Source organism: Odocoileus virginianus, chromosome 23 (assembly GCF_023699985.2).
Source record: "Odocoileus virginianus isolate 20LAN1187 ecotype Illinois chromosome 23, Ovbor_1.2, whole genome shotgun sequence".
NCBI classification, from domain to species: domain Eukaryota; kingdom Metazoa; phylum Chordata; class Mammalia; order Artiodactyla; family Cervidae; genus Odocoileus; species Odocoileus virginianus.
In genome coordinates, this window is record NC_069696.1 from 22,170,836 (window position 1) to 22,242,924 (window position 72,089).

The following is a 72,089-nucleotide window of genomic DNA, read 5'->3' on the forward strand; positions in this document are numbered from 1 at the left end:
TACTGGGTAAACCGTAACTTTGACTATCTGGACCTTTGTCAGCAAAGTGATAACTCTGCTTTTTAATATGCTGTCTAAGTTTATTATAGCTTTTCTTCCAAGGAGCAAGTGTCTTTTAATTTTGTGGCTGCAGTCACCATCTACCATGATTTAGGATCCCAAGAAAATAAAATCTGTCACTATTTCCACTTATTTCCCATCTATTAGCCATGAAGTGATGGGACCAAATACCATGATCTTAGTTTTCTAAATGTTGAGTTTTAAGCCAACTTTTTCACTCTCTTCTTTCACCCTCATCTACAGGATGTTTAATTAATTACTCTTTATGTTCTGCCAGTAGAGTGTGATGCTGAGGAAGTGAAATTATTTCTGGGCCTCATTTTCCTCCTTTACAGTGACTTGACAAGCAAAAAGAGCTTAAAAATCCATCCCCCTTTCAGTTTAGTCGCTCAATCGTGTCTAACTCTTTGTGACCCCATGGACTGAAGCACTCCAGGCCTCTCTGTCCATCACCAACTCTCAGAGTTTACCCAAACTCATGTCCATTGAGTTGGTGATGCCATCCAACTATCTCATCCTCTGTCATCCCCTTCTCCTCCTGCCCTTAATCTTTCCCAGGATCAGGGTCTTTTCAAATGAGTCAGCGCTTTGTATCAGGTGGCCAAAGTATTGGAAATAAAGCTTCAACATCAGACCTTCCAATAAATATTTAGGACTGATTTCCTTTAGGATGGACTGGTTGGATCTCCTTGTAGTCCAAGGGACTCCCAAGAGTCTTCTCCAACACCACAGTTCAAAAGCATTAATTCTTCAATGCTCAGCTTTCTTTATGGTCCAACTCTCACATCCATACATGACTACTGAAAAACTATAGCCTTGACTAGATGGACTACTATTGGCAAAGTAATGTCTCTGCTTTTTAATAAGCCATTTAGGTTGGTCCTAACTTTTCTTTCAAGGGGCAAGTGTCTTTTAATTTCATGGCTGCAATCGCCATCTGCAGTGATTTTGGAGCCCCCCAAAATAAAGTCTGCCACTGTTTCCACTGTTTCCCCATCTATTTGCCATGAAGTGATGGGACCAGATACCATGATCTTAGTTTTCTGAATGTTGAGCTTTAAGCTAACTTTTTCACTCTCCTCTTTCACTTTCATCAAGAGGATTTTTAGTTCTTCTTCACTTTCTGACATAAGGGTGGTGTCATCTGCATATCTGAGGTTATTGATATTTCTCCCAGGAATCTTTATGCCAGCTTGTGCTTCATCCAGTCCAGCATTTCTCATGATGTACTCTGCATATAAGTTAAATAAGCAGGGTGACAATATACAGCCTTGACGTACTCCTTTTCCTATTTGGAACCAGTCTGTGGTTCCATGTCCAGTTCTAACTGTTGCTTCCTGACCTGCACACAGATTTCTCAAGAGGCAGGTCAGGTGGTCTGGTAGTCCCATCGCTTTCAGAATTTCCCACAGTTTACTGTGATACACACAGTCAAAGGCTTTGGCATAGTCAATAAAGCAGAAATAGATGTTTTTATGGAACTCTCTTGCTTTTTTGATGAACCAGTGGATGTTGGCAATTTGATCTCTGGTTCCTGTGCCTTTTCTAAAACCAGCTTGAACATCTGGAAGTTCATGGTTCATGTATTGCTGAAGCATGTCTTGGAGAATTTTGAGCATTACTTTACTAGCATGTGAGATGAGTGCAATTGTATAGTTGTTTGAGCATTCTTTCTTCTCCACAGAACTACACATGAAGAGATACCCCACGTCCAAAGTAAGAGAAAACCCACTAAGATGGTAGGTGCTTAGAGAGGGCATCAGAAGGCAGAGAACTGAAACCACAATCACAGAAGACTAGCCAATCTGATCACATGGACCACAGCCTGTCTAACTCAATGAAACTAAGCCATGCCATGCAGTGCCACCCAATAGGGATGGGTCATGGTGGAGAGTTCTGACAAAATGTGGTCCCCTAGAGAAGTAAATGGCAAACCACTTCAGTATTTTTGCCTTGAGAACCCCACGAACAGTATGAGAAGGCAAAATGATAGGGCACTGAAAGATGAACTCCCCAGGTCAGTAGGTGCCCAATATGCTACTGGAGATCAGTGGAAAAATAACTCCAGAAAGAATGAAGGGACAGAGCCAAAGCAAAAAGAACACCCAGTTGTGGATGGGACTGGGGATAGAAGCAAGGTCTGATGCTGTAAAGAGCAATATTGCATAGGAACCTGGAACGTTAGGTCCATGAATCAAGGCAAATTGGAAGTGGTCAAACAGGAGATGGCAAGAGTGAATGTCTACATTCTAGAAATCAGTGAACTAAAATGGACTGGAATGGGTGAATTTAACTCAGATGACCATTATATCTACTACTGTGGGCAAGAATCCCTTAGAAGAAATGGAGTAGCCATCATAGTCAACGAAAGAGTCTGAAATGCAGTACTTGGATGCAATCTCAAAAATGACAGAATGATCTCTGTTCATTTCCAAGGCAAACCATTCAGTATCATGGTAATCCAAGCCTATGCCCTGACCAGTAATACTGAGGAAGCTGAGGTTGAACGGTACTATGAAGACCTACAAGACCTTCTAGAACTAACACCCCCCAAAGACATGCTTTTCATTATAGGACACTGGAATGCAAAAGTAGGAAGTCAAGAAACACCTGGAGTAACAGGCAAATTTGGCCTTGGAGTATGGAATGAAGCAGGGCAACGACTAATAGGGTTTTGCCAAGAGAATGCACTGGTCATAGCAAATACCATCTTCCAACAACATAAGAGAAGACTCTACACATGGACATCACCAGATGGCCAACAGAAAAATCAGATTGATTATATTCTTTGCAGCCAAAGATGGAGAAGCTCTCTATAGTCAGCAAAAACAAGACCAGGAGCTGACTGTGGCTCAGATCATGAACTCCTTATTGCCAAATTCAGACTTAAATTGAAGAAAATGGGGAAAACCACTAAACCATTTAGGTATAACCTAAGTCAAATTTCTTATGATTAACAGTGGTAGTGACAAATAGATTTAAGGGACTAGATCTGATAGACAGAGTGCCTGATGAACTATGGACGGAGGTTCATGACATTGTATAGGAGACAGGGATCAAGACCATCCCCAAGAAAAAGAAATGCTAAAAGGCAAAATGGTTGTCTGAGGAGGCCTTATAAATAGCTGTGAATATAAGAGAAGCAAAAAGCAAAGGAGAAAAGGAAAGATATACCCATTTGAATTCAGAGTTCTAAAGACTAGCAAGGAGAAATAAGAAAGCTTTCCTCAGTGAGCAGTGTAAAGAAATAGAGGAAAACAATAGAATGGGAAAGACTAGAGATCTCTTCAAGAAAATTAGACATACAAAGGGAACATTTCATGCAAAGATGGGTTCGATAAAGGACAGAAATGATATGGACCTAACAGAAACAGAAGATACTAAGAGGTGGCAAGAATACACAGAAGAACGGTACAAAAAAGATCTTCACGACCAAGATAATCATGATGGTGTGATCACTCACCTAGAGCTAGACATCCTGGAATGTGAAGTCAAGTGGGCCTTAGGAAGCATCACTATGAACAAAGCTAGTGGAGGTGATGGAATTCCAGTTGAGCTATTTCAAATCCTGAAAGACGATGCTGTGAAAGTGCTGCACTCAATATGCCAGCAAATTTGGAAAACTCAGCAGTGGCCACAGGACTGGAAAAGATCAGTCATCATTCCATCCACCTTTAGACTCTAAATTTATTTCATATTTTATATATTTTTTCAATAGAAGTTATAGTCGATTTACAGTGTTTTAGGTATACAGCAAAATGATTCAGTTATAAATGCATATTATATATATACACACACATATATTCTTCATTAAAGTGAAAAGTGAAAGTGCTAGTTGTTCAGTTGTGTCCAACACTTTGCGACCCATGTATTGTAGTCTGTCAGGCTTCTCTGTCTATGAAATTCTCCAGGCAAGAATACTAGAGTGGGTAGCCATTCCCTTCTGCAGGGGATCTTCCACCCCAGGGATGCAACCTGGATTTCCTGAATTGCAGGCAGATTGTTAACTTTCTGAGTCTCCAGGGAAGACCAGAACATATATATATATGTTTTTATATATATATAAAAAAGAATATATGTATATTCTTTTTTATAGGTTTGTTTCCATTATAGGATTATTTTATGCTTTATACTATATTTTAAGATTTATTTGATGCTTTAAAACTTCTTTCCCCAATATTCAGTGTTAATTGCTATGAAAAATCTCTGTTGTTGTTCAGTCATCCAGTCATGTCTGACTCTTTGAGACCCCATGGACTGCAGCATGCCAGGCCTCCCTGTCCCTCACCATCTCCTGGAGTTTGCCCGAGTTCATGTCCATCGCATTGGTGACGCCATCTAGCTATCTTATCCTCTGACACCCTTTTCTCCTTCTGCCCTCAGTCTTTCCCAGCATCACAGACTTTTCCATTGAGTCGGGTTTTTGCATCAGGTGATCAAAATACTGGAGCTTCAGTTTCAGCATCAGTCCTTCCAATGAGTATTCAGGGTCTATTTCCTTTATGATTGACTGGTTTGATCTCCGTGCTATCCAAGGGACATTCAGGAGTCTTCTCCAGCACCACAGTTTGAAGGCATCAATTCTTTGGCTCTCTGCCTTCCTCACGGTCCAGCTCTCACAACCATACGTGATCTCTGGGAAAACCACAGCCTTGACTATATGCACCTCTGTTGGCAGGGTGCTTTTCAACACAGGTTTGTCTTGGTTTTCCTGCCAAGAAGCAATCATCTTCTGATTTCATGGCTGCAGTCACCATCTACTCATTTTATTATTATTAAAAAAGTAAAATCTCTTATAAATATAAAGATATGCCCAGCCAAGGTTATTTAAGCAAAAAACTTGTTTATATCTAGTTTATAAATAAGATCTTGGTCTTGCTTTAATTATTGCCAGGTTTAGGTAGTGATCTTCTGACAATACTTTCTCTGGCCTTTATTATCTGTAGTCTTCTGGGCTTCCCAGGCGGCGTCAGTGGTAAAGAATCTGACTGCCAGTGCAGGAGACATAAGAGTTGTGGGTTCCATCCCTGGGTCAGGGACAATCCCCTGGAGAGGGCACGGTAACCCACTCCAGTATTCTTGTGTGGAAAATCCCCATGGACAGAAGAGTCTGGTGGACTAAATGCCATAGGGTCACAAAGAATCAGACACAGCTGAAGGGACTTAACATGCAGACACACACAGGTAAGTGTGATGAACAACTTTTTGTGTGAGGAGAGTGGGTCTTGGCTCTATAATTCCACTAATTCTTATGTTTATTCAGGTGTCCATGTCTGTGGGTGCTAATTTGCTTCAGTTGTGAGCAGACAGCAAATAAACAGAAAGTAACTAAAATTTTAAAGGCATTCATTAAATTTTTTTTTCTACTATTATAAAAGCAAGTTGAGTGTCAAAGATAGTTACTTAATTAAAAAAAAAAACTACTGGTTTAGTTTTTTCTCCTTGTCCTTCTAAGTTATTAGTTTAGCCTAGTGCATGCACGATGCTCCGTCACTCAGTCTTGTCTGACTTTTTACAGCCCCCTGGACTCTATCCCGCCAGGCTCCTTTGCCCATGGAATTTTCCAGGCAATAATGCTGGAGTGGGGTGTCATTTCCTACTCCAGGGGATCTTCCCAACCCAGGGACTGAACCTGGGTCTCTTGCATTTCCTGTATCGGCAGGCAGGTTCTTTACCATTAACACCACATGGAAAGCCCCCAAGTTTAGCCTGTGTATAACACTTAAGAGTGCTGAGAATTGAACCTCAGTTGTTGCTTTAATACATGATTTCTTTTCAAAACTCAGTCCCTATAATCACGATTTCATTTTGTACCTTTGTTTGAATTTCATTTTTTACTGTATTTTTATTTGCGTTGTTGTTAGAAATATACTACACTTCTCTATTTCCACTCATAACTGTGAATATTTCTTAGCATCATTGTATGTTTTATTAAAAAGCTACCTGAAAACTGAAATTATCATATTAATATTCAAAATGTAAATATATTCTCACATTAGAGACTCAAGAAACAGGGTGAAATTTGTTTTCTAGGCTCTCACAGGTTGCATTTATCTTTGGTTAGGGCTGAATTGATCTGGGCAAAATTGTAACACAGGTGAAGTTAAACTCATATTCTAATTACCTAGTGCTTTTGTACTCTACAGTTGCCTAATAACCTACTGATGATATATCTGGGTATTTGTATTTTAATAAGGATCTTTGCAGGACCAATGGGATATCCTCAAAGGTAGTGGAGGTCCTATCCGAGGAAGGTGCCTTCAAGCCCAAGTCCACTCTGCCTACATACAAGGATAGTTCTGCTTGGTCTGTCTGTATGTATGTATGTATCTATCTATATCTATATCTTTAACTTTAATCTAAAAAAATCAACTTAATCCATTTGTAAAATTTAGGGGGGCTTCCCTGGTGGTCCAGTGGTTAAGAATCCACCTGCCATGCAGAGGACACAGGTTCGATCTCTGGTCTGGGAAGACTCCACGTTCCACCCTGCGCCACAACTACTGACACCACGCCTAGACCTGTGATCTACGATGGGAGAAGCCACCATGGTAAGCCTGCCCATCACAACCAGGGGGTAGCTCCTGATCACTGCAACTAGAGAAAGCCCACACACAGCAATGAAGATCTAGCTCAGCCCAAAATAAATAAATAAATAAAAATATGGAAGTCCTTTACCAAACACTCATGTCCAACTCTTTGTGACCCATGGACTATAGCCTGCCAGGCTCCTTTGTCCATGGAATTCTCCAGGCAAGAATACAGGAGTGGGTTGCCATTTCCTTCTCCAGGGGATCTTCCCAACCCAGGGATTGAACCCAGGTTTCCTGCACTGCAGGCAGACTTTTTACCATGTGAGCTACCAGGGAAGCGTTTACAAAACACACTGAAGAGTCCCCAGGATTGACGTGAAAATGAGGAGAATGGTATCTTCTCAGTATTAAATCACTCTCGCACCTATAATATGTTAGACACCATGCTGGAGAATGCACAGATAAATAAACTATGGAGTCTGTTGCTAAGGCACTGGTTATTTGGTAAAAAATGCAAACTTAGGAATAAATCATTGCAAGATGGTATTGCTAATGCTGTAACGGGGTACTAGGTACATAGATGACACAAAGGAAGGAATGATTAATTCTATTGGACGGATACTGTCACAGGATACTGTTGAGCTCGATTTTGAAATTCTATTGGATGGATATTATCACAGGGTACTGTTGAGCTAGATTTTGAAAAATGAGCTTCCCAGAAAGAGAGAGTGATGCAGAGGAGGGGGGTGCACTAAGGCATGGTGACATAAAACTCATTTGTCTTGAATTTTGTATAAGGAACTAATATTGTGAAGAATTGAAGACAATGGAAAATCCATTTTGGCAGTGTCAGTAACCACATCCAATATGTAGCTGAGAGTGGCAAGTAAATCAACTCCAGCCATCAAAACCTTTGATAGTGGTCCATGGTGTTCTTACTGGTGGATTCAACCCTATGGTCACAGCTACTGCTCTGATTACCTAGACTGAATTTGAACTGCCATTTTCTGAGTTGCATTCCAGCCTTCCTGATCACTGTCTTAGTTATTCAATTTTCTTTCAATGTTTTTTTTTTTTTTCCTACTTAAATTAGCAAAAGTTAGTTTTTATAGTACCTAGTTTGCCCGATTGATGTAGCAGTAACTGGGATACTGATTTCGGTTGTTTGTTTTTTCAGGGTTGGACTGATTCAAAGTGAGCATGCTTTGGGGTGTGAATGACTAAAACAGTGGATATAGACTCCCCACATTTGAGTCTATATCCACTAGTCTATGGGAGTAGGATGTTGGGAAAATTGTGTGCATAAGCATTTGAGATACTCGAGATCATTACTGTATTTATAAAGAGAAGTTCAGTGTTTTTAATGAATTTGTAAACCACATAATATGTATAAAGCTCTTATTTTTGTCTGCCCAATATCTTCTCTCTCTCTCTCTCTTTTTTTTTTCCTGTGGGCTATAGACCTCAGTCCCTGATCACATGGATTGCACAGGGAGATAGTGAGAGTGGAGAGAAGTAACGACTTTTGACATAAGATAAGCCAATTCCCTCCTCTGTATTCTAAGAATTTAAGGCTTGAACAGACACATGAAAAGAAATGGTAGTTGGTATTGGTGAGGTTTATTTGATGCCAGCTTTCCCTGGAGAATTCCACGGACAGAGGCTACAGATCATGGGGTCACAAACAGTTGGACAAGACTGAGCAACTAACACTCACTTTTTCACTTTCTAGAGAGAAGATCTTCATTTTCCAAGATTTTTTTTAAAACTATTTAATCTAGAACTCTTTTTATAAATTCCACTTTTGTTAAATTAAGCAGATGTCATTTCTACTTGCTTGAAATCAAAGAATATTAGTATAGGTTGTAAGCAATCTGGTATGATGAAAAAATAAAGTGAATGTATGATAAAAACTGAAGTAAAACAGGTAGGTGGGGCCAAGTCATGGAGGGCCTCATATTTTATATTGTGATGTTTGGTAGTTATTTTGTAGCCTACAGAGATTTAAGTAGATTCTTAAGTCATTGTCTAACTTTAGTTTTGATCAATCATCTGATATCAATATCAAAGATGGGTTTGAGGAGGATGAGCCTTGAGATAGAATGATCAGTTAGACGCTACTTAAGCTAAATGATACTGAAGATCTGAACTAGCGCTGTTAGTTTTCCATTGCTGTCATAACAAATTACTGCAAACTTGTGGCTTATAACAATACAGATTTATTATTTCATAGTTCTGTAGGTCAGAAGTCTGACATCAGCCTCATTGACTAGAAATTAAGGATGTTATTACAAACCAAGCAAGTAAGAAGAGAAAGGGATGTAGAGTTAAATATTTAAGTGTGGAAAGAAATAACATCCATCAGCCAACAATTTTGTATCCAGTGAAATTATTATTCAAAATTGAAGGAGAAAACCAATTTTTCAGAGAATTGTTGCCAGTAGACTTCCCAGAAAAATAAAATCAAGGAATTGTTGCCTTGCAAGGAATGGTGAAATCAACTTTTCAGAGAAAAAGAAAATATTATGAAACAGAATCCCAGATTTATGTAAAGAAATGAAAACCATTAAAAGAGAAATAAAAGAAGGTAAAATAAAGACTTTAACTTTCTTATTCTTAATTGATAACTGTTCAAAATAATTATAGCAAAGATGCATTGGGTAATTTACCATGTATGGAAAAATGAAATGAATTGTAGGAATATTATAAAGGACTGGACAGAGGAATTGGAAATTCTCTGCTATCAGGAAACCTAAACTCTGTGAAGTGGTAAAATTTTATTAGAAAATGGACTTAGGTTAGTTGTCAATGTATACTGCAAACTCTAAGAAAACTACTGAAAAATATAAAGAAGAAAAGAATTGATATCCCAAGTGAGAAAAAGAAAGAAATCACATAAATTCTCAATTTAAATTAGAAAAACTATGCCATGTTATCACAAATCAAAAGAAAGCTGGAGTATGAAAATTAATTTTAGGAAAAAGCAGAGTTCAGAACAAGAAAAGTTATCAGGGAAAAGATGGGCATTGTACAATGAAAAATAGGTCCATCCTCCAAAAATACATAACAACTCTTAATATGTATGTGCCTAAAAATGCATGATATTACATGAGGCAAAAATTGATAAAAGTGCAATGAGAAATAGTTAAATCCACTGTTATAGTTGTAAGCTTCAACATCCCTCTATCAGTAATTCACAGGTCCAGCCAGCAGAAAATTAGTAAGGGTATAATTGAGCTGAATAGCACCATCAATCAACTGGGTCTAATTAACATTCATAGAATATTTTATTTGATAACAGTAGAATACACATACTTTTCAAGGTCACGTGGAATATTCACCAAAACAGATCACATTCTGGGCCATAAAACATACTTTAACAAGTTTAAAAGGTAAGAAATCATTTTTAAAAATGCTCTAAAAACACAGTGGAATTAAACTAGAAATCAGTAATAGAACGATAGCTCAGAAATTTCACTTGGAGTTTAAAAAACACACTTGTAAATAACATAGAGTCCAAAGAATAAATAATAAGAAAGTATAAAAGTACTCTGAACTAAGTGAAAAATAAAACAAAATATAAACATTTATGGAATGCAGCAAAAGCAGTGTATAGAGGGAAATTTATAGCATCGTGTGTATTCATTAGGAAAAAAGGAAGACCAAAAATCAGTAATCTAAGCTTCCACCTTAGGAAGCTAGAGAAAGAGCATTATAAAATGAAGCAAGTCGGTTAGGATTCTGAACTTCAACTAATGTGACTAAGGTTCAAACCCTGGTCAGGGAACTGAGATTCTGACAGCCAAGTAGCACAAGTTAAGCACGTAGATTAAGAGCAGTAATAAAATTAGAGCAAATAATAAACATATAAGAAAAAAATTGATACCAATTCTCTACAGTTTTTTCCAGAAAAAAGAAGCAGAGTGAATACTTTCTGATTTGTCCTATGAGACCAGTTTTGCCCTAATATGAAAAGCATATAAAGAAATTACACAGAAAGAAAGCTACAGACTAATAACTCTCATGAACATTGAAATTCTCAATAATATAATAGCAAATGTAAACAACAACATTTTCAGCTCCCCCCCCAAAAAAAAGAATTACATACCTTGACCCAAGTGGTATTTATTCCAGATAAAGTCAAGACTGGTTCAACACCTGAAAATTAATGAAATCAGCCACATCAATAGGCCAAAGAAGAAAATTCATATGATTATATAAATAGATGCTGAAAAATCCTTTGACAAAAATCTAGCATCATTTGATATAAACCCTAAGGGAACTAAGAATGGCAAGCAACTCTTTCAACTGGATAAACAACATCTATAAAACCACCACAGCTAATATACTAAATGTTGGGAAACTAGATGCTTTCCCCCAAATATCAAGAACAAGCCAAGGATGTCTTTTCTTACCATTTCTATTCAACACCACACTGGAAGTCCTACATAATTCAGTAAGATAGGAAAAGGAGATAAAACTATACAGTTTGGGAAAGGGAAATAAAACTGTCTGCAGATGACATGAATGTCTATGTACAATATGCTAAAGAATCAACAATAACAACAAAAAATTCCTGAAACTGACATAGGGAAGTTGCAGGATATAGCATTAATACACAAATGTCAATATGAATGTCAACTGGAATGAACAATTGGAATTTAAAATTAAAAATATAGTGCCATTTTACTAGCACCCCAAATTAAACATTTAGATATAAATCAAACAATATATATATACCAATCTATGTAAAGAAAACTACAAAACTCCAATAAAAGAAATCACAGAAGAATAAATAAATGAAGAGATATTTCATGCTCCTAGATAGAAGGATTCCACATTATCATGATGTCAGTTCTTCCAACTTGACCTATGTGCGTGCTGAGTTGCTCAGTCGTGTCTGACTCTTTGAGACCCCACGGACTGTAGCCCGCCAGGGTCCTCTGTCCATGGGGATTCTCCATGCTAGAATGCTGAAGTGGGTAGCCATTTCCTTCTCCAGGGTATCTTTCTGACCCAGGGATTGAACACAGGTTTCCTGCATTGCAGGCAGATTCTTTATCTATACGTGCAAGCAATCCCAATCAAAATTTTAGCAATTTATTTTGTTGATAGCAACGAACTGACTCTAAAACGTATGTGGGGACTTCCTTGGTGGTTCCATGGTTAAGACTTTGCCTGCCAATGCAGGGGACATGGGTTCAATCCCTGGTCTGGGAAGCTTCCTACAGAAAGCAACAAAGCCCATGCAGCAGGACTACTGAAGCCCAGGCACAGCAATGAAGACCCAGTGCAGCCAAAAATAATAAAAAAAATTAAAAAAAAAGTATATGTCAGAGCAAAAGACCCTGAATAGCCAATGCAATACTACACAAGAAGATCAGAGTTGGAGAACTGACACCACCCAATCTCAAGACGTTCTAGAGAACTACAATAACCAAGAAAGTGTGGTAATGGTGAAAGAATAGACAAGTTGGTGATAATAGAACAGAACAGCCAGCCCTAAAATAGACATACACATATACATCAACTGATCTTTTTCAAATGCATTAAGGCAGTTCAGTACAGAAAGGACAATCTTTTATAAATGGTCTGGAACAACTGGATAGCTACATGCAGAATACCAAAAATCTAGACACTGACCTTATACTTTTTACCAAAATTAGTTCAAAATGCATCCTAGACCTAACTGTAAAATGCAAAACTCTAAAACTTTTAAAAGATGACATCAGAGAAAATGTAGGTAATTTGAAGTTTGGTAAGTTTTACTCACCAAAACCAATCAATGAATTTTAAAAAAATTGATAAAATTGGACTTCATGGGAAAAAAACAAAACAAAACTTCTGCTCTGTGAAAGACAATGTCAAAAGAATGAGAATACAAGCCACAGACTGGGAGAAAATGTTTGCGAAAGATTTTAAAAAATTATCCAAAATATGCAAAAAGTTCTTAAAACTCAACAATAAGAAAACAAACAACCCCATTAAAAAATAAGAGAAAACCTGAACAGGCACCTGACCAAGAAGATATACCAATGGCAGTAGGCTTATGAAAAGGTGCTCAACATTTTATATCATAAAGGAATTACAAATTAAGACAATAATGAGTTATTACTACTTGCCTATTGGAATAGCTAAAATTAAAAAAAAATCTGATAGTATCAAATCCTGAAAAAGATTGGAATAATAGAAACTTTCATTCACTGTTGGTGGGAATACAGCCACTTTAAGAGGCAGTTTGGCAGAATCTTAAAAAGGTAAATGTATTTTTACTCTGTGATCCAGCAATGTGCTCCCAGGCATTTACTTAAATGAGTTGAAAAATTATATACATAAAAAATTGCACACAGATGTTTATAAAAGTTTTATTCATTATTATTAGAAACTGGAAGCAACCAAGATGTCCTTCAAAAGGTAAATGGGTATACAAATTTTAGTACACCAATACTGTGGAATGAGTGTGTGCATACTCAGTTGCTAAGTTGTGTCCAACTCTTTGTGATCCCATGGACTATAGCCCACCACGCTCCTATGCCCATGGAATTTCCCAGCAAGAATACTGGAGTCGGTTGCCATTTCCCTCTCCAATACATCAGAATATGATTCAGCAATAAAAATAAATGAGTGATCAAGCCAGGAATAGATAATGAGGACGTTTTAGTGCATATTCCTTAGTGAAAGAAACTAATGAAAAGCCTGTCCTGTATAATTCTAACTATATGACATTCTGAAAAAGATAAGATCACTGAGACAATAAAAGAATTAGTAGTTGTCAGGGTTTCAAGGAGAGAGGAGGAGGGTTGAATAGATGGGGCACTGGGAATTTATAGGGCAGTGAAAATAATCTTTATGATACTTTCAGTTCAGTTCAGTTCAGTTAAGTCACTCAGTCGTGTCTGATTCTTTGCGACTCCATAAACTGCAGCACACCAGGCCTCCCTGTCCATCACCAACTCCCAGAGTTTAATCAAACTCATGTCCATTGAGTCAGTGATGCCATCCAACCATCTCATCCTCTGTCATCCCCTTCTCTTCCCACCTTCAATCTTTCCCAGCATCAGGGTCTTTTCAAATGAGTCAGTTCTTCACATCAGATGGCCAGCGTATTGGAGTTTCAGCTTCAGCATCAGTCCTTCCAATGAACACTCAGGACTGATTTCCTTTAGGATGGACTGGTTGGATCTCCTGGCAGGCCAAGGGACTCTCAAAGAGTCTTCTCCAACACCACAGTTCAAAAGTATTAATTCTTCAATGCTCAGCTTTCATTATAGTCCAACTCTCACATCCATACATGACCACTGGAAAAACCATAGCCTTGACTAGATGGACCTTTGTTGGCAAAGTAATGTCTCTGCTTTTTAATAAGCTGCCTTGGTTGGTCATAACTTTTCTTCCAAGGAGCAAGCGTCTTTTAATTTCATGGCTGCAGCCACTATCTGCAGTGATTTTGGAGCCCCCCAAAATAAATTCTGCCACTGTTTCCACTGTTTCCCCATCTATTTGTCATGAAATGATGGGACCGGGTACCATGATCTTAGTTTTCTGAATGTTGAGGTTTAAGCCAACTTCTTCACTCTCCTTTTTCACTTTCATCAAGAGGCTCTTTAGTTCTTCTTCACTTTCTGCCATAAGGGTGGTGTCATCTGCATATCTGAGGTTATTGATATTTCTCCTGGCCATCTTGATTCCAGCTTGTGCTTCTTCCAGCCCAGTGTTTCTCATGATGTACTCTGCATATAAGTTAAATAAGCATGGTGACAATATATAGCCTTGATGTACTCCTTTCCCAATTTGGAACCAGTCTGTGGTCCCATGTCCAGTTCTAACTGTTGCTTCCTGACCTGCATACAGATTTCTCAAGAGGCAGGTCAGGTGGTCTGGTAGTCCAGTCTCTTGAAGAATTTTACACAGTTTGTGGTGATCCACACAGTCAAAAGCTTTGGCATAGTCAATAAAGCAGAAATAAGATATTTTTCTGGTACTCTCCCGCTTTTTCGATGATCCAGCGGATGTTGGCAATTTGATCTCTGGTTCCTCTGCCTTTTCTAAATCCAACTTGAACATCTGAATTCACAGTTCACGGTTTACATATGATACTTTAATAGTTATTATATGACATTATACATTTGTTGAAACCCATAGAACTATACAACACCAATAGTGAACCCTACTGTAAATGATAGGCTTTAATTAGTTATAGTGTATCAATAGTGGTTCATCAATTTTGGGGGGCATAGTGGTAAAGAACCTGCCTGCCAATATAGGAGACTTTATTCCTGATTTAGGAAGATCCCCTGGCATAGGAAATGGCAACCCATTCCAGTATTATTGCCTGGAAAATTCCATGGACAGAGGAGCCTGGTGGGGTACAGTCCATGGGGTTGTAGAGTCGGACAGAATTGAGCACAAGCACAGTGTGAATGTGATGTGAATACCTGTACTACACTAATACAAGAGATGTCAGTCACAGGAAAACTTAGAGGAGGGTTGAGAATGGAGTCTATTGGAACCCTCTGTATTATCTGCTCAATTTACTGTAAACGCAAAACTGCTCTAAAAAATAAAGTCTGTTAAATTAAAAAAAAAAATCAAGGTGTTAGAAGGCTATCCTCCTTTCTGGAGTCTCCAGGACTCAATTTTTAAGCTTTCAGAGGTCATACACATACCTTGTTTTGTGTCCTTTTCTTGATCCTCAAAGTCAGTCATACACATAGTCTCTATAGGAACAGACTTTCATCATCATGTCTTTCTCTGACCATACGTGGAAGAGGATCTCCACATTTAAAGATTCATATGATTAAATTTCATCAACCTGGATAATCCAAGAAAACGACTCTGTCTCAAGACCTTTAACCTTATTCACATTTGCGAAGTCCTTTCTGCCATGTAAAGTAACATACTTGCATGTTGTTAGGATTAGGATATAGGCCTCTTCGGGGAACTATTATTCTGCCTACCACAACCAGGCACGTAGTAAAAGAATGAAAAGAATAAGGTAGATTCTAGAAATATTTAGAAAATATAGAGGACTTTGTGTTTGGATGGGTACATGAAGAACTGGTGGCCGCTGGGATGAAGAAGAGGAATAAGTTCACCATCACAAAGTTATTAGCTTGAAGACATGGTGGTAAGCAATCCACGTAGGACTTCCTACATGTCCCTTTCAAAATAACATAATTAAGAAACAAACAAGAAACACTGACTCTAGGCTTTTATGAAAATTTATTGATTTGTGAATATATTTGACCTAACATGAAAACAAAAAATTTGAAAAAGGTTTTTTAAACACAAAAGATAATTTTTTTTCTCCTGTTAAAACACTTTATAATTCCCTCAAAGTTCAATTTCTTCTTACCTCCATGTTTATGATAGTCATGATCTAATGAACCTGTGACTGACATTTTTGCTCCCAGTTAGGAAATGTTTAATGTCTTCCCCTAGAGACTCAGAACTGAAAATAATATGGTGCTTGCTTCTTCAACTTCAGCTCCAACTACCTTCTTCTAACTTGTTCCTGGTTTCACACCCATTGAATGTCTTTCACTTCTTACACTGAGCCATGCTCCCTTCTTACCTCTAAGATGTTCTTCCTGGGCATACAGCTGGCTCTTCTTACCTCTGGCTGGCTAATTCCTTTGGTTCTTCTGAAAGTCACTTCTTCCAGAGGCCTTTCCTAGTCTTCTGAATCTGAGTTAGGTAGTCTGTGCTCTAACAACCATCTGTATATCTTCTATTATAGTGCTTGCCTGCATGCTAAGTCATTTTGGTTGTGTCTGATTCTTTGTGACCCTAGGGACTGTAGCCCGCCAAGTTCCTCTGTCCTTGGGATTCTCCAGACAAGAATACTGGAGTGGGTTGCCATGCCCTTCTCAAGGTGATTTTCCCAACTCAGGAATCGAACCGGTGTCTTATGTCTCCTGCATTGGCAGGCAGGTTCTTTACTACTAGCACCATCACAGAAGCCCCATTACAGTGTTTACTATTATTCTAAAAAGTCATTGCCAGTTTCTTTTCATCAGACTAAAAACTATGTGAGATGTAAGAGTGGAGAGCATACCTGGCCTGCTCAGCATTTTATTCCAGATGACTAGCCTGGTGTCCGGCATACAGTAGATGATGCAGAAACATTAAATCAGAATATTAGGGGGTGGTGTCTTGGGAATCATTTTTTCCCCCAAAACTTCCTTGGTAATGCCCATGTAGAGCTGGAGAGAAGAAACACTGATACATTCCTCCTTCTTCTTAATAAACTCCCTTCCCCACTCCTATGCTAACCAGTCCCTAACCCAGGGATAGGTGTTTCCCTGAAGGAAACTAGACTCAAAAGATGTCAAAAACTGGGAGAAATATAAAGGGCAAAAAATAGATTTTGAGAGAAACTTATTAAGTTCATTTTTAGAATGAGTTTTAGATTGATATATGTTTAATAGATAAATTTGATATATATCCTGAAGTTCGAAGGAGAGATAGGTCAAAGCTGCTGGTACATATTTAGATAGAAGTCTGCAGGGTTTTTATTTTGTGAGTATTATTAGTAATTCTTGTCAGAGTAATTTCATTTGGAGGAGTAAAGAAAGAAACTAAATTATAGGGAGAAAGCATAGTCAGCCAGTGTAAACCAATGTTATAAGATCTTTGAGGAAAGGAAAAGCTGTTGAATAGTAGTTTATAAGTGTAGCAGATTAAAGGAAGAATAATTTCTTTCAAACTGATTTTCTTTCTATCCTATTTTTTAAACAGGAAAAGAAGCTTGAAGAGCTTGGAGAATGTCACTATGGAATGAAAACATTTGAAGACAGAGTGGAGTAAAAGTCACTCAGTCGTGTCCTATTCTTTGCGACCCCATGGACTATACAGTCCATGGAATTCTCCAGGCCAGAATACTGGAGTGGGTAGCCTTTCCCTTCTCCAGGAGATCTTCCCAACCAGGGGTCAAACCCAGGTCTCCGGCATTGCAGGAGGATTCTTTACCAGCTGAACCATAAGGGAAGCCCTCTGAAGACAGAGGGGTTGGAAGAAATGCTTGGTTTGAGGCTGTTTTTGAAGGTATAAAAATGAAGGTCAACAGTACAATTAGATAGAGGGCCCCCTATTTTGTGTAACCAGAAGTGAAAAGGGAAGTTTGAAAACAGAAATTTGACACGGATAATCCTGGTAGGCATGTCTCTTTTTAAAAAAATTAGAATCAAGGTGGTCTACTGAATTAAAATGCATTGCAGACTTAGTGCTATATTTACTTATTGGACAGATAATTAGATACTAGATATAATCCCCATTTTTCATAAAATGTATATAGTTCAAATAAAAAATTAAAAGATGACAGATGAAGTGAGTCCAAGGAAACACTTCTTTTTTCGCAGAAATTTATTCCAGGTTTTATTTAACTTTTGCCTAGGCATAAGTTCAATACATCTAAGTTTTTGCTTTTAATTTTAAGGAATACATCAGACTCCTCTTAATCATCCCCTTCTCCCCAAGATTATTCTCCATCTCTAAATTTCTTTTCAGAACTTTCACGCTTGATATCAAATTACATAATAATGATTCTTACATTGGTTTAATCTGAACTATTAAGCTATCTTTGGAATATAAACTAAAATTGGTCTGAAAATCCACACATATTATTTTCAGTGAAAGCTACCTCAAGAAGCAGTGATATACATGAGAGGGCTTTTTTTTTAATGATGAAATTACACACATTGCTTATATGGTATTTGTGCCAAATGAACTCAAAAAAGAAGGCATAGCATAAGTAACAGAATTCTAGAGCATAAAATAGGTAAATCTATTGTTAATTATTTACAATGCTAGAAGCAGCAGGAGTACAAAGGCATTGATAATTAACATATTGGATTATCAAAAATAATTTACAATTTGGATTTATGTTATATTTTTGTACTGTCAATTGAATAAAGGATTCCTTGATATTTGGGGCAATTGCTTTACATAAAATAATTTTGGAAGATTGGAAACACTTGATTTTGAAGGAGATGATATCTATGTATGTACGCATGCCTGTATCTTTCTCCTTCATCTGTATCTATCCATCTGTCTATTATCTGTCATTTATCCAACCTATTTATCTCTATCTCTCTCTGTTTATCTATTCTTTTATTCAATAGTTATCTGCAGGGTACTTGACTCTTAAGAATTTTCGGTTCTTCCTCAATCATGTGGGCATGTGGTTAAGTATTTGATTTTCAAAGGTCTTCTCTGTAAATAAAGGCAAGTAAATCTAAGTAAATGAAGAGTTCTTAAGTCAATAGATCTGGAATTAGTAGGTGCTAATTGTCAACAGTGATTGCCTAAGACATGAATAAAACAAAAGATTGGAGTGGATGCTATCAACAAGCTCAGAATAAATAAAAAATCTACCAGACTACAATCTGAAATTTTTCAGGTTTAACCAATATCTTATTTCAGTTGATCTTAAGTGAGTAGAAAAATATACTAGAACTATTACATTATGACTCTTTTTTCCTATTTCCCTTTGTTGTTAAGGACCTTTATTCTATTCAATAAAAATTCCCTTATCAATTAAATTATAATTTCACAGGTCATCAAGGATTTCTGTTTGGATGCTAAACAAGTATCTTTTAGTTTTTCCTAGGGTGATTTATGTTTACATTTTTCTACGTTAAAGGAGTAAACATGTAAGTAAATGAGAAGTTAAGGTTAGTTGAGGTCACAGAAAATGCCTGTGCCAAAGGATTGGAAGAATTAGTTAATGAGGACATTTCCCAATGTACTTTATCCTCACACTCTGTGACTGTGATTATTGACTGATCTATCTCCATTATTGTTAATAAATAATGATGAGAATATGCTTATGTTTTAGAAATAAAGACTTCCCAATATTTGAAGTTGTTCCACATTTTATTACTTGTTTGGGTTCGCAGAAATATAGTCCACCTCTTTCTAAATGTGCTATTTGGCAAACATTTATTATAATACAGATTTAAATTAATTTTGTTTACATGTCATGGCATATTGGCAATTTCTTCATGACAGCCATACTGGAATACAGAATGTCGTTTAAGAATCACTAGCTCAGAAAGGAGAAGAGATAACGAGTTTATGAAACTACTTTTACTCAAATTAGACTGTCAACAATTTTTAAATGGAAAAGATTCAAGTGTTAAAAACTTGAAAATTATAGCACTTTGCTTTTTCTTAAACCTCATCCTTATTTATGATATTTAATTTTTAAGCTCCTTCCTTTGTCTTTAGCCTTCATGCATATCAACATTTTTTTTTCAATAGCAACTTTTTGCCAGTTACTAGAGATACAAAGGTATTGCAATAGAAACACAAATAAATTAGGTTTATTGAAATAACGTTTTCTTTAAGCAAATTGTGTGTGTGTGTGTGTGCTCATTGGCTTACTCGGGTCTGACTCTTTGTGATGTCATGGACTATAGCCTGCCAGGCCACTTGGGACACCCCGAGTAATGGATTGTTGCACAATAAAGGGCTAGATCTACATGAATCAAGAAGTAAATCTTAAAAAAAGTGAATTGCAAAGGAACAGGGACAGTATGCTGCCATTTATGCAAAATTTAAATGTGAAAATAAGAGTATACATTGTTTATGAATTACATTTGCATGAAGATAAAGTATGGAAACCTATTTAGAAGTATAGGAAATAGAAAAGAAACTAGAAAAATAAGAGGCCATCCAATCACAAAATACTTGGTAAACCCCAGAAAAGAATTTAGACAATACCCTGAAGGACATGGAGAGTTTTAGTGTTTGAGGAGAGGTACCAGGCCATGCTTGGCAATAATTACTAGAGCATTTTAGAAAGCTCATCTGTAAGTCTGAGGACAGAAAGAAGAGATTGAATGGGGATAAGGTTGGAAAAAGAGAGACCAGTTAGGAGACTGAGGTATGAAGTATTAATTCAGATGAGAGATGACTATGGCTTGAACTAAGATAGTTTAGTGAGAAACAAGAAAGTAAGCAAATTTGAAAGATATTAGATATTTGAGATTTGATAACAAAAGACTTGACTGGCTTGATTTGGTGGGTGAGAATGGGAAGAAATACGAATATCTCCAGCCACCTATATGATGTGATCAGCCCTCCAAATCCAACCATTTACATGAAGTATGGTGGATAACAGCACATGCTGCATTAGATCATGAAGGTGTAATTGGCAAAATCCATCATGTGGACCACAGAGGACTCCACACGACAAACCTCCCAAGCTCTTTGATGAATAATCTTCAAGGGCGGAAGAGTGGGGGTGGAGGAGGAACCAACTGCAATTTTTGGGCCTTCATACTATACAAAAGTTGTTTAAAGAATTAACTTTTACAACAGACATGAACATCAACTGGATGTTTTCATATTTATATGATATTTTATTACATTTAAATGTCTGTCATTCACCATAATATTAAAAATAACCAACTCAGTTTGTCTCCTGGTTTTTAGTTCTGGATGTGATAAGTTTAGCATAAAATAATTATCAATTGTGACCAGCTAAAATCTATTTTTCCTCTTTAAGGTGTTCTATTACTACTATTTTTTCTTTACAATAAATAAATAAATAAACAAAATTAATATTTTTCTTAAAAAAAACCCCAAAACATAAATTTTTGTATTTAAAATAGCTAATTCTATTTAGCTTTTAATTTATTTAGCTATTTGTTATGACTTCTTTTTTTCTGTTTTTGGAGAAGGGAATGGCAACCCACTCCAGTATTCTTGCTGGGAGAATCCCATAGACAGAGGGGCCTGGTGGGCTATAGCCCATGGGGTTGGAAGGAGTCTGACATGACTGAACAACTAACAGTTCTGACTTTTCATAATCATAATGTTAATATTAGCATTAATATTAAATGATTCATCAACTTATGATACCCAATATTATCTTAATTCTCCAGGCAAGAATACTGGAATGGATTACCATTCCCTTCTCCAAGAGATCTTCCCAATCCAGGGGTCGACCTCAGGTCTCCCACATTGCAGGCAGATTCTTTACCTTTTGATCCACCAGGAAAACCCATTCATTTATTCAAATATTATGACTTCTTAACAAAGAGATAACTCTATTAGCATCAATGATTTATCAACTTAAGATATCCAATATTATCTTAAAATACAATATAATATGAACTAGGATCTGTTTCTGTGCATGCCATTCAATTCATTTGCCAAATTGTGCATATACTGGTAGATGTATTTTTATTTTATCATTTATTAAAGGCTATGTTTTGATTTACTATATATCAAAATTCAACCATCTCACCTTCTGTCATCCCCTTCTCTTCGCACCTTCAATCTTTCCCAGCATCAAGGTCTTTTTAAATGAGTCAGTTCTTCCATCAGGAGGCCAAAGTATTGGAGCTTCAGCTTCAGCATCAGTCCCCCCAATGAATATTCAAGACTGATTTCCTTTAGGATGGACTGGTTGGATCTCCTTGCAGTCCAAGGGACTCTCAAGAGTCTTCTCCAACACCACAGTTCAAAAGCATCAATTCTTTAGCGCTCAGCTTTCTTTGTAGTCCAACTCACATCCATACACGACTACTGGAAAAATCATAGCTTTGACTAGATGGACCTCTGTATTCTGCAAATAAGTTAAGTAAACAGGGTGGCAATATATAGCTTTGACATACTCCTTTCCCTGTTTGGAACCAGTCTGTGGTTCCATGTCCAGTTCTGACTGTTGCTTCTTGACCTGCATACAGATTTCTTGGGAGGCAGGTCAGGTGGTCTGGTAATCCCATCTGTTTCAGAATTTTCCATTTTGTTTTAATCCACAGAGTCAAAGGCTTTGGCATAGTCAATAAAACAGAAGTTGATGTTTTCCTGGAACTCTCTTGCTTTTTCGATGATCCAACGGATGTTGGCAATTTGATCTCTGGTTCCTCTGCCTTTTCTAAATCCAGCTTGAACATCTGGAAGTTCACGGTTCATGTACCGTTGAAGCCTGGCTTGGAGAATTTTGAACATTACTTTGCTAGTGTGTGAGATGAGTGCATTTGTGTGGTAGTTTGAACATTCTTTAGCATTGCCTTTCTTTGGGATTGGAATGAAAACTGACCTTTTCCAGTCCTGTGGCCACTGCTGAGTTTTCCAAATTTGCTGACATACTAAGTGCAGCACTTTTACAGCATCATCTTTTAGGATTTGAAACAGCTCAACAGGAATTCCATCACCTCCACTAGTTTTGTTTGTAGTGATGCTTCCTAAGGCCCACTTGATTCACATTCCAGGATGTCTGGCTCTAGGTGAGTGATCACATCATTGTGATTATCTGGGTCGTGAAGATCTTTTTTATACAGTTCTTCTGTGTATTCTTACCACCTCTTCTTAATGTATTCTGCTTCTGTTAGGTCCATACCATTTCTGCCCTTTATTGTGCCCATCTTTACATGAAAATTTCACTTGGTATCTCTAGTTTTCTTGAAGAGATCTCTAGTCTTTCCCATTCTATTGTTTTCCTGTATTTCTTTGCCTTGATCACTGAGGAAGGCTTTCTTATCTCTCCTGGCTATTCTTTGGAACTCTGCATTCAAATGGGTGTATCTTTCCTTTTCCCCTTTGCCTTTCGCTTCTCTTCTTTTCACAGCTATTTGTAAGGCCTCCTCAGACAACCATTTTGCCTTTTTTGCATTTCTTCTTCTTGGGGATGGTCTTGATCCCTGCCTCTCGTACAATGTCATGAACCTCTGTCCATAGTTCTTCAGGCACTCTGTCTATCAGATCTAATTCCTTGAATCTATTTGCCACTTTCAATGTATAATTGTAAGGGATTTGATTTAGATCATATCTGAATGGGCTAGTGATTTTCCCTACTTTCTTCAATTTAAGTCTGAATTTGGCAATAAGGAGTTCATGATCTGAGCCACAGTCAGCTCCTGGTCTTGTTTTTGCTGACTTCGACATCAGAAGTGTAGAGCTTCTCCATCTTTGCCTGCAAAGAGTATAATCAATCTGATTTCAGTATTGACCATCTGGTGATGTCCATGTGTAGAGTCTTCTCCTGTGTTGTTGGAAGAGGGTGTTTGCTATGACCAGTGCGTTCTCTTGGCAAAACTGTTCGCCTTTGCCCTGCTTCATTCCATAGTCCAAGGCCAAATTTTTCCATTACTCCAGGTATTTCTTGACTTCTTACTTTTGCATTCCAGTCCCATATAATTAAAAGGATATCTTTTATGGTTAGTTCTAGAAGGCCTTTAGATCTTTACACAACCATTCAACTTTAGCTTCTTTAGCATTACTGGTCAGGGCATAGACTTGGATTACTGTGATATTGAATTGTTTGCCTTGGAAATGAACAGAGATCATTCTATCATTTTTGAGAATGCATTCAGATATTGCATTTCAGACTCTTGTTGACTAGGAAGGCTACTCTATTTCTTCTAAGGGATTTTTGCCTACAGTAGTAGAGATATGGTCATCTGAGATAAATTCACCGATTCCAATCCATTATAGCTCGCTGATTCCTAAAATGTCGATGTTCACGCTTGCCATCTCCTGTTTGACCACTTTCAATTTGCCTTGATTCTTGACCTAACATTCCAGGTTCCTATGCAGTATGGCTCTTTACACCATCAGACTTTACTTCCATCACCATTCACAACCATAACTGGGTGTTGTTTTTGCTTTGGTTCCTTCCCTTCATTCTTTCTGGAGTTAGTTTTTCCAGTAACGTATTGGGCACCTACCAACCCGGTGAGTTCATCTTTCAGTGTCTTATCTTTTTATTTTTCATACCATTCATGGGGTTCTCAAGGCAAGAATACTGAAGTGGTTTGCCATTCACTTCTCCAGTGGATCCGGTTTTGTCAGAACTCGTTACCATGACCCATCCATCTTGGATCACCCTAAAGGGCATGGGTCATAGTTTCATCCAGTTAGACAAGGCTGTGATCCATTGTCAGATTGGTTAGTTTTCTGTGATTGTGGTCTTCAGTCTGTCTGTCCTCTGATGGAGAAGGATACGAGGTTTATGGAAACTTCATGGTGGGAGAGACTGATGAGGGGGAAACTGGGTCTTGTTATGGTGGGTGGGGCCATGCCAATAGATCTTTAATCCAATTTTCTCTTGAAGGGTGGGGCTGTGGTCCCTCCTGGTTATTTGACCTGAGGCCAAACTATGGTGGAGGTAATGAAGATAATGGTGGCCTCTTTCAAAACGTTCCCTGCAAGCACTGCTGCACTCAGTGCCCCCAACCCTGCAGCAGGCCACCACCATTTCACAACTCTGCCAGAGACTCCTGGACACTCACGGGCAAGTCTGGGTCAACCTCTTGTGGGGCCACTGCTCCTTTCTCTGGGTCCTGATGTGCACAAGGTTTTGTTTGTGCCCTCCCAGAGTCTGTTTCCCCAGTCCTGTGTAAGTTCTGGGGGCTCTATGGTGGGTTAATGGTGACGTCCTCCAAGAGGGCTTTTGCCATACCCCAGGTCTGCTGCACCCAGAGCCTCTGCCCCTGAAGCAGTCCACTGCCGACCCGCACCTCCTCAGGAGACTCCCAAATGCGGTTCTGTCTCACTCTCTATGGGGTCTCTGGGTCCTGGTGGGCACAAGGTATGTTTGAGCCCTCTGAGCATCTCTGGCGGGTATGGAGTTTGATTCTAAATGTGATTTCACCTCTCCTACCATCTTGATGGGGCTTCTCCTTTGCCTTTGGATGTGGGGTGTCTCCTCAAAGTCTCTGCAGCACAGTGCAGCTGCTGCTCCAGCACCTACCGTCTTGCTGGGGCTTCTCTGCCCTTAGACATGGGGTATCGCCTTACAGTCGCTCCAGTGCCGCGCAGTTAGATAATTATTTTGGTTGTATTATAACAGAATTTCCCAAATCTAATCATAGACTGGACTACTGCTGCTTTTTTTTTTTTTAAAGCAAAAGTCTTTCGTCTGAACAGTTGAAGGAAGTTAAAATTATACAAGTTAAGTAAAATTATGTCAGATAGCACTCCCTCCATGAGCATAGAGACAAATTAATCAAAAACTTGAACCACCAAATTCATGATCACCTAACATCTGTATTCATTAACTAATTCATTTCTATCACAATGTGATGGTGGTAACATACCTACAATGAGAAACATTGGAAGTCGGAAACATTTCTGGCAATAGTAAAGATTTCTAGCTTGCGGTTGTAAGGTAAAGTAATTTGGTAGGAGCAGACACGTCATAGGGGAAGTAAACTGTTCATGATTTGGCTGGAGAAAAGCAGTGCAGATAAAGACAGGAAGAAGACACAGAGCAACTGGGTACACTCAGAAAATTGGTATCAGGACGAATGAAATTCACAAAAAATTCCCAGATCTCTGTTTGCTCCAAGGAATATATACATTCAGTGTTGCCTATGGTATGTTTATATAGATTAGTATTTTTCTTAGCTTAAATATATAAATGTATGTTGCACAAAGGTAAGGTTTTCTAAAAGTATGTATCTCTTGAAAACTTCAAACCTAGTAAAAACATGTGAAAATAATTTTCACACAATGTTTTCTGGATAAACACTTCATTTTCAAAAACAAGTAAGATTATAAATAGATGTATACCAAGTAATGGTAGAATGTTGAATGAACTGTGAATGCACGTCTTTACATATGTAAATAACTAGTGTTGGAATACCTTTGATGTTTTTATGAGATTTTTGTCGTATGTTTAAATAATGATCACAATATAAAATATCTAGGAGAAGAAAATTTTATAATACATTTCCAGTTGAATTATTGCAATGGACATGTCAGAAGAGAATCAAATCTTCATAATATCTTGTTCAGTTACAGCCCTAATCAAGTCCACAAATCATGCCTTTCTATAATGTAAGATAAATGATTAAGGGTCCATTTTGTTGTTAATTCCCATTAGCACTGATGAGTGCCAAGCACATGTATCAAAGGAAGAATAGACTCTTTTCAGAACTAAGAAATATTAAATATATTAAAGATATTTAAAATGTCTTTAAGATATTTAAAATGTCTAGAGTTTAATAGCATTTTCTTCAAGATAATCATCATTTTTAAGCAGAGTACTCAAAGGTGCTGGTAATTCAATCAATAGAAGGGATCCCTTTTCTCCACACCAGTGCTGAATAATTTCTTCTGAGAATACTGTCATTTGGTTGTACCCAAAGCTTTTCTGCAAATACTGTCAACCACTTGTAGCCACTGAAGACTTTATCGCAACAGAAAAATAAATGAACATTAGGATCAAATTGCTCCCTACCAACATGTGTCTGGTTCTGTTTTAGCCATGCATGTAATGTCTCTTACTGAGAAAGCTAGCTCATCCTGCCTTCTGTTTTAGAAACAATTTACAGAAAACAATTGTTTTCTGTTTTAGAAAACAATTTATTTTTTATAACAGTGGGGTGAAAAATGTCTTTCTTGTGGGGCTCTGTTGTGCTAGGAATCCTTCACTTTGGTCACATAGCTACCAGCTATTAATAGCTAATCATTTTCTTAAGTAAACCCTAAAAACAGATAATTTCAACAATGTCAAACTATATTTTCCTAATTTGGTTTTTTTTTTATATAAAATATTATGAATGAATGTATGTGGAGCAGAGGAGCTGAAGTGGTCACAACGATTTCCCTTCACATTATTAATTTTATCAAAGTTTGCTTTCAAAGTCTAAATATGTGCCATGGCTAATGTTACCTTTTGCTTTAAAACTTCTCTGCTCTAATGTACAGATATTTCTGCCCAGATGGCTTAGGAGTGGTAATAATAGCACATAAAAACCTAAATTAAGGGGGAGACAGTAAATAAATTTTTAATCATATAAAATTTAATACTTATGTTAAAGAACAAAATATGAAAAGTCATTTTATACAGACTGAATATATATCAGAGCTGAATTTAAAGTTGTGAAGCTTTGAGTGATATGATAATCATGTTCTTTCCCCCCTTCAGTTGTACTAGGGGATTGAAATTTATATACTCAATAACTAGAAAAGTATCATAATGGATCAGACTGTCTTTCTCCATTTTCTGTTGTCACTCCCACAGTGATTTTAATATTTTTCCAATGTCTTTGCTGATTTCTTGTGCCAAGCATTGTTTTCAAATACAGGCTGTTTTGAAATGAGTACGATGCATGTTTCTTACCACATACACACATACACAAATTTTACAGGTACTGCAATGGAATCTTTAACAAGAAGAAGCAAAAAATAGAGAATGGTGATGTCTCCTGCCAGTTTCAAACTTTACTAAACATATTTTAAGTCTTAAATGTAAACTATTTTTATCACTTGACTCAAGCTTTATTATCTTTCCCAAACATGAAGGAAAAGGGAATCTTTCACAATGCAAACTAACATCACATTTGCTTTATTCCTGGTTTTCAAATGTTTTGGGCAAAATTCCAGAGACACTGATGGATTTCATGCATTTAATTTATGTTAAACTGGACTTGTGATTTATACAGTTACAGTACACTTGAGTTTTCTCCTCTGAGTAGTGGCCAAATATATTGTTAATTTATTGAATTCTTCACAGAAAGTGATGCATGCATTATGTGAAAACAGTAAAGTAGCTGCAATGAGTCATACAAATAAATTCGATGTCTTATGAAAAAAGGCATAAAACTTAAATAAGACCAATTGGTCTTTTCTTGGATCAGATCAGAGATGTGATACATTTTTTTTTTCTCAAGAAATGATTATAGGGTAATTTAAAGAGAAATAAGGCAGTGAGTTGCTCTAGCCACATAAGCCTTTTCTGCAGTTGTATATAAACTGTTATAGGCAGCTTTTTATTTTTTTTGGTTTCATTAAAATGAAATACAGCCATGCACAGTATAATGGAATTTATCTTTTTCAAATTGGAATTCGAAAAATAATTTTTTAAACATTGCAGTTAAGGAGGCATCTATATATAATAAGTTATTTCATCAATAAACTTCAGTCAAGGGCACTTTTATGAAGCTAAATAATCTCCTTTACTTTTAATGAATACTACATACGATCTAGTAAAGCACCTAATCCATTCTTTATCATCTGGGACCTAGAGTTATAAAATGACAGCATGTAGATTGTATTATAAGATATATATGTTTATTTTGCGAAATGCAAATGTTTTCTTCCCATGATAAATGAAAAGCATATATGAAAATTGTAATAGATATTTAAAATGATACTATGGTTTCTCTGGGTTGTGGTTCCTACACATTTTCCCAGGTGTCTGACATGAAGGTAGCAATTTTTTTTTAATTATGTTAACTTTGCGCATCTGATATATGGAAAACAAGTGAGATAACTTTTTCTCTAGAAAATGGTCTTTTCTGCTCAACCTTCACTGAATGATACCCACACAAGATATTTGCCACACAAGACACCTGCAATACCACTAGATCACCAGGGACTGTCATGAAATTTCAGTTTTTGTCAGAAGAAATGTACTGAATTGCTCAGTTTCCCTAACGCCTGCTAAGAAGTTCACTCAGACACTCTCACAATCTCCACACATCACTTTTATCTGAGTGAACAGACTTGTCTGTAGAAAACCTTAGTGCCAAATAACAATTACCATAATATCCTACATAATTAACAAATCAATCCAGACCCTGGAAAACTGTCATAAATGAATTAATATATTGTGCAAAAATTCATTATGTAAGCCGGGGGTTCCCAACCTCCAGGATCTAACGTCTGATGATCTGAGGTGGAGCTGATGTAACAATAATAGAAATAAAGTGCACAATGAATGTAATTCACTTCAGTCATCCCCAAACCATCTTCCCAGTCAATGGAAAAATTGTCTTGCACGAAACTGGTCCCTGCTGCCAAAAAGGTTGTGGACTGCTGATAAGCCATTCTTACATTTGTTATGGGAGACATTGGCTTTTCCTTCTAACTCTGAAGCTAATAAAACTATGAGGATACTTGTAAAATACCACAATTTTAGGAACATGACCCAGTTAAAAATATTATCAGTGTCACAAGCAATTTAGAATAGAACTATGTATGAATGAATGACTAACAACTTAGACATGATAACCATATTTGAAAGGGCAAAGATATTTCTGGTGTTTTAACAAAAGAATCTGTATTTTTCAGGGTTTTATTTTGGACTGTTGATCAACTTCTTACATTAAATAACCAGCACTTATTAAAACCAGTGTTCTCTTATTCTTCATAATAAATCAACATGAAAAAATTATGGCAGGAGTAGGCCACGATCTAATTTTCATTCCAAAGCAGTCACAATGTCTGTGCAGGTGTGGGCTGCCCTGCCTATAACTTGCTGGCTTACATGTATGGCAACCCTCTGCTCAGCTTGGACTTTTGGAGGTATTCAATCTGCATGGCTTCATGTGGTCACCCTGAGTTCACTTAATACTTACACCTAAGAAACTTCTTTGGGGGGATGGGGAAGATAATACTCTTATCACATTAAGGGAAGACATTTCAGTTTATTAAAAATATGCTTTTCAATTTACACAGTAAAAATTTCAAAGTTCTCTGAAATTCTGAATCATATCATTATTTGACAATAAAGTAATTTGTCAGTAATGAAGGATGCAAGAAAATTTTAAACATTTGAACTCTGCTGTCCTGACTTTTAATAATGTTTGCCTAGATTGACTGGTGGCTCAGTGGTAAAGAATCTTGTCTGCAGTGCAGAAGACGTGGGTCCAGTTCCAGCATTGAGAAGACCCCCTGGAGAAGGAAATGGCAACCCACTCCAGGCAAGTTGCCTGGAGAACTCCATGGACAGAGGAGCCTGGTGGGCTACAGTCCATGGGGCTGCAAAGAGTCAGACACGACTGAATGACTAACACTGTCACTTTCAGATGACTGTATTTAATTTCTAGTTTTTTTACACAATGTCTGAAGTTTGAAAATATTTCTCTTATGGCTGCCTTTCCTTAACATTGAAAAATACATAACTTAAAAATGCAGGGATACTGTCTTTATATTAAGAAGAAAAAATATGCCACCCAGAATCTTTAACAGAAAACTGAGAAGATGCCAGCACAGTTTGAGGGCAAGAGAGTGAAATCTGAGAAAAAATATGGTTGAAGGAAACCTCTAGAGGTTATCTTTCTGCTTCATCCCACTGGCTTCAGGCAAACTTTACCTAAACTATTGTAGGCAGATGGGTATCTGGACTTTTTTTAAAGATCTTGAGGGAAGTAATTCCATAATCTCTTAATATCCTTTTTTATATCTAATCTATTTGTTCATTTAATTTAGTTTATCTTCAGCAGACATGGATAATGTTACCCTTTACAATATAATTCATCATAATCTTGATAATTGAAGTAAAGTTTATATATGAAAGAAAAGATGGCAATCTCTTCAGAGAGAAAAGAGTATTGTTATTATAATTTTAAATAGAGATGTTAACAGTTAACATTAATGGTCAATGTAAGAGAAGAATAAAATTATGAATTTCGAGAGCAATTGATGCCAAATATCATATTCAACATTTTTAATGAGACAATAATGCCACCTTCATAAGTGTATCTAACTTTGTTTTTTCATAATGAAAAAAATTCTATTTTCAAACATGAATAAAATCTTTACACAATAGTTGCTATAATACAGTAGCTATTTCAGAGGATTCTGTAGAATTCTAGTTTTCAGTGTCTTTATATTTAATGTTTAATATTGTCTGTGCTGCATTGGTAACATACTTATAACTTTCCTTACACATCATCGCTCTTGTAATTATCATTGTTAATAGCTGAACTGATCGATATTAATTCATTTTCAACACATTAAACCAGTTTTGCCTTTCCAAAAGGCAAAAATAATTTGTTAAAAATAATTTTAACAGAGGCAAAATTTTCTACAAATTTAGGGATATAACTATGACATAAAGACATTAGATTTGTAAGTTATGTGTAAATTTGGACATGAAATTTGGAGCAAACTCTGGGAGAGAGTGAAGGACAGGAGCCTGGTGTGCTGCAGTTTATGGGGTTGCAGAGTCAGATATGACTTGGCGACTGAACAACAACAGTGAAAGTAGATTTGTGTGGTCCTCTTCTAAGCAGTTAAATTAGTAGACTATATATTTTTTTGTTATGATAAAACCTCTCATTTGAATCTGCCTGTCTTTTTTTCTTTAGCATTGTTCCAGCCAGACAATTTAAATGAGCGAAGCTGGATGGATGGAAAAAATGTAACCATCAGAATTCTACAAATTTATTTTTATCATATAATATTCTATAACATCAGATATGTGATTTCATTTTTGGCTGAAATGGAAGCAAATATATAGAGTATTCAATAAGTTAATGATTAAAATTTCTTTTTTTTTTTTAAATTCATGATTCCTTGGTTTGAATCCAAAGGGTTTCACTTTTTCTTCTGTTCTAGTGTCGACATTGGGTTTTATGCATTCTGTTGTAATATATCTTTTATCTTTAAATGATGCTCAGTTTTCTTCAATTCACTATGGAAAACAGATGTTCCTAAATATAGCTACTTCCAAACATGTATAGGATCTTTGCACAAGAATTTCTATAATTTGTAGAATTCTGGTTTTTGGTGTCACCATATTTGGATTCTAAAAACTGTGTCACATGCTGGTTCAGTAGTAAATTGCTTGTAATTCTTCATTCATGCTATCTCTTTTATGGTTTTTTTAAAGAATTTGGTCTTTAAATGCGTAATTTGGGAAATGTATTTCAGGCGATCCTTTTTGCATTTGTAGAACGATCTAAGCATAGGAAAATGAACCAAATGTTCAGTGTTATTTTGATTTCCCAAAGATAAAACTCCAAGAATGAGTTACTCAAATCATACATTTGTGTAGCTAGTGCAAAATTACTGCAAAGAAATTTAAACAATCTTGATGTTTAAAATATCAGCCTAAAAAAGCCAAGTTTTTGATTGAGTTTTAACTGGTGACAGGTGGTAATTTGCCTGACTGTCAAGAGCAAGAAATTGTTTTCAATCCCATGTGTTTGTATGTGGGTATGTGTGTGTATGGATACATATATATATATATATATATATATATACACACATAAATTCAGCATCATGCTATATGAAAGTTACTAACCTGCATGTAGACAGCTGTCTGGTAACTGGGCTCTCATTTCATCAAACAAGGCATCAAAACTTCAGTTGTTCAAGCCCTGGAAGCACATTTAGGACGTTCTTTCTTGCTATGTTCATAATGAGCTTAATTGTTAACACTTTTAGCTCAAAGAGGTACCTCATAACTGATCCAGTGAACACAGGTACACTTTCTGTCCTTGTACGAGACACTGCTTTCTTTTATTTAAGTTTCACATAACTGCAAGAACCCTTACTCATGCTCACCCACAAAATCACGACGTTCACCTCTTGAGAATTTTTCTCACAAAGTAAATAATTTTCTGAATGTATGCCTACTGTTTCACCAGGTACCTAAGTATTTTTCTCAGATCAAAGTTTTCATGTGCAGCATGAATAATATAGCTAAATACGTGTTACTATTTATTCTTAGGCTTTTATCAGCTGCAATGTTGTTATTCAGTTGTGATATTGTGTCTGACTCTTTGAGACCCCATGGACTGCAGCCCAAGTCAGACTCCTCTGTCTGGGATTTTCCAGGCAAGAATACTGGAGTGGGTTGCCATTTCCTTCTCCAGGAGATCTTCCCGACCCAGGGGTTGAATCTGCATCTCCTGAATTGGCTGGTGGATTCTTCACCAGCCGTAATAAAGAGCACAAAAGTATTGTAACTTTCCACAACTTTGTCCTATAAATTCTCAAGTCTTTTATACTCTAAATGGTACTTTTAACTAGACTTCCATTTGCAAATACCTGTTTCTGTTTGGGACTCTTAATTTCTGCAATTCTCTATGTTTAGTCGCTAAGTTGTATCTGACTGTGACCCCATGGACTGTAGCCTGCCAGGCTCCTCTATCCATGGGATTTTTCCAGGCAAGAATACTGGAGAGGGTTGCCATTTCCTTCTCCAGGGGATCTTCCCTAGCCAGGGATTGAACCTGGGTCTCCTGCATTGCAGGTGGGTTCTTTACCGAGCTACCAGGGGAAACCCCATTATCCTCTATCGATTATACTTCATGAACTTATCAACTATAAAAGGCCTTGATGCCAGAGCAATGTTTTTCAGTTAATACACATTTGCATTATATGGCAACCCCATCTTTTATTTGCATTTCAAAAGTAAACCCTGTTTAAATATCAGTATTTTTCAGTTAATTAAACATACATTTATGTACATATATGTATGTAATTAACATACATTTTTCCATATATTGGTCAGTATTACTCATTGTTTTTTCATGTCAGTGAATTAAGTGGTAATCTTTTGTAATTTTTTTTGGCTGTGCCAGGCCTTAGTTGTGGCATCTTTTATCTTTGTTGGGGCATGCAAAACCTTTTAGTTGGAGCATGTGCGATCTAGTTCTCTGACCAGGGATTGAACGTAGGCCCCCTGCATTGGCAGAACAGAATCTTAGCCACTGGGCCACCAGGGAAGTCCCCTAAGTGGTAGTCTTTTACACACACATGATATATGGGTATATTAAACATAAGTTATTTGACATTTTCATAAATGAACCTGAATGCCCAATTTTTTATGGAGACATGAGGCCCTCTTGTCTTATCTTGTATTTCCCATAGGGAAATGGGTACAAGAAAAAAATTCTCTCAGTTCCACTAGATGGAAAATAACAGAACAAACGCTATCATAAAGAGTAGATGCCACTTAGTTTCAGTTGTAGAGAGACCACAGGAGATGGTAGGACTACGAAATTGAAGAGAAATGATGTCTTTTAATAGTACAAGTCACTACTTAACTTTGGCTCATTGATGCCACATCAGAATCTGGGCATGGTGTTTCAAGTGACTTTAAATATGGCATTATATCCTGCCTGTATTGCCGGACTTTCCAAGTGGCTCAGTGGTAAAAGAATATGTCTGCCAGTGCAGGAGACACAAGTTTGATCTCTGGGTCAGGAAGATCCCCTGGAGAAGGAAATGGCAACTCACTGCAGTTTTCTTCCCTGGGAAATCCCATGGACAGAGGAGCCTGGCAAGCTACAGTCCATGGGATTACAAAAGAGTCAGACACGACTTAATGACTAAACAACAACAAATCCTGCCTGCATTAGGGTGGCAAAAATGAAATATCCAGAGATCATGTTTGGCTTAAGGCCCACAAGCTGGTGATTTCATTGGAACACATTACTTGTTTTTATTTATACTAACATTACTCAGTTTTATCCTCCAACTTTACTACAAGGTCTTTCTCTGAAAAGCATCTCATTACTAAAAGAAAATAATACTGTCCTTAGAGAATGAATATTTCACTTTTGTTGATGATCTGCACAAAACCTTTTGTAGACATATAAGGAATTTCAAAAAAAATATTTTGAAATTTGTGATGATTACAAATATGCCTTCTGGAGTATAATGACCTTGGGAGAAAATAATCCTTCATGTCTCAATGATCTCTATAATATTGGGAAAGAATGGCTCCTACTAATATGATTGTTATGAAAATTCACGATATTAACATGTGAATATCTTAGCACACTGTGCTGCTCAACTTTTTTAAAGGCAGATTTTATTTTTTTTTTTTTAGAGCAGTTTTAGGTTCACAGTAAAACTGGATGGAAAATATGGAAAGTTCCCATATACTCTTGTCTCCCTCATGGATAGCCTCCTCATGATCAATATCCCAGGGTAGTACATTTGTTACAATTAATACACCTACATTGACAGGTTATTATCATCCCAAGTCCATCGTTTACAGTGGGATTCACTTTTAATGTGCATTCTGTGGATTTGATCAAATGTATTACGGCATATACCCACCATTATAGTATCACATAGAATAGTTTCACTGCCTGAAAATTCTTCCCCTATCTACCCTCTCCATCTCCTCCCAACCCCTGTAAACCACCAATCTTTTTTACTATCTCTATTTTTGGTGAATTTCATGTAGTTGGAATCATACAGAATTTTCAGATTGTTTTCTTTCATCCAATAAGATTCATTAAAATGATCCTGCTATGTCTTTGCAAGGCTTGATAGTTTATATTTTTTTAATATTGAATAATAATCCATTGTCAGAATGCGGTTTGCCCATTTACCTAATGAAAGACACTTTGGTTGCTTCCAAATTTAGGTAATTAAAATAAAGTTGCCATAAATATCCACATACAGGTTTTGAGGTGGATGTAAGTTTTCAACTTTTTAAGTAAATACCTGTAGTGTAATAAACTACCAAACCATTTTCCAAAGTGGCTGTACCACTTGGCATTCTCACCAGCAACAAATGACAGTTCCTGTTGCTCTATATCATTGTCAACATTGGGTCATGTCAGTATCTTAGATTTTCATTATTTAAAACATGTGGCCCCACTGCTGCAATTTCCCCACTGTGGGAGTATGGTGGTGGTGCTGCTGGGGATTTAGTTGTTAAGTCATGTCTGACTCTTGTGACTCCACAGACTGTAGCCATGGGATTCTCCAGGCAAGAATACTGGAGGGGGTTGCCATTCCCTTCTCCAGGGGATCTTTCCAACCCAGGAATTAAACCCAGGTCTCTTGCATTGCAGGCAGATTCTTTACTGAGGGGGTTGCCATTTCCTTCTCCAGGGGATCTTCCCAACCCAGGAATTAAACCCAGGTCTCCTGCATTGCAGGCAGATTCTTTACTGAGGGGATTGCCATTTCCTTCTCCAGGGGATCTTTCCAACCCAGGAATTAAACCCAGGTCTCCTGCATTGCAGGCAGATTCTTTACTGAGGGGATTGCCACTTCCTTCTCCAGGGGATATTTCCAACCCAGGAGTTAAACCCAGGTCTCCTGCATTGCAGGCAGATTCTTTACTGAGGGGATTGCCACTTCCTTCTCCAGGGGATATTTCCAACCCAGGAGTTAAACCCAGGTCTCCTGCATTGCAGGCAGATTCTTTACTGAGGGGATTGCCACTTCCTTCTCCAGGGGATATTTCCAACCCAGGAATTAAACCCAGGTCTCCTGCATTGCAGGCAGATTCTTTACTGAGGGGATTGCCACTTCCTTCTCCAGGGGATATTTCCAACCCAGGAGTTAAACCCAGGTCTCCTGCATTGCAGGCAGATTCTTTACTGAGGGGATTGCCACTTCCTTCTCCAGGGGATATTTCCAACCCAGGAGTTAAACCCAGGTCTCCTGCATTGCAAGCAGATTCTTCACTGACTGAGTTATGAGGGAGTAGGGTAGTTTCAGCTTTTCCTCCAGTCGGCCGTGTTGTAATTGCAGTATATCAGGCCCCCAAATCCACAGCATCACAGGCTCGGTGACATGTCGATGCTGGCTGAGTGGTTTAGGGACTCAGGAGCAAGGAGCCACTAATCGTATTAAAGTTCAATTCAAAAATAACCACCTGGGACTAGGACCTACTATCAATAATGAAGACAACTGGATTGCTCATCAAGATGATTTTAATCAGCTTCTGGTCCTGTTGAAAACTTGCAATGGGCAAGAAACAGGAGACTCCCCAGGCAACAAGGAAAGGAAATCTTTCAGTCTTGAAGAGAAGTCCAAAATCTCCCAAAACCGTGTTCACTATATGAAATTCACAAAAGGGAAGGATCTCTCATCTTGGAGCTGAACAGATCTTGACTGCCTTTTTGGAAAAAGACAGAAGAAGATGACTTTTGAGAGCCAAGCCCTGAGCCTTTGGAGTGGGAGCATTGGCTCCAAGAACCCAGACTACCAGAGAAATAACCCTAGGGACGGTCAAATAGTGAGAACACACACGGAGGAAACCACTGGAATACAAGACTCAGCACCATCCAACCACCGGTAGAATCCTCTGCAGGACGCCTCATGTAAATAACAAACAAAGCAAAAATACAAACCAGATGATCAGCAGACAGGATTAGGATCTCACTGAGCCTTGCCCAACGAATCTCACCCTATATGAAGCTTACATAAACCACTGGACCAACCTTAGGTGAGCAGAAACAGAAAGGAAGAAATAATTCAACCTTGAAGCCTGGGAAAAGGAGACCTCAAACACAATAAGTGAAAAGAGAAATAATGAAAAGGCAGAGAAATACTACACAAATGAAGGAACAAACTAGAAACACTGAAGTCCAAATAACGAAGAGGAAATAGGCAAACTACCTGAAAAAGAATTAAGAATAATGACAGTAAGGGTGATCAAACCCTTTGAAAACAAAATGGAGAAAATGCAAGAATCAGTTAGCAAAGACCTAGAAGAATTAAAGAATAAACATGCAGAGACAAACAACAAAATTACTGAAATTAAAAATAGTCTAGAATGAATCAATAGCAGAATATCTGAAGCAGAAGAACAAATCAGTGAGCTGGAAGATAAAATGGTGGAAGTAGCTTCTGAAGAGCAGAATAAAGCAAAAAGGATGAAAAGAACTGAGGATAGTCTCAGAGACCTCTGAAACAATATCAAACTCACCAACATTTGAATTACATGGGTTCCAGAAGAAGAAGAGAAAAAGAAAGCATATGAGAAAGTTTTTGAAGAGATTACAGTTGAAAATTTCCCCAACATGGAAAAGGAAACAGTCAATCAAGTCCAAGAGGCACAAAGAGTCCCATACAGGATAAACCTGTATTATTCAAGGAGAATCACACCAAGACACATAATAATCAAACTAACAAAGACTAAACACAAAGAAAGAACACTGAAAGCAGCAAGGGAGAAGCAACAAGTAACATAAAAGGGAAGATCCATACATTTAACAGCTAATCTTTAAGCATAAGGGAATGGCAAGGTACATTTAAAGTACTGAAAGGGAAAAATGTACAACCAAGATTACTGTACCCAGCAAGGATCTCATTCAAAATTGATGGAGAAATAAAAAGCTTTTCAGACAAGCAAAAATGAAGAGAATTCAGTACCACCAAACAAGCTTTACAACAAATGTTAAACGGACTTATATAGTCAAGAAATACAAGAGAAGAAAAAAGATCTACAAAATCAACCCCAAACAGTTAAGAAAATGGCAACAGGAACATATATATCAGTAATTACTCTAAATGTAAATGGATTAAATGTTCCAACCAAAAGACACAGACTGGCTGAATGGATACAAAAACAAGACCCTTATATGTGCTGTCTACAAGAAACCCACTTTAGACCTAAAGACACAAATAGACTGAAAGTGAGAGGATGGGAAAATATATTCCACCCAAATGGGAAGCAAAAGAAAGCTGGAGTAGCAATCCTCATATCAGACAAAACAGACGTTAAAATAAAGAAGATTACAAGAGATAGGAAGAACACTACATAATGATCAAGGGATCAGTTCAAGAGGAAGACATAACAATTGTAAATATCTATGCAGCCAACATAGGAACACCTAGGTACATAAGACAAACACTAACAGACATAAAAGGAGAAACTGACAGTAACACAACAATAGTAGGAGACTTAAACAACCCACTAACATCAATGGACAGATCATCAAAACAGAAAATTAATAAGAAAAAAAGTCTTAAATGATACATTAGTATCAGTGAGATGGATCTCACTGATATTTTCAGAATATTCCATCCAAATGTAGAAGAATACACCTTCCTCTCAAGTGCACATGGAACATTCTTTAGGATAGATCACATCTCGAGTCACAAATCAAACCTCAATAAATTGAAGAAAACTGAAATCATACCAAGCATCTTCTTCAACCACAATGCTATGAGACTAGATATAAACTACAAGGAAAAAAACTATAAGAACACAAACACATGGACATTAAACAACACATTTCTAAATAACCAACAGGTTACTGAAGAAATCAAAAGGGAAATAAAAAAATTTCTAGAAAGAAATGACAATGAAAACATGACAACTCAAAACTTATGTGATGCAGCAAAGGCAGTTATAAGAGGAAAGCTCATAGCAATACAATCCTACCTCAAGAAATAAGAAAAACATCGAATAGACAACCTAACTTTACACCTAAAATAACTGGAAAAAGAAGAATTAAGAAAACCCCAAAATTAGCAGAAGGAAAGAAATCATAAAACCCTGAGCAGAAATAAATGAAAAAGAAATGAAAGAAACAATCAGTTCAGTTCAGTTGCTCAGTCGTGTCCGACTCTTTGCAACCCAATGAACCGCAGCACGCCAGGCCTCCCTGTCCAGCACCAACTCCCGGAGTCCACCCAAACCCATGTCCATCAGGTCAGTGATGCCATGCAACCATCTCATCCTCTGTTGTCCCCTTCTCCTTCTGCCCCCAATCCTTCCCAGCATTAGGATCTTTTCCAATGGGTCAACTCTTTGCATGAAGTGGCCAAAGTGGAGTTTCAGCTTCAACATCAGTCCATACAATGAACACCCAGGACTGATCTCCTTTAGGATGGACTGGTTGGATCTCCTTGCAGTCCAAGGGACTCTCAAGAGTCTTCTCCAACACCACAGTTCAAAAGCATCAATTCTTCAGCACTCAGCTTCTTCAAAGTCCAACTCTCACATCCAGACATGACTACTGGAAAAAACATAGCCTTGATAGACGGACCATTGTTGACAAAGCAATGTCTCTGCTTTTTAATATGCTATCCAGGTTGGTCATAACTTTTCTTCCAAGGAGTAAGCGTCTTTTAATTTCATGGCTGCAGGCACCATCTGCAGTGATTTTGGAGCCCCCCAAAATAAAGTCAGCCACTGTTTCCACTGTTTCCCCATCTATTTCCCATGAACTGATGGGACTGGATGCCATGATTTTAGTTTTCTGAATGTTGAGCTTTAAGCCAACATTTTCACTCTCCTCTTTCACTTTCATCAAGAGGCTTTTAGTTCCTCTTCACTTTCTGCCATAAGGTTGGTGTCATCTGCATATCTGAGGTTATTGCTATTTCTCCCAGAAATCTTGATTCCAGCTTGCACTTCATCCAGCCCAGCATTTCTCAGGATGTACTCTGAATACAAGTTAAATAAGCAGGGTGACAACATAAAGCCTTGATGTACACCTTTCTTGATTTGTAACTAGTCTGATGTTCCATGTCCAGTTAGAACTGTTGCTTCCTGACTTGCATACAGATTTCTCAAGAGGCAGGTCAGGTGGTCTGGTATTCCCATCTCTTTCAGAATTTTCCACAGTTTGTTGTGATCTACACAGTCAAAGTCTTTGGCATAGTCAATAAAGCGGAAGTAGATGTTTTCCTGGAACTCTCTTGCTTTTTCGATAATCAAACAGATGTTGGCGATTTTATTTCTGGTTCCTCTGCCTTTTTGAAAACCAGCTTGAACTTCTGGAAGTTCACGGTTCACGTATTGCTGAAGCCTGGCTTGGAGAATTTTGAGCATTACTTTACCAACGTGTGAGATGAGTGCAAATGTCCGGTAGTTTGAGCACTCTTTAGCGTTGCCTTTCTTTGGGGTTGGAATGAAAACTGACCTTTTCCCATCCTGTGGACACTTCTGATTTTTCAAAATTTGCTGGCATATTGAGTGCAGCACTTTCACAGCATTATCTTTTAGGATTTGAAACAGCTCAACTGCTATTCCATCACTTCCATTAGCTTTGTTCATAGAGATGCTTCCTAAGGCCCAGTTGACTTTGCATTCCAGGATGTGTGGCTCTAGGTGAGTGATCACACCATCGTGATTATCTGAGTTGTGAAGATCTTTTTTATATAGTTCTTCTGTGTATTCTTGCCACCTCTTCTTAATGTATTCTGCTTCTCTTAGGTTCATACCATTTCTGTCCTTTATTGTGCCCATCTTTACATGAAAATTTCACTTGGTATCTATAATTTTCTTGAAGAGATCCCTAGTCTTTCCCATTCTATTGTTTTCCTGTATTTCTTTGCACTGTCACTGAGGAAGGCTTTCTTATCTCTCCTTGTTATTCTTTGGAACTCTGTACTCAAATGGGTGTATCTTTCCTTTTCTTCTTTGCTTTTTGCTTCTCTTCTTTTCACAGCTGTTTGTAAGGCCTCCTCAGACAACCATTTTGCCTTTTTGCATTTCTTCTTCTTGGGGGTGGTCGTGATCCCCACCTCCGCTACAATATCATGAATCTCCATCCATAGCTCTCCAGCCACTCTGTCTATCAGATCTAATCCCTTGTATCTATTTGTCACTTCCACTGTACAGTTGTAAGGGATTTGATTTAGGTCATACCTGATGGGCTAGTTTTCCCTACTTTCTTCAATTTAAGTCTGAATTTGGCAATAAGGAGTTCATGATCTGAGCCACAGTCAGCTCCCAGTCTTGGTTTTGCTGACTCTATAGAGCATCTCCATCTTTGGCTGCAAAGAATATAATCAATCTTATCTCAGTGTTTACCATGATGGTCAACATCTCTTGAAGAATTTGATGGTGATGTCCATGTGTAGAGTCTTCTCTTGTGTTGTTGGAGGAGGGTGTTTGCTATGACCAGTGTGTTCTCTTGGCAAAACTCTGTTCGCCTTTGCCTTGCTTCATTTTGTACTCCAAGACCAAAGTTTCCCATTACTCCAGGTATTTCTTGACTTCCTACTTTTGCATTCCAGTCCCCTATAATGAAAAGGACATCTTTTTGGGGTGTTAATTCTAGAAGGTCTTGTAGGTCTTCATAGAAATGTTCAACTTCAGCTTCTTCAGCACTACTGGTTGGGGCATAGACTTGGATTATTGTGATACTGAATGGTTTGCCTTGGAAACGAACAGATATCCTTCTGTTATTTTTGGAACTGCATCCAAGTACTGCATTTTGGAGTCTTGTTGACTATGATGGCTACTCCGTTTCTTCTAAAGGATTCCTGCTCACAGTACTACATATAATGGTCATCTGAGTTAATTCCACCCATTCCAGTCCATTTCAGTTCGCTGAGTCCTAAAATGTTGATGTTCCCTCTTGCCATCTCCTATCTGACCACTTCCAATTTGCCTTGATTCATGTACCTAACATTCCAGGTTTCTATGAAATATTGCTCTTCACAGCATCAGACTTTACTTCCATCAGCAGTCAAAACCATAACTGGGTGCTGGTTTTTTTTTTTTTGGCATCGTCTCTTCATTCTTTCTGGAATTAGTTCTTCACTGATCTCCAGTAGCATATTGGGCACCTACCAACGTGCAAGTTCATCTTTAAGTGTCCTATCTTTTTGCCCTTTCATATTGTTCATGGGGTTCTCAAGGCAAGAATACTGAAGTGGTTTGCCATTCCCTTCTCGAGTGGACCATGTTTTGTCAGAATCCCTTACTGTGACCCACCTGTCTTGGGTGGCCCTACATGGCATGGCTCATAGTTTCATTGAGATAGACAAGGCTGTGGTCCTTGTGATCAGATTGGGTAGTTTTCAACAATCTGTAAGAAATGGACATATTCTTTGAAAAATTCAATCCTCCAAGATTGAACCAGGAAGAAATAGAAATTATGAACAACCCAATTACAAGCAAGGTAATTGAAGCTGTGGTCAAAAATCTCAAAAAAAAAAAAAAAAAAAAAAAACCCACACAAAAAACCAAAACCAAAAACAAAAGCCCAGGACCAGATGGCTTTACAGAAGCATCCTATCAAACATTTAGAGAAGAGTTAATGCCTATCCTTCTAAAACTCTTTCAAAAAATTGCAGAGGAATTAGAACTTCCAAACTCATTCTGTGAGACTACCATCGCCCTGATACCAATACCAGACAAAGACAACACAGAAAAACAGAACTACAGTCTACTATCACTGATGATCATAGATGCAAAAATCCTCAACAAAGTTTTAGCAAACAGAATTCAGCAACACATCAAAAAGCTCATACACCCTGATCAAGTTGTTTTATTGCAGGAATGCAAGGATTCTTCAATCTATGCAAATCAATCAATGTGATACATCATATTAACAAATTGAAAGATAAAGACAATATGATAATCTCAATAGATGCAGAAAAAGCCTTTGACAAAATTCAGCACCCATTTATGATTAAATCCCTTCAAAAAATGAGCATAGGAGGAACCTACCTCAACATAGTAAAGGCCATATATGATAAGCTGACAGCAAACATTATTCTCAATGGTGAAAAACTGAAAGCATTCCCCCTCAGATCACGAACAAGACAAGGGTGTTCACTTTCACCACTATTATTCAACATAGTTGTGAATGTCCTAGAGACAGCAATCAGAGAAGAAAAAGAAATAAAGGGAATCCAGATCAGAAAAGAAATAAAGCTCTCACTGTTTGCAGATGACATGATACTGTACATAGAAAATCCTAAGGATAGTATCAGATAACTATTAGAGCTAATCAGTGAATTTAGCAAAGTTAGGGTTAAAATCAGTACACAGAAATCACTTGCATTTCTATATATATTTCTATATATTTCTATATATTAACAATGAAAAATCAGAAAGAGAAATTAAGGAATCAATTCCATTCACTGTTGCAACAAAAATAATTAAATATCTAGGAATAAACATACTGAAGGAGACAAAAGAATTGTACACAGAAAACTATAAGACACTGATGAAAGAAATCAAAGATGACATAAACAGATTGAGAGATATTTCATGTTCCTGGGTAGGAAGAATCAATATTGTGAAAATGACTTTACTACCAAATGCAATCTACAGATTCAATGCAGTCCCTATCAAATTACTAATGACATTTTTCACAGAACTGGAACAAATATTTTACAGTTCACATGGAAACACAAAAGACGTTGAACAGCCAAAGCAGTCTTGAGAAAGAAGAACGGAGTTGGAGGAAACAATCTTCCTGACTTCAGATTACACTACAAAGCTACAGTCATCAAGACAGTATGGTACTGGCACAAAAACAGAAATATAGACCAATGGAACAAGATAGATAGCCCAAAAATATACCCATGCACTTATGGGTAACTTATTTTTGACAAAGGAGGCAAGAATATACAGTGGGGCAAAGACAGTCTCTTCAATAAAAGTTTCTGGGAAAACTGGAGAGCTACATGTAAAAGAATAAAATTAGAACACTTCCTAACACCATACACAAAGATAAGCTCAAAACAAATAAAGACCTAAATTTAAGACCAGAAACTATAAAACTCCTAGAAGAAAACATAGGCAGAACACTTGATGACATAAATTAAAGCAAGATCCTCTGTGACCCCCCTTTTAGAGTAATGGAAATAAAGACAAAAGTAAACAAGAGGGACCTGATTAAAATTAAAAGCTTTTGCACAGGAAAGGAAACTATAAGCAAGGTGAAAAGACAACCCTCAGAATGGGAGAAAATAATAGCAAATGAAACAACTAACAAAGGATTAATTTTCAAAATATACAAGCAGCTCAAACAACTCAATGCCAGAAAAACAAACAACCCAATCAAAAAGTGGGAAAAAGACTGAAACAGACATTTCCCCAAAGAAGACATACAGATGGCTAACAAACACATGGAAAGATGCTCAACACTGCTCATAATTACAGAAATGCAAATCAAAACCACAATGACATATCACCTCACACCAGTCAAAATTCAGTTCAGTTCAGTCACTTAGTTGTGTCCAACTCTTTGCAACCCCACGAACCGCAGCACGCCAGGCCTCCCTGTCCATCACCAACTCCCAGAGTTTACCTGTTATCCAACCATTTCATCCTCTGTCATCCCCTTCTCCTCCTGCTCCCAATCCCTCCCAGCATTAGGGTCTTTTCAAATGAGTCAGCTCTTCACATCAGGTGGCTGAAGTATTGGAGTTTCAGCTTCAGCATCAGTTCTTTCAATGAACACCCAGGACTGATCTCCTTTAGGATGGACTGGTTGGATCTCCTTGCAGTCAGTCCAAGGGGGTTGGATCTCCTTGCAGTCAGTCCAAGGGACTCTCAAGAGTTTTCTCCAACAGTACAGTTCAAAAGCATCAATTTTTCAGCACTCAGCTTTCTTCACAGTCCAACTCTCACACCCATACATGACTACTAGAAAAACCATAGCCTTGACTAGATGTTCCTTTGTTGACAAAGTAATGTCTCTGCTTTTTAATATGCTGTCTAGGTTGGTCATAACTTTCCTTCCAAGGACTAAGTGTCTTTTAATTTCATGGCTGCAGTCACCATCTGCAGTGATTTTGGAGCCCCCCAAAATAAAGTCAGCCACTGTTTCCACTGTTTCCCCATCTATTTCCCAAGAAGTGATGGGACCAGATGCCAGGATCTTAGTTTTCTGAATGTCGAGCTTTAAGCCAACATTTTTACTCTCCTCATTCACTTTCATCAAGAGGCTCTTTAGTTCTTCTTCACTTTCTGCCATAAGAGTGGTGTCATCTGCGTATCTGAGGTTATTGATATTTCTCCCAGCAATCTTGATTCCAGCTTGTGCTTCTCCCAGCCCTTATATGTACTCTGCATATAAGTTAAATAAACAGAGTGACAATATACAGCCTTGATGTACTCCTTTTCCTATTTGGAACCAGTCATGTTGTTCCATGTACAGGTTCCTCAAGAGGCAGTTCAGGTGGTCTGGTATTCCCATCTCTCGAAGAATGTTTCACAGTTTACTGTGATCCACACACTCAAAGTCTTTGGCATAGTCAATAAAGCAGAAATAGATGGTTTTCTGGAACTCTCTTGCTTTTCCGATGATCCAGTGGATGTTGGAATCTGATCTCTGGTTCCTCTGCCTTTTTGAAAACCAGCTTGAACATCTGGAAGTTCATGGTTCACGTATTGCTGAAGCCCGGCTTGGAGAATTTTTTATTTTTACAGTTTTAAAGTTTACTTTTTAGATTAAGGTTTATGACCCACTTTGAGTTAAATGTTATAAAGTGTGAAATATTTGTGTTTAGATTAAAATTTTTGTGTATGCAGGTGTCCAGTTGCTCCAGTATCATTTGTTGAAAACAGCATCATTTTTCAATTATATTGCCTTTGCTCCTTTGTCAAAGATCAGTTGATAATATCTGTGTTGATCTATTTCTGGGCTTTCTGTTCTGTTACATTGGTATATTTGTCTATTCTTTCATCAATACCACACTGTTTTGATAGTTGTAGCCTCTTAGTAAGTTTTGAGGTGGAGTAATGTAAGTAATTCCCAATTTCATTCTTCTCTGTCAATATTATGTTGGCTGTTTTTAGTCTTCTATCTCTCCATACAAGCTTTAGAATCAGTATGTCAATATCCACAGAATAGCTTACTGGGATTTCGACTGTAATTGTGCTGAATCTAGAGATCACGTTGGAAAGAACTGAAATCTTGACAATATTGAGTCTTCTTATCTATGACCATGATCATGGAATATCTTTCCATTTATTTAGATCTTCTTTGATTTCTTTTATCAGAGTTTTCATAGCTTTATTCATATAGATTTTGTACATAATTTGTTAGCCTTATACCTGTTCTATCATTTTACCACCTTAGTATTCAAATGCTATTCTTACTATAATAATAAAAATGGCCTTATCACCTGAAAGTGACACATCCCCATTGATATATTTGAATGGGGTAATATTGATTTCAATAAGCATGTTGTGGTATTGTTCCAAAAAATTAAAACTCAGAGATGGGTATCTGGGTATCAGTAACCACATCTATACTTTTGATGTTGTAATTAAATATTTAAAAAAATTAAAATATGACAACATTTCTGTTGTGCACGTTGACAGTTGATAGCAGTAGTATAATCCAGACCAAAGCCACATAAACCAAAGTTATGAGTGTCAGTTTCACAACCTACTTATGTATAAGTCAGAGCAAGTTATTTCATCTCTTTGTTTCTAAGTTTCCAGCTGTAAAATGTGAAGAATAAATTACCTGATTGGGTTGTTTGAAGATTAAACGTAAAATAGTGCCAGATTGTGTCTGCCTGATGGCTCAGCGGGTAAAGAATCTGCCTGAACTGTAGGAGAAAAGGGTTTGATCCCTGGGTTGGGAAGATCCCCTGGAAGAGGAAATGGCAACCGACTCTAATATTCTAAATCCCATGGACAGAGGAAGCTGGTAGGCTATAGGCCATGAGGTCTCAAGAGTTGGACACGACTGAGCGATTAAGCACACACACACAGTGACAGATACTTGGCAAAATGTAACTACTAAATGTTATACTATTTTAGTCACTTTTTAAAATCAATGGATTGTTTTATAAAGGTAAAGTGTATACAATTTCAATTATGAGAATAATGTAAGCTCACCAGAGAAAGATTGCAGGAGACACAAGCAAATTACTTGATAGCAGCAACCGAGAGACAGCCATCATTAACACTTTAGTGTCTTTCTTTCCAGTATTTTTCCTGATTCATGACTTTTTGTTGGTTTTCTTTTGCATAGTGTGTTGCTACATAGCACAATCAACATTTGGACATTTCCTTTTTCACTTGACACCATGACAGAAATCTGTCCATTTTTAAATAAACACTGATTTAAATAGATGGAAAACATTCTACTCAATAGCTTTTTAAAATCACCATTGGCCATTTAGATTGCATCCCATTTTTAGTTACTTTAATACCCTTAATGAATATTTTTTCCCAAGGCCTATTTCCTTAAGTTCCTTGACTATGCAAAGATTTTTTTGATTTACATTACATAAGTATGGATATTAATCAAACCAATTGAATAAATCTGTGCATGCAGGTACACTTGAAATTGCAAGTGGGGAGGCTTCATACAAAGCTGAAGAAAAAAACTGCACATTAACTCAGTGCAGAGCACCTGCACATATGAAGTTAGTTACATGACAGTCTTCTCAGCCAAACCGCCAACGTACGTGATAATCTATATTCCAATGCATACATCTTCAGTTTCATGAGCTACCCATGAACATTAATATCATTAATTTATACACACAACACCTTTATGCTATACCTTCATACAGATAACCTTGTATTAGGGAAGGTAAATTTTGTTCACATGTCTAACGTGAAGTATAATGTTAGTTGCTCAGTTGTGTCTGAATCTTTGTGACCCCATGGACTGTAGTAGCCCGCCAGGCTCCTCTGTCCATGAAATTCTCCAGGCAAGAATATTGGAGTGTGTAGCCATTCCCTTCTCCAGGAGATCTTCCCAACTCAGGGATTGAACCTGGGTCTCCTGCACTGTAGGCGGATTCTTTACCACCTGAACCAACGAGGAACACTTAAGGTATAACCTGAGGTATAACCACTCAAAAGAGGTAAAATTGATTGTACTGGGATGAAAATATATGACCAGAAAATTTAAACAATAGGAATGATTTACAAAGTAAGAAGGAGCCTTAGAACTCCATTCCAGGAACCTCAAACATTTTATCACCAAAGAAATATTTCTTTGATTTTCTCTAACTTCCCATTGTTCTTTTCTCAGACCCAACCTCTAATCAATGGGTTTTCCTACAAGTCATACTACTGAGTCATAAATATTGCTAAAATTAATCAAAGAAATAAAGATACCAATTGCTCTTTCTGGCTAGCATAAGATAACTGACATGATCCCAATGAGTTGACACAATTCTAGCCAAGACAAAGAATCTGATGTGCAAATCACACCCGAGAAATGGGAACTTTCACTGGGTTTCTTGAACTACTGAAATTATTTCAAAGCATCACCTACTCATTTAACATAGGAGTCATTTAGTTCTCAGAAAAGGCAAATACCTTGAACAAAAGCACATGTCTTGGCTTGTAATCTGATATATTACCAGTTCACCTTAGTTTTTTTCTTTTGCAATTTAGATATAATAACAACTATTTATTGGAGAAGGCAATGGCAACCCACTTCAGTACTCTTGCTGAAAAAATTCCCTGGATGGAGGAGCCTGGTAGGCTGCAGTCCATGGGTCGCACAGAGTCGGACACGACTGAGCAACTTCACTTTCACTTTTCACTTTCATGCATTGGAGAAGGAAATGGCTACCCACTCCAGTGTTCTTGTCTGGAGAATCCCAGGGACAGAGGATCCTGGTGGGCTGCCATCTATGGGGTCGCACAGAGTCGGACATGACTGAAGCGACTTAGCAGCAGCAGCAACAAGTATTCATAATAATTAACAAATTATAATGAATAAAATTATAATGAAAGGAAAGTAAAACAGGGGAAACATATTGGTAGTTAAGTTACAGGTAATGTCAATTATATAATTTAACACAGGCTTTCGTTACAATAGTTGTATGCCATTCTACTACTGGAAATATACATATATCTCTATTTGTATATACATGTAAATCTAAGATTCATTTATCTTTATTAAGGCTTCCCTGATGGCTCAGTGGTAAAGAACATGCCTGCCAATGCAGGAGACTCAGGTTCGATTCCTGGGTTGGGAAAAAGTACCCTGGAGAAGGAAATGGCAACCCACTTTAATAGTCTTGCCTGGGAAATCCCATGGACAAAGGAGTCTAACAGGATACAGTATATGGGGTTGAAAACAGCTGGACACAACTTAGTGACTAAACAACAACAGTATCTTTACATAAACAGAGTGCATGTATGCTCAGCTCCTCTGTCCATGGAAGTTTTCAGGCAAGAAGACTGGAGTGGGCTGTCATTTCCAACTCCAGGGGATCTTCCCAATCCAGGGATCGAGGAGGTCAGATTTTTTTTTTTTTTTAAAAGAAGGGTTAGTAAATGAAATAAAGTGAAAAAAAACTTGGACTATCCTCATGGAAGACATCAAATGTTGGAAATTGCTAAATCCACTTTTGGTTCCTGATTGCCAGTATCTCACAACAACAAAGGCCAATCTTAGGGAGCTTTAGAATTATCCTGACCAAATCAGTGATATCAATGCAATGAATGAACAGTAATCTGTGAGCCTTTTAAGTGCTTAGCATTTTGTGTTTGAACAGTAAAATTAAGGTGGAGTTCTTAATGTCAATGATTTTATTGAAGAGGGTAGGGACATACTGCCATTTTCAAAGCTCTAAAAATTAGGGGTTTGCTTCATCTCTTTCCAAAGAGTGAGAAGCATAATAGAATTCCTGCAAAGCAGGCTTTATACAAAGCACTAACATTTAACCTAAATACATTTATCTCCTAGTCCATCAAGTTCTTAATTGCCAAGAATATATTACCAAACTGAAATGGAAGATAAATGAATATTTTATGTGTAGTCTCCAAAGGGATAAGAATTAAAAATTAAATTAAAAGGCACTTGCCAGTGTTTTAATTTGCCTGTTAAAAAAGCAAATACAAATATTTGATGCTGACTCTATCTTAAATTCCTCAAATCTAATTCAGTGGATCACAATAGCAGTAATTTGTAACTAAATAGGATTTTCTTGAATCTTATCAGGATGTAATGCTGACGACAAGAAAGTGATAACTTTTTCACTCAGCTTACTCTTGCTAGGCTATCATTTTGGGTTTCTCTCATAACTCAGTTGGTAAAGAATCTACCTGCAATGAAGGACACCCTGGTTCAATTCCTGGGTTGGGAAGATCCCCCGGAGAAAGGAAATTCAGGCTACCCACTCCAGTATTTTGGCCTGGAGAATCCATGAACTCTATAGTCCATGAGGTCAAAAAGAGTCAGGCACTACTAAGTGACTTTCCTTTTCTTTTCTTTCAGGCTATCCTTTGAAATGCTGTTGGAAAGCAAAAATAATTCCTCTTTGAATATTTATTATATGTCAGGCATTCCTCTGAGTAGTTTACATTTATTAGATCCTTTAAACCTCACAAGAACCCTGTGAATAAGATCTATAATCATTTCCATTTCACAGAACAGAAAACTGAGGTCCAAGAGGTTAAAGGACTTGGCCAGGTTTACCCAGCTACCAAGTGGCAGTTTGAAGTCAAAAACTGTTTTCCTAATATCTTTACAATGTCAAATTGCAATGAAGGCTCAAAGTACATATTTGTCAATGTCAAGTCAATTGACAGTTTATAACTTATTTCTCATTGACCTGAAATATGTCTTAACACATTCTACAATATTTTTATGTCCTAAGTATAAAATGAAGCTTAGATTTAATTATATAGAAGGACTTTAAAAATCACTTTAATAGAAGAGAAAAACTAAATTTTCTTTGGAAACATCAACAAAAATACCAAGAAACCACAGGTTATACCACCTTGTTTAATTCCTCTGTATAAGAAATTAAATTGTGTTGTGCTAAATCCATGTAACATAAGGCTGCCATCCCAGGGTTGCTTTGAATTTTCTTTAAATTCCTTCTACATACTGTATTTATCCCAACTTAGTAAATCCATTTAAACCCCTACTTTGTGACTATCTGCCATGTGCTCTTTTTACCTAAAGAGTAAAACTAATGTTTAGCTGCTTCTATTTGCCTTAAGTAAAAGAAAACCCTAGTATGTCAATTACAGCCAGCTCTCAATTATCTATTGTCATGGGACAGAGCTCACAAAAGCAAGGATAATTTAAATCCAAGAATAATTAGAGAAGTCTTAATTCTGACATTATTTTTATTCCTCCTCCTAATACACCTTTATTTTTTGGACTGAAATTGGTAGAAAATAGATACAATAAAATAGTACCTATTTTTTTGTTTGGTTTGTTTGTTTTTAATGTCTCTAACAGACCAGTGAAAAGGCTGATCTGGATAGAAATGTATCCAAAGACGTCCCCAAACCAAATGAGCAAGGTAATGTCATGGTCTCCCATTCTTTGCAACCCCACAGACTGTAGCCCACCAGGCTCCTCTGTCTATGAGATTCCCAAGCAAGGATCCTGGAGTGGGTTGCCATTTCCTCCTCCAGGAGATCTTCCCCAACCCAGGGATCAAACCACATCTCAGCATGTATTATTTATTTGTCATTTAAAAGATTGTCAGGTGACTTTGGGGAGTATCATAAAATTAATTCTTGCCTGAGTTTTTCCCAAGAAATAAACCATGGCCCCAAATTTGAAAAGTTTCAGATTTATCTTTCTTTCTTTTCATATTTTATCAGCTCACCAGGCATTGGGCTGGTGCCATCCTGTATCCAGTGATATTAGCACCTCTGTTGACATCTGGCATGAAGCCTTCATTCTGGAATCTTGCAGCCAATCAGAGTTGATGATATTGTATTAATGGTTCCATAATAAAATGAAAAAGATGGCCTTCATTTTGATGAAAGCTGTAAAGTAGCTATTGTGCTTGTTTGGTATTGCAAGGCCCAAATGTATTATTTATGCAATTTTTCTTTTGAAAGAAAAACTGAAAGAGCAGATTTCATTTTACAGCATTCAGTCAAAGCTATTGTCTCATGAATGTGAACATTTCTGCATTTTATTTCCTCAGAGTGTAGAAGGCACTTTTCAGAGATCATCTAAGTAGGGATTTAAAAGTTTAAAAACTGCTTTTAAAATAGGTAAGCCCTAATGAGTGAATCTATTGTTCCTACTGGTAGATAAACTAAATCAACACTTGCCATATGAGAACTTGTACCTAATTGGAGTCATAATTTTCAAGGTCTCAGCTAGACACTAAGACATTGCTTGTTCATATTAGGAAAACAGAAAAAAGTTTGTAATTTTATCAGACAGTAAGTTATCAAGAACAAATATACACAATCATAAAATACTTTTAAGACATGAAATCTATTTTGTCTAAGCATGTATTCCATCCTGTAGTTACTACACAGTAGTATAATTCTCAAAAATAAATTATGTGATCATACGAAGAAATGTAGGAAATAACCTATGTATTGTTATTGTCATTTAGTCACTAAGTCATGTCTGAACTTTTTTGCAACTCCATGGACTCCAGCCTTCCAGGCTCCTCTGTCCATGGAATTTCCCAGGCAAGAAAACTGGAGTGGGTTGCCATTTCCTTCTCCAGGGGATCTCCCTGATCCAAGATAGAACCTACGTCTCCTGTATTGGCAGGTGGATTCTTTACCACTGAGCCACTAGGGAGGCCCAGTTTACACAAAGAAACAAAATAAAAAGCAAAACGGATTTTAATATGAAACACAGGTTTGCAATGATAAAATGATACAATAATTTTCTTGGTGATTTTATAGCCAGTATTTTATCTGAACATCATAAAACTTACAAATTAGGTTTAGTACATCCAGGGAAATTAGGTTTAATACCAGCCAGGTGGCGAGAGTGGTAAAGAACTTGCCTGCCAATGCAGGAAATGTAAGAGCAGCGGGTTTGATCCCTGGGTTGGGAAGATCCCCTGGAGGAGGGCATGGCAACCCACTCCAGTATTCTCGCCTGGAAAACCCATGGACAGAGGAAGCTGGCAGGCTGCAGTCTACAGGGTCACACAGTGTTGGACACAACTGAAGTGACTTAGCATGCACACAGGCACATCTTTTTATCAGACAGAGGTACTGAAACTTAGAGATAAGAAGAACCACCCAAGGACACATAGCCATTTCGGTTGTGCATCTGGGACCTGTTTCTTATCTTCTGATCCCAGTAGAATGCTTTCCCGGTCATACCACGGTCCATCTTCGTCCAGCAGTTGCTTTCCTTGCCTATGATCCACTAATGGTCAGAACTTGTTACTAAAAATTAACAACAAATCAAGCTAACTAATGAATTTCCTAACAGAAGGATATATACTAAGTCCCGCTATTCTATGGCCATGGAGAATTCTACTTTGCTTAATTTTCTTTTTTTTTTTTTTTCCTAGAAAGATACCTACTATGGGAAAAGTAAGTTTTTTTTTTCTTCTCAGTTGGGTCTCCAGGGAACTATTTCTCAGTGTCTCTACATTTCAGTTTTCATACTTTCTTCTAAAATAACAAAGAGGTATTTGAACTTAGTAAGGATCATATTAAGCCTTAGTAAGGCTTAGTTGGTAAAGAATGGCTGGCTGGTGGCTCAGCTGGTAAAGAATCCACCTGCAATGTGGGAGGCCTGTGTTCCATCCCTGGGTAGGGAAGATCCCCCCAGAGGAGGGCATGGCAACCCACTCCAGTATTCTTGTCTGGAAAATCCCCATGGACAGAGGAGCCTGGAGGGCTACGTTCTATGGGGTCAAAAAGAGTCAGACACAACTGAGTGACTAAGCACAGCACAAGGATCATTTGATATTTGTGAAATTAAAGACTAAATGAAATTTCCTAGGATGTAGAGTCTGGCCTCCGCAATTTGTCATGATGCTAAATAAAACTTGCTTGCACAACCACTAAGAGCTAAATCAAGGAAAACCAATTCACCATATTTACTCTTATCATACATTAGAGTACATGGAGTGTATTGTATGAAAATGTAGACACAATCCATTTTTACACTTGACCAGTAACCTTGCTTTCTATCTCACTGAGGGAACAGGAGCAATAAAAAAATGTCATCATGCTGTCTCCTTCATGTTCACCTACCTACCTGCATCTATGTCTATATTCTCTTCTTTCTCATCTGTTACATGAAGTGCTCCTAGATAGGAAAATCTCTTCATTTTTAAAAAATTATTATTATTATTTTTAATGAACACAGCATGTGGGATCTTAAGGTCTCCAACTGGGAATCAAACCTGTACCCCTTGGATTTGAAGTGCAGAATCTTAACCACTAGACCCACCAGAGAAGTCCCAGAAGTCTCTTCCTGTGCAACAAATCTCATGACCTCTTGCCTAGTCACCATCATCACTTCAATAATGATTCTCCTTATCGTCTACATCAATTAACTTCCCTTTTTTCCACATTGTTATCTCGCCTGTTAAAAACAACAAAACAAAATTCTTTCTTGGCCCCATCTGCCGTTCACCTACCATTTCTCTCTTTACTTTCATTTAATGCTAAATTTCACCAGAAGAGTTGTCTAGACCCATAGTCTCCAGTCCTCTAGTACTAATTACTCTTAAATCTATTCCGTTTTTTGAAACTCAACCACTCCACCAAGGTGTCCTTTTCAATGTTTCAGTCGTGTCTGACTCTTTGCCATCCCATGGACTGTAGTAGCCTGCCAGGCTCCTCAGTCCATAGGTTCTCCAGGCAAGAATACTGGAGTGGGTAGCCATTCCCTTCTCCAGGGGATCTTCCTGACCCAGGGATCAAACTCAGGTCTCCTGCATCGCAGGCAGTTTCTTTACCATCTGAGTCATCAAGGAAGCCCTTTCAAAGTCAATAATGAGTGCCAAGATGCTAAATACAGTGGTAAATTCTCAGTCCTCATCTTACTTGATCAGTCAGCAATATTTGACATAATTGGATCTTGGAGATTTCTTTTTCTTTTTTTGGCTATTTCAGGAAGCACATTTTAAGTCTCCTTTTCTTATTCTTCTTTATCACTTCAACTTCATAATATTACAGTGTCTCAGAGCATAGTTCTTCTGCCTCTTCTCCCTTCTATCTGCATTCATTGCCTTGCTCTTACCCAGTGAAAGTGAAAGTGAAGTCACTCAGTTGTGTCCCACTCTTGCGGCCCCATGGACTGTAGCCTAGCAGGTTTCTCTGTCCATGGAATTTCCCAGGCAAGAGTACTGGAGTGGGTTGCCATTTCCTTCTCCAGGGGATCCTCCCGACCCAGGGATTGCACCTGGATCTCCCGCTTTGTAGACAGACACTTTACCATCTGAGCCGCCAGGGAAGTATCGTAGCTTTAAATAACATCCATATACTAATGACTTTCCAGCCTGAACCATGCTCCTGTACCCCAGTCGTGAATATACCACTGCTTTTTTGAAATCTATATTTACATGTCTAACAGTCATCACTTAATCTCAGAATGTACAAAAACTCTCAATCGTATTTTCTCCAACCTTTCCCATTTCAAAGGATGGTAGCTCCATATTTCTAATTGCTTATCCCTAAAACCTTGTAGCCATGTTTACCTATCCATCATGCAGTATATTAGCAAATATCAAGGCACTACCCTTAAAAGGGGCTTCCCTCATAGCTCAGTTGGTAAAGAAACCACCTGCAATGCAGGAGATCCCAGTTTGATCCCGAGGTCAGGAAGATCCACTGGAGAACGGATAGGCTACCCATTCCAGTATTCTTGGGTTTCCCTTGTGGCTCGGCTGGTAAATAATCCTCCTGCAATTCGGGAGACCTGGGTTCAATCCCCGGGTTGCCAAGATTCCCTGGAGAAGGGAAAGGTTATCCACTCCAGTATTCTGGCCTGGAGAATTCCATGGACTGTAAAGTCCAAGGGATCACAAAGAGTCGGATACGACTGAGCGACTTTCACTTCACTTCACTTCACCTTAAAAGGGATCCAGATTTTGACCTTAATCTCACCACCTTAAACAAAGCCAGTGTCATCTCTTACCTGGAATATTACATTAACTTTCTCTTTGACCTCCCAGATTCTACCTCTACCCTTCTCTTTTTTTCCACACTCTGCTTTTTGTGTTGCTGTATTTTTGGGGTTTCTTTTGGCTATGTCATGTGCGGCTTTTGGAGTCTGTTGCCTGATCAGGGATTGAAGTGGTATCTCCTGCATGGAAGCGCGGGGTCCAAACCACTGGACTGCCAGGGAAGTCCCCACCTTTACCCTCCTTAAGACTGTTCTTAAGATGTTAACCAGAACAACTGTATTAAATCATAAGGCAGTCTGTGTAACAACTCTCCTTAAAGCTGTCTGAGAGATTCCCGTATAACTTTGAATAAAAGCCAAATTTTTACATTAATCCACAGTGTTACCACTGTTTCCTTTCCCTTCCCTCAAGCTCTTGGTAGCCGTTCTGTTTCTTCCATGTGCTTCCTCGAACACGATAGTCATGCTGTTTCAGGCTCTTCCATAGGTTTACCTCTCGAGGGTCTTGAGGAAGACAAATGGAAACTTCAGGGTTTCGAAAAAAAAGGTCTTCAATTTGTATGCAAAATATCATCCTGCTGCATAGACTGTATCACCTATTTAGAAGGAAACATAAAATATGCTCTCGCATATTATTTGTCTTGGGAATTATGTATCCAGGGCTTGATGTATCTTAATTTATGATCAATGAGTTTTACATACAGCTATAGGCTTCTTGAAGTTTCAGTTTCAAGGAACTTTATTTCAAAGAATCATTACATTTCTGTAAATTATATATAATATATACATATATCCTCCAAACATTCCAGAGTTAGCTTTTGCTTTTACAAACTTTAAAAAATTAGGAAGTCTATAGCCATAATGAAAAAAAAAATTACATGAAAAAAAAAATACTGAATAGTTAATATCTAAGCTCCTTTCTGGAAAGACAAAATATTCCGGTGGTGTTTCACTGATATTTGCTCAGAAAGTTGTTGTTATCCTTTTTTAACTTTTTTCTCTTTCCCCCCACTTTCCTCCTTTCTTGTTCCTCCTCTCTTTTGCATGGACTAATTAAAATTGTCTCCTCTGTAGTCATTTTACTCATATTGACATAAAGCATTTTTTTAAGTCCCAGTATGTGCCTTGATAGCACATAAATAATCAACATTAGATTCTGCTTTCTGGGAATTTAAACGTCCTAGTTTCTCCCACTTACATCCTCAAATTCTGAATTATTAAAGAATTGTCTTTTTCTTAAAAACAAAATTTAAAATCTAGATGACCCAACCTAACTCTTTTTATTTCTTCCCTTCTTCACTCTTGGTAAGAAAGGCATCTTTTGGTATAATATTGTATGAAAATTATATTATATGAATACTTTACACTATAGTATGACAGCAAGGATTCCCAGGTGACGCAGTGGTAAAGAATTCACCTGCCAAGGCAGGACATGCAAGAGATGCGTGTTTGATCCCTGGGTGGGGAAGACCCACTGGAAGAGGAAACCCACTCCAGTATTCTTGCCTGGAAAATTCCATGGACAGAGGAGACTGGTGGGCTGCAATCCTTGGGTTGCAGAGTCAGACACAACTGAGTGACTGAGTAGAGCATGATAGCCAAACAAAAAGTTTGTTTTTCACAGATGCTATATTGTAAAGCATGTGAAAGACCTAAATCTACTCCTGCAAAGGTCAGGATCTGTCACTGCCTTCCAGGTGAGATCCAATAATGGTATTCTCTGGTCTGGTCCCTATGGACTGCTGCCAGGATTGGAAAGGGATCCAGGGAGTCAGGGCTAAGATGGTTAAAGGAATGAGGCAAACTGGAGTAAGGATGCTAGAAACAGAATGAATTCCTGGATGACCCATTCAAGTCTGATTATATAGAGGATGGAACATAGTCAGCAGTGTTTCTCTATCTTAGCATTGTTTTTGTGTTCATAATCAGAAATTTTCTTTCTGGGATAAAAGTACCTGTGCACTCACTTCCAGAGAGTGCCATAAAATGGAGGAGCCCATTTATAAGTAAGAGGTTCTACAAATTTCATACCTCTGAAATGGTTAATACCAGAGCAACAAAGAGAAGAGAAAACAGCAGATTGTGTACTAAAGGTGTTGACTTTTTATTGTAAAAGTGTGTCATTTGGTGATGAATTTTCTTTTTCTGAGGACTCTGATAAGTTATCATTAATATTGTGCTCTGTGATGGCCTGGGTGGATGGGATGGGGGTGGGAGGAAGGTCCAAGATGGAGGCATATATGTATACATATAGCTGATTCATTTTGTTGTACAGCAGAAGCTAACACAACATTGTAAAGCAATTCATACTCTAATAAAAGAATAAAAACAGTATATGCTGATTTGGAATGCAATGGTCTTAGAGACATTGGAACATTTATTGTTCAGTTGTGGAGTTTTCTTTCCACTGAGGTACACTATGACTCTGAAATACATGAGATATTCTTATATATACTAGGTCTAACTGGGAAAGATATTTCAGGTAAGGAAATTGATTAATTACTTTGCAATTACTTCTGAAAAGATGAGTACCTTTGAAAAGATATGGGAACTGTCTGTGCACCATTTTGAAAATTGGGATGAAGTTAGGGGATGGGATGGGAAGGGAGGTGGGACTTGGGTTATGGATGGGGAACACATGTGCGCCCGTGGCTGATTCATGCCGATGTTTGGCAAAAACCACTACAATATTGTAAAGTAATTAGCCTCCAATTAAAATAAATAAATTAATTTAAAAAAAAAAAGAAAAAGAAAATTGGGATGGAGTGACTTAGATGAGAACTTCTGAGGTCAGAAGTGGCTTCCATTGTGAAATTTACTTCTTTATCATTCAGCTGGCTCACCTACCCTCATAGTAAATCTCTTTGGAGCAAATCTGTTTGATTCTGATGTCATCTGGTAGATGACCATTTGGTCAAGTGGAAAGAAGACAATATTCTACTTTTGGCAGTTTTTATTCCACTTTAATTCTCAGCAGATGAAAATTATTTTAGACTGTCTCTCTTGTTTTCTTCCTTTTTCACTTTTGTCATTTTTAATATGTGTAAATAAGCCAAGGAGAAAGACAATTTTCCCCTTTACTAGTGGTTTTCTCTCACATGACTCTGCTTGTATTAACACATATATTCTTTCTTCCCTTCATTAATGTGCTCATTCTGTGAACACTTCTCAGGCATTTATCATGTGCCAGGCCCTGGAGAGCACACATGTCCTGCCCTAGTAGCGGTTATACCCTACAAAATATCATGAGTCATGTAAGTAAATATTTTTAAAAAATTCTTTGAGGGCCTGTTGAGGAAACATGTACATATTTAAGTGGAATACAATGATCAATTTAACTCAAGGACAGACAGATCTTAAACTGTGTAAACTTAAGTATGTCTATGAGCACATTTCCATTATTAAATATCCTTTTAATTTCACTCTAGGCATCAGAATTTTATGTGTTTGTATCAACAGATTTTTAATATACATAAAATAGCATGATATCTCTGCTATCTCTATGGTTACATTAAGACATCTGGTCCCAAGAAAGATAAATATCATATAATATCACTTACATATGGACCCTAGAAAAATGACACAAATGAATTTATTTACAAAACAGAAACAGACTCATAGACATAGAAAACAATCTTATAGTTACCAAAAGGGGTGGAGGAGAGGAGGGATAAATTAAAAAGTTGGGATAACATATACACACTCTTATCTATAAAACAGATAAACAATGAGGATCTACTGTATAGCCCAGGGAATCATATTCAGTAATTTTTAATAACATATAATGGAAAAGAATCTGAAAAAGAATATATATTTATATGTGTATATATATATATATATATATATATATATGTATGTATATGAGTCACTTTGGTATACACCTGAAACTAGCAGTTACAATGTAAACCAGCTATACTTCAATTAAAAAAAGACTTGTGGGATGGACAGGTTGGTATATTTAAAATGGATAACAAACAAGGTTCTACTGTAGAGCATGTGGAACTCTGACCAATGTTATGTGGCAGCCTGGATGGGAGGGGTGTAAAATAAAAATTATTAATTAATTAGCTTTTTAAAAAAGACTTCTGGTCCCACTGTATATTCATGGTGAAGGTCTATGTGATATAAGCTTCCAGGGGGTCTTTGTGCCAAGCTAAATTCCTAAATCAAAACTAGGAACAAGAGCACTGTCCTCTGATCAAGCTGATTACCACTGTAAACCATTTCTGACTGTTTCAGTGAAGCTTTTCAAAAAGAAGCACTTTAATGTCTCTTGACCACAGCTTGATTGTCAGAAATGAGAAACTCAGTCTTCTCTAGGGCTTGGTTTAGTTCACAAACTTTCAGAAATACCTACTGAAGTTTAAGAAGCAACATTTGATTTATGCAGAGTTATAAGGAATGCATGAATTTCCCAGGTGGTGTGAATGGTAAAAAAAAAAAAAACTCGCCTACCAATGCAGGAGACTCAAGAGACCTGGGTTCGATCCCTGGGTCAGGAAGATCCTCTGGAGAAGGGCATGGGAACCCACTCCATTCATGCACACAGGGATGCATGTGTACCCAGTCACTTAGGTCATGTCTAGTCTTTGCGATCCCAAGGACTGTAGCCCACCTGGTTCCTCTGTCCATGGAATTTTCCAAGCAAGAATACTGGAGTGGGTTGCCACTTCCTACTCCAGGGGATCTTCCCGACTCAGGGATTGAACCCACATCTCTTGCATTGGCAGGTGGATTCTTTACCACTCTGCCACCTGGGAAGCCCTGAGTTATAGGGATAAAGAAGATTACATTTCTTTGGTGAACTTTGCATTAACCATCTACAGGTTCTCACACAGGATGGACACACTCTGGTCTTCTTTCAGTTAAAGGGAAAAAAAATAACCATCAGATTTCATGACAAATATTTATCCATCCCCAACTGAATGGTGGAGTAAAGACAGAAAGTAGCAGCAGAATGCATCACTGAAGCCACACAACCCCGTCCATGTTAAGCATTTAAGGTCTACACAGAGCAGCGGCATGCTGCAGCAGTGGCATTCCAAAGTGATTTTTCTGCAATCAGAGTTTCATTCATTACCCAATTTTCATGCAACTCCCCTGGCATTTGAAATATGTTTCAAGGTAGACTCCCCAAGGGCTTTCCCCCCTCCCATAATAACTGATCTGCAGTGTCCAAAGATAGATCTAAATATCTTCAGTGCAAATTACTTGAGGCCTGCAGAGCATGATTCTCTGTCATCTCCATCACATTTCACACCTACAGAACTGATAACAGATTAATATCTAGGCTGAAAATATTTCATCAGCGTCTCTGGCTAAGGCACCTTACATTATTTTATCTGGGGGCACCAATAAAAGGAGGAGGAGGCCCAGAAAGAAAAAAAAATTATTTGCACTTAGAGAGGAGGGGGAAAAAAAAAAGAATTTCCTTTTTTCCTTTAGTATTATGAGAAAGGCAACAAGGCTGGTCTTGGCAAAGTTCTCTGCTCCGATTATGTATACACTTTTATTCAATCATTGTATCGCTTGGTGTCTGACATTTGGTCAATAGTGCAATCTACCACCGATCAGAATAAAACAGCCACCCCAGAGCACCTTGGAATTTCATTAGTTTCCTTTCAATGTAGTCCTTATAACTAGATGTTTATTTGGAAACACAAATTTAAAGTTCAATTCTGTGCCTTGTCAATATTAGTAAAAAGTCAAAGATCCTAGACATTACTGTAAACCTGATTTTTTCCTATTTATTTACTTATTCAACTGGAGAAAAAGAGTTGAGAGAGGGACAGTAGGGTGTAGGAAAAGAGGTACAGTAGGGTGTAGGAAAGAAGTATTAAAAATTAAATTTGGAATAAAAAAGAATGAGACAAATTTTACTAGTATGAAGGAACTTTTTCTTCCATAATTGAATTTATCAGTACAAAAATATGCAGAAGAAATAATTTTGCACACATATTTAGTTTCCTGTATATGTGTAAAATGGCTCAGTGGTAAAGAATTCACCTACCAATGCAGGAAATGCAGGAGATGCAGATTTGATCCCTGGGTGGGGAAGATTTCCTAGAGGAGTAAATGGCAACCCACTCCAATATTCTTGCCTGGAGAATCCCCATGGACAGAGGAGCTTGGTGGGCTACAGTCCATGGGGTCGCAAAGAGTTGGACACGACAGAGTGAGCACAAAGATGCACAAGGATGTTGATAGTGAAGATGAGCAGGAAAATAGTAATATTAACATATAATGTCATTGACTATAAAGAAACAGCACATGTGATGTGACAGAAATGGATTTGGTTTTGTCCTGATCTAGGTGTGAATAGTGGTTCAACCACATGTTAGCTGTTGGCTTTGGAATAAGTTTTGCTGAAGCCTCAGTTTTCTCACTTGAAGATCGGGGTAGTGACAACTTGATGGGCATGAAGTGAAATATGAGAGTATTTATCTAAATCATTTGACATTGTTGTTGCTGTTCAGTTGCCTAGTCGTGTCCTACTCTTTGTGATCTCATGGATTGCAGCATGCCAGGTTTCCCTGTCCCCAGTTTGCCCAAGTTCATGTTCAATGCATCAGTAATTGCCATCCAGCCATCTCATCCTCTGATGCCCTTTTCTCCATCTGCCCTCAATCTTTCCCAGCATCAGGGACTTTTCCAATGAGTCGTCTGTTTGCATTAGATGACCAAAATATTGGAACTTCTGCTTCAGTCCTTCTAGTGAATATTCAGGGTTGATCTCCCTTAAGATTGACTGGTTTGATATTTAATAGTATTTCTGACTGGTTTGAAATATAATAGTATTTATCCAAATCAGTTGACATAGTAAACTCTTAATATTCATTTTCTCTCAGCTCTTCCCTCTTTTTGGCACAGCAATCAGAATAACAATTAGACAGTGATCTCACAACTTAAAAACTATTTTTACTGTCCACCATACATTCTTTTCCTTCTTTATTCATACTAGATCTATTTTGTATCAAATGAATGGATACGCTTTAGGGCTGTATAGGAACAAAGGAATGAATTGATAAAAGGATAAATAAGAAATTATGTTCTTATGAGAATAAGTCAAATGCTGTAAATGTTTATACTAAAACTTTCTGAGGAAAGAAATTTCACTGGTAAATTAGATTCTTCTGTTGGGCTGGAAGTGAAAGTGAAAGTCACCCAGTCGTGTCTGACTCTTTGCGACTCCATGGACTATACAGTCCATGGAATTCTCCAGGCCAGAATCCTGGAGTGGATAGCTGCTCCCTTCTCCAGGAGATCTTCCCAATCCAGGGCTTGACTGGGTCTCCCACATTGCAGGCGGAGGAGTCTTTACCAGCTGAGCCACCAGGGAAGCCCTTTATTGGGCTATTGGTTAATTATCTTAACAGTGTGCTGAAAGAATATGGTCAAGGCATTATTGGTGTGCCACATATAATCTTAAAGTGCTATTTTTAGATAAAAAGGAATCCCAATAAACTCGTAGAAGAGACCAAAACACCTGGTATTGTGGTAGAATTGACAACTTGGAGTATTTTTAAAATTAAAATATATTTCATTGCATCATAACACATTTTTAACTTTTTTTTAACAGTAACATTCATGTACCATCTTTGTGTGTGTGTGTGTGTGTGTGTGTGTGTGTGTGTGTGTGTTGTTCTGTTTAGAAGCTTTGGAGTAATTTTCTAAATTACGGCATGTGACAGCAAATGCAGTATTGAACTTCCCATTTATACTTTAGTTCTAAGCTTCATTTGTAACTGCTTTTGTGTGCTTCAAGTCAGTTAAATATCATTCTACAGTTTGCTTTTTTCACAATAATGATTTTGGGTATTATGGTGGGAGTTAATCTCTTCTTATTCGTTTATAAAAAGTGAAAATATATTAGAACACTATAAGGTTAATCATCTCATAACAATTTCATGTATTTTACAACATTTCTTTGGGAGATGCATTTTTCAAATAAGTAATAATTTTGACAGTGATTAATACTTATTGGGTCCTTTTGTGTGTATTAGTCACTTAGTCATGTCTGACTCTTTGTGACCCCAGGGACTGTAGCCATCCAGGCTCCTCTGTCCATGGAATTTTCCAGGCAAGGATACTGGAGTGCGTTGCCATACCTTTCTCCAGGGGATCTTCCCCACCCAGGGATTGCACCTGGGCCTCCTGCATTGAAGGCAGACTCTTCACCATCTGAGCCACCAGGGAAGCCCATGGGGTCCTTAGCCTGTGCCAAGTATTGTTCTAAGTTCTTAAGGCGTATCAATCCATTTACTCTTCACTACAAACATCAAGAGGTGAGGGGGTATTTTCCTCCTATTTTGAAGATGAGAGGACTAGGGCACAGAGAGACCCAAGGCCACACAGAGACTGAGGGGAAGAATCAAGACATAAATTCTGTCTCTCTCTAGAGCCAGAGATAGCCTGTCTATCTTTCTTACCTACAAGACTAGGCTGCCTCAGTAACAGAGGTGTTTACCACATCATCTTTCTACACAATGGGAAACGCCAAGATGAGACTATAAATAGTTCCTCCAGCACAGTATACTAAAGAGCATCGGAATCTAAAGACAAGTTATAAAACATTTAGCGTATACTTTTTCTGAAGAGATTACAGGAGTATTAATATAATGCATGCATGTGTGCTAAATCACTTTAGTCATGTCTGACTCTTTGCAACCTACGGACTGTAGCCTGCCAGGCTACTCTGTCAATTGGATTCTCCAGGCAAGAATACCAGAGTGGATTACCATGCCCTCCTCTAGAGGATCTTTCCGACCCAGGGATCGAACCCAAGTCACTTATGTCTCCGGCATTGGCAGGTGAGCTCTTTACCACTAGTGCCACCTAGGGAAGCCCTATTAATATAATGATCAATGTTCAAATTCTCATGAGGAATAACTTTCAACTCTTTACCAGAGTATCAATGAAAATACAGAGATACTAATGGAAAATCTATAAAGACTGAGCTTTTTTCATATTTATAATACCAAACCCAGAGTTCACTGGCTTTTATTAAATTATTTTTAAAAACGAGCAGGGGATATTTGTTCTTTTGCTTTTTCTGCATTCTTTCCTCCTGGAAAGATTCTCCCCACTGCAAGTGGTTCTGACAGAGCTGTTAATCAAGGACCTAGCTCCCCTGTTGTGTGGCACTGGTGGTCAATCCAAATACCCCAACTTCAGGACAAGAGTCCAGAGTAGACACAAGATCTCTGATCTTTCTGATTCTCTGTCATGCTAAACTTCTTCCTGTCTCAGGGACTTTGTATTTCTGGTTCCCTCCTTCTGCGCTTTCCTTCCCCTAGATATTCACAAAGCTTCTCTCTAGCCATCATTTTTTGTTATTTAGATCTCATTTGAACTGTCTACACAGAAGGTACTGAGAGAATCATTAAGTCTAAATGAACCCTACACTTCCCATTCAGTGCTGATGATCTCTATTTTATTTCCTTTACAGAACTTACTACTATCTGGCATTGTGTGTCTATTTCCACTAGAGTATAAACACATGAGTGAAAGGAGAGAACTTGTTTGGCAGAGTGTTCCTGGAACAATAGGTAATGGGCTGGCATATGGTCATTGAATGTGTGGCAGCAGATACCTTTTTTCTTAAAATAGTTTGAGCTGGGTTTGATTGATAAATTCCTGGTTCTTTATTATACGGTATTACCACATACTCTAGATGACTTTTTAATTTTCATGTGTTTACTTTTCAAAGTGGCATCATATTTTCTTTTCTTTCAGCTTTACTGAGATATAGTTGACTATGTAATTTAAATTGCACAGCATATTTCATTTGACTTAATCATCATGAAATGATTACCACAGTAGGTTTTGTGAACATCCAATATCTCGTAAAGATACAAAATGTAAAAAGCAGAAAACAAATTTTCCTTGTGATTAGAACTATTAGGATTTACTTCTTTGCGTGTGCTCACTCTATCACTCGTGGCCAAGTCTTTGTGACCCTGCGGATCGTAGCCCCCCAGGCTCCTCTGTTCAGGAGATTCTCCAGGCAAGAATACTGGAGTGAGTTGTCATTTTCTTCTCCAGAGGATTTTCTTACTCCCTTGGTGACTTTCATATATAACATACAGTAGTAGTAGTGTCACTTATATTAATCACATTGTAATTACATCCCTAATACTTATTTTATCTTATAACTGGAAGTTTGTACCTTTTGACCACTTTAACTAATTTCCCCTGCCCACCAGACCACCCATCCTCCTCTCTCCTCCTCCTGGTAATTACAAATCTAAACCCTTTTTTTGTGAATTTGTTTGTTTGTTGAAGTATAACTGACCTACAACATTATGTTAGTTCCTGGTGGTCTAGTTATCATTTGTCACCATACAAAGATACTACATTATTACTGACTATATTCCACATGCTGTACATTTCATCCTCATGACTCATTTACTTTGCAACATCTGTATCAAGATGAATTAAAAAAAAAAAACTTCTACATTTATAAGATAGATATAAAAATACTAGCAGTATTATTTCATTTTTACATGGCAATGTTATAGTCCAAAAATATGTTGGCTAGGACTTCCCTGGTGGCATAGTGGATACGAATCCTCCTGCCAATGCAGGGGACACAGGTTCAATCCCTGGTCCGCAAAGATTCCACATGCCAAGAAGGAGCTAAGGCCGTGTACCTCAACTTCTGAGCCTGTCCTCTAGGGCCCACGAGCCTCAACTACTGAGCTCACATCCTGCAACTACTGAAGCCTGTGTGCCTAGAGTCTGTGTCTTGAAACAAGAGAAGCCACCTCAATGAGAAGCCTGAGCAGCCCCCACTCTCCACGACTAGAGAGAGCCCTCTGGCAGCAATGAAGACCCAGTGCAAGCAAAATAAGTAAATGAATATTTTAAAAATATATTGGACAATCACTATTTTACAAACTTAGTTGTAATATTTTTTCTTAATCAATGCAGTCATAGATACTAACTCCATGTCATTATAACTAGTACTATTTTAGAACCTGTAAAATACAAAACATTTAAAATCTATGAGAACTGAACATGACACGTAGTAAATAAGCAGACAGGCTAATGTGAGTAGTAGTAGAATACATTAAAAATGCGTTGAGTTAGAGAAGGATGGGATTGTATGAACTGACATACCCGGAGATGACCTTCTGGAGGGTATAGGACCAAATCTGGATGTGTAACTGTGGAGAAGTTTTTGGTGATGAACCAAAGCCCAGCTTAAAGAGCTAAAGTAAGGACAAGTGTGAATTGCATGAGGGCTGTAAGGAGCAGGCCACTGTCCAATGAAGAATTCATTGGAAGAGTGAAGAAGAAGAAGTTGGACAGGTCAGGTTAGAAATGAGAAATTAAGGTAATAAATTATAAGTATTTAGTTTTAACCTTGTTTACACTAGAGATTTTTGCAAAGAAAAATAATCTCATGATAAGTATTTTAGGAAATTGATCCAGTATCTGTGTATAACATAACTATAATAGGAAAGAGGTCAATATACAGAATAATTGCAATGGGAAATGCTAATCCTTTAGAAACCTGTACTTCAGTTGATATGGAAAGAGAGGTGGTGAAGACTCTATGCAGAGGGAAGAAAAGAGCTCATTTAAATTGAATGCTCTATATAAAATAGGAGACTTTAAAGCAATTATTCTTCAATTAAAATATAACACAGCAAAAAATAAAATAAAATAGGAGAAAAACCAGAGTTAAGATTGACTTCCTACTTTTGAAAGAATGGAAAGAATATGAGACCAATGGTGGAAATGCTTATACTGGATATAGACCTAATTTAGGGATAATTGTGAATTTGGTTTTGATAATGTAAGGCAATGGTAACATAAGTAAGTAGAAAGTTTCAAATAGCAGTTCTCAATCCAGGGGTTGAAGTAAGAGATCAAAGTAATAGCAATAAATTGACATTCACAAGCATTGAATTCAAAACTACAGAGGCCTTCTTATCCATTAAGCACAGTGATTAGGGCTCACAATACCTTTAGGGACCCACAAACCTTTAATTTTTTTTTAATTAAAGACAAAAAATAAGCTTTTAGATCAAAACATGCTTTACCATATATTATAATTTGTCTTTATACCAATGCAGTCATAAAACATAACTAAAGCTTTTGTTCTATGGAAGAAATGGCCTGTGAAGGAAAAAGGGCTGAGGCCCCATACAAATCATGATGGTGTCTTTTATTTTTAAATATTTTTTGATGTTGACCATTTTTTAAAGTCTTTATTGAATTGTTACAATATTGCTTCTGTTTTATGTGTTGGGTTTTTGGCTGCAAGGCATGTGGGAATTTAACTCCCCAACCAGGGATGGAATCCATGCTTTCTGCATTGGCAGGTGAAGTCTTAACCACTGGACCACCAGGGAAGTCCTGATGGTGTCTTTTAGATTTAGCCATGATTGTAAAAAGAAATTATTAGGAAGTGAGCAGAAGGGAAAGACAGTCTTAGAGCAATGGTTCCTAAAATTTGTTTTTCCCTTGACATACGCATTCACATGTATGCTCTGTAAGCTCACAAGCACATGTGGTAGTGTGTGGCATGTAGAGCGAGCTTTCTCTGGATGCTGAGTAACTGGGGTTGGAATCCTGCCAGCAGGCATGGTAACTGTGTTTTATCCAGATCATGGTGATACAGCTTGCAATATGTGGATTCTATCAACCCCCTTACTCTCTGATTAAGGGACTGATTAAAAAGCAATAAAAAAGAGACATTAATTTAGTTTTTCCAATCCATTTTTGTTTAGAGCCAGCATTTGTCATTTTTTTTAAACAGAGATATAAAATTACACAAAAACAATGGTCATGGTTTTAAACATGAACACAGGAATGAAAGATTAAACAGTGTTTTTATCATTTGAGACTGGTAAGGACCTTTTTTGGTGTATTTGATTATCCACAAGATTCTTTAGGTCCCCAAACTGAGCTCACTGATGGTAACATCAGGGTATTTGGTTGTGTTACTTAAGGTAACATAAAGATATAAAATCTATTTGCAAGGCTCTAGGTCCCAATCCTAATTGTGATTTAAGAAGAAAAAGAAAGAACAAATATTATGTGTCATTCATATTTTCTAGCCATTTCCCCCAAGGTTTCTATCTTGGATTCCTCTTATGTCCAACATCAAAGAATTGCTAATTGCTATCCAGTTTACTCCTGAGAAGTCATATTTAAAATTTATCTAAAATTAGATTGATCACAAATTATCCTGTTTTTATTTTTTCTTACTCACTTCTAAAACTGTGCTCCTTTTGTTTCTGGACAAACTTTGCTAAAGAAATGACTGCATTTCTTTCACGCTGCAAATAATAAAGTTGACTGCATATTTGAGTAGGTTGACAGCTTCACTTAGCAAACTCACCCTAAATTCTGAGAACAAACCTTCCCAACAGTTGGCTGACAATGGTTGAGATGACAACAGAAATAATTTCAAGCAGTAACAAAAACAGATTTAAGCTAGTGCACACCACAGTACAAGCCTTTTCTTTTTAAATGATATAAAAAGGAAAGCAATCAAAGGAGAAGGAGGCAACATGCCCATTAGGTACAGCACAAAGTCTCAGCCTATTGCAGTAAGTTATTTACAAAATCAAGTTACAGGGCATCCTTTGTCCTTACCAGCAGGTGCAGCTATTAAGCAGGAAACATTCAAATACACTATGGCCTTGAGGGGGAAAATAAATAGATGGTTTCCTTTCCCTTCCATTACAAATGCCCGACTCTGGTATGATAATTTAATAATTCGATTTCATTTGCCAGGAAAAATTAGCTATTTATTTGGAGCCTTGAAATCGCTGAACTCTGAATGCTTCTGTGTGATTCAAATCTTACCTTGCCTATTTACTTATAATAAATGCCTTTTTGTCTTCTCCTCTCTTTATACCATTACTTTACCTTCAAGGTATTTGGAAAAAAGCTAAAGTAGAGTGTATGTTTAAAGGAAGAGGAATCAGCTAAACATTTCTTCTCTAAAAGGTGAGCTATCCAGACATGGGCTAAAAGCAGCCTTGTTTTATTGAAAACTGACCTGAGTTCAGCTCTGCACGTGGTATCACCATGTGAGTGGGTACTGGACAATGCTCTTGGTGTGTCCAGTTGGAAAGTGTGCAGTGTGTGGGGCGAGTCTGCAGAGGGTGGAAAGGAGACCGAGGAACCATTGGTCTAAGGAGCAGAGAAGAGAGTGAGATGTGGTCATGAAAGCTGCAGGATAAAAATCAGCAGTGAGCAATGTTTTACAGTCAGAACAATCCAAGGATGAGTCATCAGCACTATGAAATGCTGTCAACTGATCTCCTCCACACTGAACTTGTTGATTAGCATAGTTTCGGGGAAATCTGTCTAATGTGACGCCAGATCAGTGGGTCGAGTGAATACAAGAGGCAAGGCACATTTAAAACTTCCTTCAAGTATCCTGGTATAAATGGAAGAAGCAAGTTAGAACAGTATTAGGGAGAATGGATTTTAGGGGAAGAAATAGGAAATGGAGTTTAAAGGTACAGTACCCTTTAAAGATAAAAGAAAAGAAATACTTTTCCAGGAGATCTAGGAAGCAGTGGGAAAGGTTGACTTCTGAAGCTCATTGAACTGTATTCATTTGGTGGGGAAGCTTTATCTTTCTGAGACAAATGAAAAGAGATAAAGATGCGAGCATGTGTGCAGTGTGCTCAGTCATGTCAGACTCTTTGCCACCCCAAATGTAGCCTGCCAGGCTCCTCTGCCCACAGAATTTTCCAGGCAAGCGTACTGGAGTGGGTTGCCATTGCTTACTCCAGGAAAAAAGGAAGAGAATTCCAGAAAAACATCTACTTCTGTTTTAGAGACTATGCCAAAGCCTTTGACTGCGTGGATCACAACAAACTGTGGAAAATTCTTCAAGAGAAGGGAATACCAGACCACTTTACCTGCCTCCTGAGAAATCCATATGCAGGTCAAGAAGCAGCAGTTAGAACCGGACATGAAACAACGGACTGGTTCAAAATTGGGAAAGGAGTACGTCAAGGCTGTATATTGTTACCCTGCTTATTTAACTTATACGCAGAGTACATCATGCAAAATGCAAGGCTGGATGAAGCATAAGTTGGAATCAAGATTGCTGGGAGAAATATCAATAACCTCAGATATACAGATGATACTGCCCTTATGGCAGAAAGCGAAGAGGAACTAAAGAGCTTCTTGATGGAAGTGAAAGAGAAGAGTGAAAAAGCTGGGGTTAAAACACAATATTCAAAAAACGAAGATCATGGCATCCGGTCCCATCACTTCATGGCAAATAGATGGGGAAACAGTGGGAACAGTGTCAGACTTTATCTTCTTAGGCTCCAAAATCACTGCAGATGGTGACTGCAGTCATGAAATTAAAAGACACTTGCTCCTTGGAAGAAAATCTATGACCAACCTAGAAAGCACATTAAAAAGCAGAGACATTACTTTGCCAACAAAGGTGTGTCTAGTCAAAACTATGGTTTTTCCAGTTCAATTCAGTGCAGTCACTCAGTCATGTTTGACTCTTTGCGACCCCATGAACCGCAGCATGCCAGGCCTCCCTGTCCATCAC